Raw genomic sequence first — 72,089 nt, forward strand, 5'->3', positions numbered from 1 at the left:
TGCAAATGCGGGGCCCTTGTTAAATGTATATTGTTGGAGCATTTAGTTTCCAGGATGGGTTGCTTAGCAAATCTCACAACCCTCCCTAAATAACAACACGTTAGTCTCTTTAGGATACGCTTTAATAAACCTTACCTTCTTAAACTCGGGTGCACATTTATGTGACCCAAATCCAAATCTCGACGGATTCGAAATGTATTTCTAATCACGGGTACATTGACTGTGACGTGGTTCGAGATGCGTGTCCATGACGTTGCAAATTCATTTAAAAAAAAATATATAAGAATGAAATGAGCCTCGCCAAATAAAAATACAAATTGCGGGGCCCTCAGTAAATATTTGCTTTAAAAATTATTTGGACTTCGGGATGGACCGTTTAGTAAAATTCCACGGTCTTACCCAAAATAAATACGCTAGTCGCTTTAGGCGCGCCTTTAATAATTTAATTTCCTTAAACTCGGGTGCACATTGATGTGACCCAAATCCAAATCTCAACGGAGTCAAAGTGTGTCGACGACCACGGGTACATTGATTGTAACGTGGTTCGAGATATATTTTATAACGTTGCAATTCTTGACAAAAATAACAGTAAATGATAAAAGCGTTTGAAAGATAAAATTTGCACATAAGTTCATATTGTATTTAAAATCAGATAAATAAGCCAAATATAACAGTTGAGCGACCGTGCTAGAACCACGGAACTCGGGAATGCCTAACACCTTCTCCCGGGTTAACAGAATTCCTTATCCGGATTTCTGGTACGCAGACTGTAATATAGAGTCATTCTTTTCCTCGATTCGGGATTAAAATTGGTGACTTGGGACACCCTAAATCTCCCAAGTGGCGACTCTGAAATAAATAAACCAATCCCGTTTCGATTGTCCTTTAATTGGAAAAAACTCCCCTGCGCCCCGCGGGCGCGGAAAAAGGAGGTGTGACAGCTCTGGCGACTCTGCTGGGGATCCTTTAAACCAGAACCACTGGTTCCGGGTTAAGAATTCGAGCTTAGTGTAATTGTTATTATCTGGCTTTATTTATTATCTGATTTTATTACATGTTTTGAGCCTAATGTGCTAAATGCTGCTTTTACTGCTTCGATATTGTTGGAACTGTACATATAAACTGTTCCGAAACCCTTCTCTTCTCTCTTGAGGAGCGCACGCTGGTCGTGGCTTCTTTCTGTTAGTGTCATATGCCCAAAATAGAACGAGGATTCGGAGGAGTTGCAAAATCGGATGGCCTTTTGGTTACCGGTACACAGCTCCCATCCTTGGCTCGAGTTGTCCGCTCGGGTAAGCCAGGTCTAGAACAAGCACCTAGGTTTTACAGCTTAGCATAACATAACTTCATGCCGGATCCCTAGTAGGAACGCTTATTTGCATCATGTGCATTTGACTTAGGGGACTCAGCACAGGGGCTGGGTCCGTCTAGGACAGGCAACCTGAGAATAAAGACCATCCTGCTACATCCTGTTTGCTTTATGCATTTACTTGTTTCAAGGCTTGCATGCTGACCGGTTTCTGAATATCGGGAATGTTTGGAAAAGGAAGAGGAATAACGGTTAAGGGGCTACTTATTTATTCTTGAAAAGTCACAAAAATGGTCAAAGCTCCGCCAGAATTTTGAAAAAATGTGTGTCTTATTAATTTGTTTTAAAAGACAAAGAAAAAAAAAGGAGTCCTTGATTCATTTTTAAGAAAAATAGGGTGTCCCCAAAATTCGATTTATGCCCGAACTACGTCAGTTTGATTCTCGCATGGTGCGGGATACGTAGGCAACCCCCATCGGGCTCAACTTGTTCTTTCAAAATAGAGGTATAAACCAAATAACGAAAGTTTTAAGGTAACATCGTACTTTCAAAAAACAACCAAAATTTCGTTTTTCTAGAAAAAAAGGTGTCGATTTGTGTATTTGAGTCTAATGAGTCTGGATCTTTGCTTAATCACCCCAATAAACATGCAGAATGAGCATGAGTCCAAGTTTGCCGATGACAGTTAGAAGCAAAATTCCCCTGGAGGTGCGATTATGGTGGGAGGATTTGGAAAGGCCAGAGCAAGACAAGGTCAAACTGCATCTGGGGGTTTGGTTGATTTGTTGAAAGTCAGGCCTCGGTGCGACATCATAAAGGCTTTGGTTACATTCTGGGATCCGGCCCACAACGTGTTCCGTTTCTCAGATTTTGAACTCACCCCAACCTTAGAGGAAGTGGCGGGTTACATGGACGTCACTGAAGGTTTGAGACACAAATACCTGATCGCTCCAAGGGCTGTGAATTCACACAAATTCATGGATCTGTTGAAGATAAGCAAAGGAGTCCCATACGCTGAACTGGATAAAGGTTTTTCTACCCTACAATTCATATACCAGAGGTACGGGAGCATAGGAGGATTCAATGAGCCAGAAAGTGGTGTTTGCAGCAGGGGAAATCTGGTAAAATGGAATGAGCATAGGCGGTTCGCTTTTATGGTGGCATTTTTGGGCCTTGTGGTGTTTCCCCGAAAAGATAGAAATATCGACCTAAAGGTGGCTGGAATCGTCAGAATCCTGATTACCAACGATAAAAGCATCCTTGCTCCCATGATAATGTCAGAAATATACCGAGCCCTCACGGCTTGTAAGGCTGGAGCAGACTTCTTCGAAGGGTGCAACTTGTTGTTACAGATGTGGATGATCGAACACTTGTGTCACCACCCTCAGTATATGCGCTACATGTCTACAAATGTGGGCTGCATCGAGGGTTATAGCCTAAGGGTTTCAGGTTTCCGATCACCGGGAGGGTTTGAAGAATGGATATCCTATCTCCGGATCATCACCGCAGACCAAATAAACTGGACTTTGGGTTGGCTTTCTGTGGAAGAAATCATATACATGCCCGCCACTGGTCCTCACTTCCTCTTGATGGGACTCAGGGGTATTCAACCTTATGCCCCTTACAGGGTAATGAGGCAGTTGGGAAGATGTCAAGTACTACACCCGGACGAAGATCTCAGCACTTATGCAGTCGAGGTCAGCAGTGACGGCCAATTTCCTGAAAAGACAGTTCGTTGCATATGGAGTGAATGCCAGTACTTAACGGCGAATACCCGAGTAAATGATTTGTCTAGGGGTGAAGTCTCGCCGGCCTATATCACTTGGCAGAACAAGAAGAACATCGTAAAACGGCCAACCAAACGGCCTCACCTCCGAAATTTTGTTGAGTCATCGCAAGAACAATGGGACTGGCTCGCAAAAGAGGAAGGTTACCTGGTTGAAATTAGGAAGCTGAAGCGACAAATGGAAAGGATGGTATTCGAAAACAACGTACAAGTCGCCCAAGAGCAGGCTGAAAAAGACAAGTTAGCCCAAGAAAACCAAACCCTGAAGGCCCGGCTTCGCCAAGCCAGTAAGAATAACATCGACCGACAGAGGCGTTGCTCCGATGAAAGATTGATAGCCAGTTTGAGAAATCAGGTCATCCAGAGCCAGGTAGAATTAGACCTATCAGAGGCCTGCATAGCAAGGATGAGAGCCAAATGGGCAGAAGGTACAATGGCCCGGAGAAAGCGCCTACAGCAAGTCATGAGGAATTGTGAACTGAGCGTCAAAGCAGCGAAGGAAACAAATTCCGCTTTGCAGGAGCGGATCTTCAAGCAAACGCAAGATGCCCAGGCCGACCGGAGACGCTATTACAATGCAATGACAAGGATGGAAAGGCAAATGGATATATTCCAGGATCAGCTCGCCGCCAATGCACAAACGCTAATGTTGAAGAGCCGACAGATAAGGCAATTGTTCGCAGAAAGGGACAACATTCGGGCAAGAATTGACAAAGTCGGGCATTACATCTACCTAAAATGTTTGGCATGCGAGCAGACACCTCGGGAAAACCTCATTGCTTCCATCATGGGCTGCGTCCATCGGATTATGAACGAGTTGAAGGGCTTGCAAAGAGACCTTACACCTAGGGCCGCGAAAGGGCCGAAAGATGCCTCGTGGGTCCCTAAGTTGGAAAATTAGTTGTTGATCGAGTCCTGGTTATTTTGTTTGTTGTTTCCCCAATGTTGTTTTCTTTTCCTCAAACCAAGTTTAAAACCCTGGAGTCTGTACTGTTGCTATTTTGTTTGAAGTAATGTGTAATAGCAAATTTTGATAATGAAATTAAGTGACTCCGGAAGAATTTCTATGTGTCTTTACTTTATGGCAGAACTACGCCTGGTCTGATTCACGCGGGGACGTGATACGTAGGCAATCCCCATAAGATTCGACCGCTTTTAATAAATAAAAATAAAAATACAAAATAAAACACAGGGTTTCCCAAAGTACTTTAAAAATGGATGAATGAGCAAACCGGGATGACGTATGTTGTTTGAGGCAAAGCATGTAGAAACGATTAATTGCCTAGGTGCATTGCATCCTCTATGTGTTATGATCAAATCTGTTAAGCTCTAACACTAACAAAGTTTGTTGTTGTCTGATACCAGACAGTTAGTTGTTAAAGAATTCTGGCAACACATTCATACCAAACCAGATCCAAAGGACCGGTAGCAACAAGCATGACCACTTCTGAGAATAGTAATGAGGAAGAAAGGCCGATGAGCCAGTTGCTAAAAGAGGCAATGGAAAAGATTGAAAGGATGGGACTAGAGATGCATGCAATGCAGCTAGCCCTGGCCAAAACGCAAAAGAGCCCTGAGACACTGGGACACGTGCCGGAGTACCCTCACTCTGGCCCTTCCACAAGCCGCCCAAACCCCCTCTATCATCAAGAAAGAAGCCCTCATGATTCCCAAGCTCCACCACCCCATCAACCTCTCCCAACATCCAATATTCCCATTTTTGTGGGACCTGCATCAGCCCCTTTGCAGCGAACGACCAGTGAGCCATTGTTTCAGGCTCACGATACACAATACTATCCCCCTGAGCCTACATTCCACGCACCGGAACCACAGGTTTACAATCCCCATTTGGAAGTACCGGCAGAGGTTGAGAAGCCGGTTAAGGCCCCTGAACAGGATGAAGTGTTAAGAAAGTTCAAAAGCCTGGAGCAATCCTTCAGAAACTTGCACGGGCTGGGCAATCAAGTCAGCGTGGCATACAAAGATCTGTGCCCTTTCCCAGATGTCCAACTCCCGGCTGGGTTCAAGATGCCCAAGTTTGATTTATATGAAGGGCACGGTGATCCCATGGCACATTTGCGGGGATTCTGTAGCAAAATGAGAGGGGCAGGAGGCAAGGATGAGCTTTTGATAGCTTATTTCGGCCAAAGTCTGAGCGGATCTGCACTGGAATGGTATACCAGGCAGGATTTCAGCAGGTGGTACACGTGGGATGACCTGGCGCAGGCTTTTGCAGGTCATTTCCAGTACAATCTGGAGATAGTTCCTGACCGTCTCACGTTACTGAGAACTGGGAAGAAACCCGGGGAAAGTTTTCGCGAGTTCGGGTTCCGCTGGAGAGAACAAGCAGCTAGGGTCGATCCTCCCATGAGAGAGGGAGAGATGGTAGACTACTTTTTGCAGACATTGGATCCAACCTACTTTGGTCACTTGGTGACAACGGTTGGAAAATCTTTCAACGAGGTGGTCAAAATAGGGGTCATGATAGAAGAAGGTTTGAGGTCGGACAAGATCTTAAACTATTCGGCACTTAAGGCCACAACCCAGGCTATTCAAAGCGGCACGGGAGGTGCGCTAAGAAGAAAGAAAGAAGAGGTTGCCACGATCGAGGCAGGCAGTTGGTCCAGGGCTGGCAGGCCGCACTACAACCAACCCAGGCCTCACAGGTCAAACTACCCATACAACCCACCACAAAATTTCTATCCACCTCGAGAACCACATTGTTCCGTACACCAAGCCCAGGTATACACTCAGCCTCCGGTTCGCCCACAATGGCGCGCACCGGCTCCCCAGAACATATATGCACCACCACAAAACACTTACCCTCCACCAAGGGCATATAGAAATCCTTCGGGGGCAGGTTTCCGGGGAAATCCAGATGCCAGAAATGACAGATTGCGGAAACAAAGAACCTTCACCGAACTGGGAGAAACCTACACCGCTGTGTTCCACAAGCTGCGGCAATTAGGTTTGGTTAGTCCTGTCCATACTCGGGAACCAAATCCCCCGCCTCAGAATTTGGACCGTTCAATCAGTTGTGAATACTGTTCAGGGATGCTCGGGCACGATACCGAGAAGTGTTGGAAGTTAAGGCATGCCATACAGGATCTTATTGACACCAATAAGATCGAGGTCCAGACACCGGAGGCTCCTAACATCAACCAAAACCCGCTGCCAGCGCACCACGAAGCTCACATGATTGAGTTGGTGTGTGAGGGAGGTGAATTAAGAAAACCCTCACAAACAGTGATGATGATCCAAGCTGCCCCAAAAGAAGTCTTAACCAGTGGAGGAACAAATGTACAGTCGCAGGGAGAAGGTGTCAAGCCGGTAGTATTATGGGGGAAGAACCCGTCCGTCATAGCAAGCAAACCCGAGCCAAGCAAGTTGGTAATACCAGGGATCCTGCCCACACCGGCGGTCGTGTTGAAAGGGGTATGTAGAGAACGGGTAACCATAAAGCCGGTGGTCCAACTGCCAATGCTTGACAGCAGGGCTGTCCCCTGGAAATATGAAAAAGCAGTGGTGACGTACCAAGGAAAACAGGTGGAAGAAGTCAGTTGTGAAGCGCAAGGGCTGACTCGATCAGGTCGATGTTTTGCTCCGGTGGAGTTAAGAAAAACCAACCCAGTGGCAACCAAGAAGCCAGTGTCAGAAGAAGAGGCTGAAGACTTCCTGAGGAAGATGAAAGTGCAAGACTATTCTGTGGTTGAGCAGCTGAGAAAAACACCTGCCCAGATCTCACTATTGTCATTACTCCTCCATTCCGAGGAACATCGCCGAGCCCTGTTAAAGATATTGAACGAGGCCCATGTACCCAGTGAGATTTCTGTAAACCACCTGGAAACCATTGCTAGCAAGATTTTCGAGGTGAACAGAGTGACATTCTCAGATGATGACCTGCCGGTGGAAGGTACAGAGCATAACAAAGCTCTATACCTAGCTGTCAAATGTGAAGACTCGGTGGTAACCCGAGTATTGGTGGATAACGGCTCAAGCGCCAATATTTGTCCATTATCCACCCTGGACCAGTTAAAGGTTGACCGTGGAAGAATACGGGAGAATAGCATCTGTGTCCGAGGGTTTGACGGAAACGGAACAGCCACTGTGGGGGATGTTGTACTTGAACTAACCATTGGCCCGGTCCTGTTTACCATGGAATTCCAGGTATTGGACGCCACAGTATCTTACAACTTGCTGTTAGGACGACCCTGGATTCACGCAGCTAAAGCGGTGCCTTCTACCCTACATCAGACAGTGAAGTTCGAGTGGGAAAGACAAGAGGTCGTGTTGCACGGCGAGGATACGACATGCACCATGGGCGGAACCATTGTGCCTTTCATAGAGACCACTGATGACAAGGGTCCCTGGGTCTACCAGATTCTCGATACAGGGTCGGCCAACAAAATTTCTGAAGGAGAAATCATCCCGCACCCTAGGGTGACTGCCGCAACAGTAATGATGGTATCAGAGATGCTGGGTAATGGGTTTGTGCTGGGAAAAGGCCTGGGAGTTGAACTTCAAGGGATAGTCCAACCTGTCTCCCTTCCTAAGAATCTGGAAACTTTCGGGTTGGGGTTCAAACCAACCGCAGCAGACAGGAAGCAAGCGCGAAAAATGAAGAAGAGGGTCTGGTTTCTGCCTAAACCAGTGCCACGCCTCTCGAGGTCTTTTGTTAAAGCTAGTGCCAAGGGGTCAGCGATCCCAAAGATTCAAGGACCTTTGATCGGCATAAATGAAGACCTGAATCAGAGTTTTGAGAGACTATTCGCGGATGTCAGTATGGTGGAAGCTGGAGAGGGTTCCAGCAGGGCAGAGATACAATTTGTGGGGCCTGAGGCCAAGACCAACAATTGGACGGTTACTCCTCTTCCTGTCCGAGGGGAGTCTTGGTAGTAGGCTTTGATTAATGTTTTGTTTGTTTGTTTGTTTGATCGGATTATCCAAGGGTGTAATCCCAATTTTACTTTCGTTTTGTAAAAGTGTGAACCCTTTTTATCCTGCAAATTTAATAAAGTTCTTTTCTTTTGTCCCATTTTAATTTCTGGTTTTGTTCTTTTTCTTTCTGAACAGTTCTCTTTTTACTGGTCCTAATGACATGGCATGCACAGCGGATCTTCGACCTAGTCTAATAAATCAATCTGAATCTGACTCAATGATGCAAGAGGTCGTTTGTGATAATGAATCCGAATGTGACGAAGGGGAAGCCTTCGAAGAAATAAATCGAGAACTATGCCAATTTGAAGAGAAACCCAAGCCTAACCTAAATGACACTGAGGCTGTGAACCTAGGAGACGCTGATAACATCCAAGAGACCAAAATTAGCATCCACATTGAGCCGAATGTCAAAGCAGAATTGATCAAAACTCTCAGGGAATTCAAAGATGTTTTTGCATGGTCATATGATGATATGCCTGGATTGAGCACCAATTTAGTGGTTCACAAATTGCCCACTGACCCGGCACACCCTCCGGTCAAGCAAAAACTAAGGAAATTTAAAACAGAAATGAGTGTAAAGATCAAAGAAGAAGTGATCAAGCAATTACAATCGAAGGTCATTCGGGTCACTCGGTATCCCGAATGGTTGGCCAATGTGGTACCAGTCCCAAAGAAGGATGGAAAAATCAGGGTGTGCGTCGACTACCGCAACCTCAACAAAGCAAGTCCCAAGGACAATTTCCCGTTACCCAACATTCATATCCTGATCGATAATTGCGCTGGGCGCGAGATCGGATCCTTTGTAGATTGCTATGCAGGTTATCATCAGATCCTAATGGATGAGGAGGATGCTGAGAAGACAGCATTTATTACGCCATGGGGAACCTACTGCTATCGGGTAATGCCGTTCGGTTTAAAGAACGCTGGGGCAACGTACATGCGAGCAATGACTGCTGTGTTTCATGACATGATACACAAAGAAATAGAGGTGTACGTCGATGATGTGATCATCAAATCTTGGCGTCAGGAGGACCATGTGACAGACCTAAGGAGATTTTTCCAAAGACTCCGGAGGTATGATATCAAGCTTAACCCGGCCAAATGCGCATTCGGGGTTCCATCAGGAAAGTTGCTAGGATTCATCGTCAGTCGACGGGGGATTGAGTTAGACCCATCCAAAATTGAATCCATCCGAGACTTGCCACCGCCAAGGAACAAAACAGAGGTAATGAGTTTGCTGGGTAGACTCAATTACATCAGCAGGTTCATCGCTCAACTCACAGCAACTTGTGAGCCCATATTTCGGCTACTGAGAAAGGATGCTGCAGAAGGTTGGACGACAGAGTGTCAGGAGGCTTTCGACCAAATCAAAGGGTATCTGTCTAATCCACCCGTATTGGTCCCGCCTAAGCCCGGGAAACCTCTAATCCTTTACCTGACGGTTTTAGAAAATTCATTTGGTTGTGTACTGGGGCAACATGATGACACAGGAAGGAAGGAGCAGGCCATCTACTATCTTAGCAAGAAATTCACAGTGCATGAGGTCAAGTACACTCAACTCGAGAAAACATGCTGCGCCCTAACTTGGGTAGCTCAGAAGTTGAAGCACTACTTGTCTTCATACACTACTTATCTCATATCCCGTTTGGACCCGCTGAAGTATATCTTTCAGAAACCTATGCCCACGGGAAGGTTAGCAAAATGGCAAATTCTGCTCACAGAATTTGATATCATCTACGTGACGAGGACGGCCATGAAAGCCCAGGCACTGGCAGACCATTTGGCAGAGAATCCCGTTGATGAAAAATACGAGCCCTTAAGAACGTATTTTCCTGACGAAGAGGTGATGCATACGAATGAGTTGGAATTACCTGAGGAACCAGGTTGGAAGCTTTTCTTCGATGGAGCTGCAAACGCAAAAGGGGTTGGAATAGGAGCAGTACTCATTTCTGAAACAGGACGGCATTATCCTGTTACGGCTCAACTACGCTTCTATTGCACCAACAATATGGCCGAATATGAGGCTTGCATTCTGGGTCTGCGCCTGGCTGCCGACATGGGTGTCCAAGACGTCTTGGTCTTGGGAGACTCGGACCTCTTGGTACATCAAATTCAGGGCGAATGGGAAACACGAGATCTAAAGCTCATACCATACCGACAATGCTTGCATGATCTGAGCAAGCAATTTCGATTGGTAAAATTCAAACACATCCCGAGAGTTCACAATGAGGTTGCAGATGCCTTGGCCACCTTGGCATCAATGCTGCACCACCCTGACAAAATGTATGTTGATCCTCTACACATCCAGGTCCGTGATCAGCACGCCTACTGCAATGCCATAGAAGAAGAAGCGGATGGCGAACCCTGGTTTCATGATATCAAAGAATACCTCAGGATGGGGATATATCCAGAACATGCCTCTGGAGACCAAAAAAGAGCCCTTCGGCGGTTGTCGAATGGTTTCTTCCTCAGTGGAGGGGTATTGTACAAAAGAACCCCGGATTTGGGATTGTTGAGATGCATAGATGCCGGGCGGGCAACGACGGTTATGGCAGAAGTACATGCTGGAGTTTGCGGGCCCCACATGAGTGGATATGTATTGGCAAGAAAAATCCTTCGAACGGGGTGTTATTGGCTCACCATGGAACACGACTGTATCACTTTCGTGAGGAAATGCCATCAGTGCCAAATACATGGAGACTTGATTCACTCTCCGCCAACAGAATTGCATACGATGTCAGCACCCTGGCCGTTTGTAGCATGGGGCATGGATGTCATTGGGCCCATCGAGCCAGCAGCATCCAACGGTCATAGGTTCATTCTAGTGACCATCGATTACTTCACCAAATGGGTTGAGGCTAAAACCTTCAAATCGGTAACTAAGAAGGCAGTGGTGGACTTTGTTCACTCCCATATCATCTGCAGATTTGGGATCCCAAAAGTGATCATCACGGATAACGGTGCGAATCTTAATAGCAGCTTGATGAGAGAGGTATGCCAACAATTCAAGATTACACACCGCAATTCCACCCCATATCGTCCTAAGGCAAATGGAGCAGTCGAAGCAGCCAATAAGAATATCAAGAAGATACTGCGAAAAATGGTGGAAGGGTCCAGACAGTGGCACGAGAAATTACCCTTTGCTTTATTGGGGTACCGCACTACCGTCCGGACCTCCATAGGCACAACTCCTTACTTGTTGGTATACGGAACTGAGGCCGTGATACCAGCGGAGGTCGAAATTCCGTCCCTCCGAATTGTCACTGAAGCCGGGATTGATGATGATGAATGGGTAAAAGCTCGATTGGAACAGTTGAGCCTGATAGATGAGAAAAGATTGGCAGCAGTGTGCCATGGTCAACTGTATCAGAAGAGAATGGCAAGAGCATATAACAAGAAGGTGCGCCCCAGGAAGTTTGAGGTAGGGCAGCAGGTGTTAAAGAAGATCCTCCCACATCAGGTCGAAGCAAAAGGCAAATTCGCCCCAAATTGGCAAGGGCCTTATATCGTGACCAGAGTATTGTCCAACGGCGCTCTGTGTTTGACAGATATCGAGGGTAGATGTGTCGACATGGCTATCAATTCAGATGCAGTCAAGAGATATTATGCGTAATTTCTTTAATTATGGCAATTTTTGGTTTATTTGTTTGTATTTGGCATTTGATGGATAATGAGATGACGGAGGCAATTCTTTCTTCTATCCAAACACTGTTTAACCCTTGCTTCCCCCTTTGAGCCTTAAGTAATTCTTTCATACCCCTCTTTTGGAATCACTAAGGGAAAGGACATAAAAAAAAAAAAAAAAAAGAAAAGAAAATCATAAGAAATACAAAACCGTGGGAACTACGTTTGACCTGATTCCTCAAGGAGGATACGTAGGCGCCTCACGGCTCGGTCATAGTGTGCATCATAGCAAATATAGGATGCATAATGTACATAGTGTGCACAATGTAGCACAATGTGCGTAACGCACGTAACTCAACATAAGCGTAAAAAAATAAATTCCCCAAGCAAGAAAACTGGGGCAGAGGTTATGTTTTAAGTTCCAACAAAGGTTTGATTCCAAAAGTTGTAGCACATCACCCTTCAAGTTGTTTTCATTTTTTAGCCTTCCTTCAATCCCACACCAAAACCAACATCGACATCCAAAAGACCTCCCGATCAATGTTCGAGAGATGCCAAATCCGGCAAATAAGGCCGAGAATAATACACCGATCCCCAGCAAAGAAAAGGATCGTAAGACTGGGAATGAGTTGATAGTCAAAAGAATCCCCGGAAGAGAGGGTCGTATCTACAACACCCCGATTCCTCGAAAGAAATAAAATGAGAGAGTCTCATCGGTGAAAACCTTCGCAGGCACCGAGAGGCGATGTAAGATGAGGGATATGAAATGAGAGAGTCTTATTGGTGAAAACCTTCACAGGCACCATAAGGCGCCGGGAGATGAGAGAAAAGAGAGAGTCTCATTAGTGAAAACCCCTCGAAGGGCACTATGAGGCGACAAGACAGATCAGCAAAGCTACCACATTCGAAACGAAGTGAACACTCCTTTATCATCCCCAGCAAGTCAGACCATCGGGCGAATCGATTGATACAAATAGACTGGGTCGGGAATCTATGGTGCATGTCATGATCACGGGGACCAGTTGTGTCATCCAGATAAGTTCTTTTGATTGTCTCCTCCCACAAAATATTGGTTCAGAAAGATTTTCTCTTTTCCATATCTTTATTTCTTTTCCTAAAATGTGTCTTTAAAGGATTTGTCGAAGCTTACTACCAGAAACCGAAGGGGAATTCACCCAATGCAGGGTAATACAAACAGTCTTAAAGGCCGGCCCCAGGCAATGCAGGGATTGTGCTCGGAAATGTTGGAAGAAGTAAGCTCCAAAAGGGAGTGGTTTCGGGAGTTAGAAGCAGACTCCCACATCATGTGTTTTAAAAGAAAGCAGAAAAGGGGATAAATTGAAAACCAATCCCCAGCAGGCTAGAGACCCCCAACAGGCAACTTTGCCCGCCAACCAATTATGGGGACAAAGAGCAAGAAAAGGGGAAGAGAGAAAAATTGCTCGCCAGAAAGGCACCCTCTACCACCACGATTAAAACTGATTAAATCCTTTTGTCTGTTGCAGGAGAGCAAAGAATTGATGACGGCAACAAGATGCAATGCCATGGAAGTTACCAAAAACCGGGGCAGAAAATTTTCTGCCGATTGTCGAAAATTTTCTCGGAAGAACGGGGAAACAATTTCAATACATTTAAGTTCTAGGTCGCCCACCAGTATAATGCGGGAATACATTTAAGTTCTAGGTCGCCCACCAGTATAATGCGGGAATACATTTAAGTTCTAGGTCGCCCACCAGTATAATGCGGGAATACATTTAAGTTCTAGGTCGCCCACCAGTATAATGCGGGAACACATTTAAGTTCTAGGTCGCCCACCAGTATAATGCGGGAATACATTTAAGTTCTAGGTCGCCCACCAGTATAATGCGGGAATACATTTAAGTTCTAGGTCGCCCACCAGTAAAATGCGGGAATACTTTTAAGTTCTAGGTCGCCCACCAGTATAATGCGGGAATACATTTAAGTTCTAGGTCGCCCACCAGTATAATGCGGGAATACATTTAAGTTCTAGGTCGCCCACCAGTATAATGCGGGAATACATTTAAGTTCTAGGTCGCCCACCAGTATAATGCGGGAACACATTTAAGTTCTAGGTCGCCCACCAGTATAATGCGGGAATACATTTAAGTTCTAGGTCGCCCACCAGTAAAATGCGGGAATACTTTTAAGTTCTAGGTCGCCCACCAGTATAATGCGGGAATACATTTAAGTTCTAGGTCGCCCACCAGTATAATGCGGGAATACATTTAAGTTCTAGGTCGCCCACCAGTATAATGCGGGAATACATTTAAGTTCTAGGTCGCCCACCAGTATAATGCGGGAACACATTTAAGTTCTAGGTCGCCCACCAGTATAATGCGGGAATACATTTAAGTTCTAGGTCGCCCACCAGTAAAATGCGGGAATACATTTAAGTTCTAGGTCGCCCACCAGTAAAATGCGGGAATACATTTAAGTTCTAGGTCGCCCACCAGTAAAATGCGGGAATACTTTTAAGTTCTAGGTCGCCCACCAGTAAAATGCGGGAATACATTTAAGTTCTAGGTCGCCCACCAGTATAATGCGGGAATACATTTAAGTTCTAGGTCGCCCACCAGTATAATGCGGGAATACATTTAAGTTCTAGGTCGCCCACCAGTACAATGCGGGAATACTTTTAGCTCTAGAGTTTGGAATCAGTAGCCCCACCTGAAGACGGAAGGTTACAACAGAAAGCCCCAGGCAGGAAAAACAATAAAATCCGCAGCGCCAAGAAGCAGACAACGGCAGAGGCAAGTGTGCAATTCAAAAGGAAAAAGGAACGCGTCTCAAAAGAAGCAGTGTGGAAACATTGTAGCATGCCCAGCATGACGATGCTGATGAAGAAACATACCACTGAAGGAGCCATTGGAAGATTTAAAGAAGAAAGTCGTGTCCCCAGCGGATCAAGCAAAGTAATGTAAACTGGCATTCAAACGTCAGCAAAGGACCAGCATCATCTCCCAAAGTCACAAGATAAAGGCATCGGAGGAAAGTGGTAGCCGACAAGAAAGCAAGGCAACAAGAACAAGTTGAAGATGGATGAGATTTCAGGATCCTCAGTTTAGCTTAGCTTCTTGTTTTTCCTTTGAGCAATGTAATAGGGGGATCGGTTGAGCAGTAGCATCCTACAGCAGCATACAACAGCGCACAACGACAGCAAACACTACAGTCGCACGGTAGTCCCAGCTACCAAAATTTCCCGAACTACATTGACCTGATTCCTGTTCAGCCCAGGATATGTAGGAAACCTCTGAAGCAAAGGTTCGGTCAAATCTTTTTCAAAAAATGCTTCACACGGAGTATTCGGACGGGCAAAAATCGCTCGCTTTATCTTTGCGCGAAAACCCTTCGTGTCTTCGTGCAAAGAGGGGCAGCTGTAAGCACGTGATTTTTGCTTTACGAGCAATCGCTCCAAAAGAAAATAAAAATAGTGACAAATGATTTCACTGTACAATTTTCAATTTTTCGTAACGCGTGCTGCTAGTCATGTGCGGTTCTGTCCATTTTGCTATTTTTTAACATTATTAAACAAAATACAAAATGTGTATGTCATGGTAATTAGACCATAATTCGTTCAGTAAAAGAAACTTCAAAAAATATATATAGGGTGCGATTTAATCTATTTAAATATTTTGATAATTATGTTAGGTGTTAAATTAATGTTGGTTTGAACTTCATTTTATTTTTTTAAAAAAAAATTTAGAAAAAAAAGAAAGAAAAAAAAAGAGAAGAAAAGAATGAAGAAATCGGTTTGGGCCAAGAAAATAAACCAAAAAAGGCCCAAACCAATTCGAGCCGACCCAGTCCAAACCAGGCCTCAGGCAAACCCCCCCAAACGACGCCGTATAAAGGCGTTTGATCTGAGCCGTCCACCCAGGCCGATCTAACGACTCAGGACCTCTTTCAGCAACCCGTTTTCAAACCCGACCCAATAACCGGTCTGACCCAACCCCTCACTTAAACCAAACGACCCCGTTTAACTACAAAACGACCCCGTCTCATTTCTCAGCATCAGATCCAAGCCGTTGAGATCATATGATCCAACGGCTCAGATCTAAACCCCTAGACCATATATAAGCCTTCCCTTACACCCCACGCCCCCTATACCAACACCCCATCCCATCGTCCCCAAGCTCAAACCCGGACCTCCCATTAGAAACCCTAGCCGCCCCCATCTCCCTCGCCATTAAAGCCGGCGGCATGGACGCCGGTGACCACCTCCTGAACACCCTAAGACCCCATCACTCTCCTGAACATGGATCTACTATCCATTTGCCTCGAATCACCTTCCCTCGTCTCGAATCTTCGTTTGAAGATTTGAGTCGAACCCGGATCCATGCCAAATCATCCCATCTTCATACCAGACACTCCCTTGACCTTCCTCGTGACCAAACCAAACTTGGTTTGGTCCGAATCTACCCACAACTCCCAAAAATCCAGATCTGGAAATCCAGACTTTTGAAACACATGCACCTGGGGAACCCGGCCAGTTTTGACATGGGTTTGAGGTCTAATAGACCTTAATCAAGGTGTTCTCGTGTGAGAACACCCTGATTAAAGTTTGTTCGGCCTCAGAAGGTCGACGTTGAATCAAGTTTGGGTCTGTTTGATTTAAACATTTTCGGTAAGTTTTCCTTTCTTTTGTGTTAGTTTTGATTAAGTGGTCAGCATGTTTCGTTGTGTTTGTTTGTTATTTTTGTTATCCGGATTTCTTTCTTCTCTGTAAAGGCCTTTTTATTTGGTCGATTGTGTTCTGTGTATGACTCTGAATGTACTCTGTGATAAACATGATCGTCGATTAGTTTAATCGTCATTTAAGTTGACTCATATAGGCCCCAGTAATTGAACAAAAATTGTCGGATGCCCTTTTGGTCCCTAAATGTATTGTTTATGTGAGCGATCGATTATTACCTGCTATAATTAGTATAGTCGACTCGATAAATGTCGTCGATTAATTTTCTATAACTAATGAACCGAATGAGCTAATAATGTCGCATGACTAATTGAGCTTTGCCACTGACTGTATGACCCAGGATTGTTTGAAATGGATCGTTTGCACTGTAAAACTGACTGAAAAGGTACAGCCCAGGCAGTCTTAAGTTCGAACTTTCATCAGATAAAAAATGCCCTGATGCTGCAATAGTCAGGGGCAGTAATAATCAAGGTTGACAGGGGTATTCTGGGGTGTTAAAAAGAACAGAAGTAATTAGTTTAAGTGAGCTGACAAATGGGGTACTAAATTAGGATTAAACTAATGCCAATGGGGGGACAAGACATAAGAGTATGGGGTTTAAAATAAATAAATAAAACGAGCCCATAACTCTTGATTAAACAAAGATCAGGCGTGGGGAACAAAGGGGCTGGCACCAAGGATGCTTAGGCATGGGCTTAAAGGGTATGGGCATTCTGCCAATTGGCAGGCAGGGCAGCTCAGCTGTACTGGTGCATTTGGCCTATAAATAGGCCATTTGATAACTTAAACGAGGCTGGACTTTTAGTCTTCAGAAGAAAAAAAGAGAGAAAAGGCTGGAATTTTTAGTTTGAAAGCTGAAACTTTTAGTCTAAAAAGTTTTACTGAGTTTAAAGAAAGCTGAATAACATAAGTTAGTTTCCAAATAGATTGTAACCAAACACTGCCTGAAAGTTGTATAAGAGTGCATATTGGTCAAGCTGTCTTGGCCAAGTTCTGTTGCTTGCATTGACTGAGTTGTTTGTGGTTGTTGAATTGGTGGTTTTGCTGCATCTGAACCCTCAGTTATTGCTGCTATTTCTTTACTTTTTTCCGGGACTACTGGCTTGGCACTCGGCTATTTGTTAGTCTTTGTATTCTGGGAGATCACTGTTGGTTGTCTGTGGCTGTGGAAGACACTTGGTTCAGTTGGTTGTTGCTGTGTTTGTTGTGTATCTGTTTGTTGCTGTGTTTACTGCATACTGCCTAGCTGACCATTCCTTCCTTCTTTGTCCTCCATACCAGGTACACAATTAATACCACAAATGTAACTGAAAGTTTGAGCATGAATGCAAAAGAGAGGACCTGCAGATTGTTTTTTTATATATGTACATGAACTGTTACTCTAAATGTCATGAAATAAGTTACATTTTTGTTTGGACAATAGAAGCAGCCTACATACTAAGTATATCAATGTAGGTTAACGAATGCTAGCCTTGTATGTATACTGCTAGGTGAGAATATGCCCAGTGTAATAAGTTGTATTTCAGACTTAGTCTGATGGTATAGTATATTCTCTAATGTAGGCCAAATAGGAAAGCTATCCGTTTTAGTTAAAGTTCTTTCTCCTTCTGCCATATTGTCCCATAAATTGATAAACTCATTTCACAAAATAAAGAATCAGTTCAGGGCCTCAACCTCATGAAGGTCGAGCCCAAATCGAAGCAAACCAAGTAGGCTCGCGTAGAACAGGCAGAGGCCCAGGTCTGGCCTATCACGCATGGGCTGGATTTGGGCCTAGAATTGTTTGTTCGGCTGACTGCACATACAGCCCCATTTCTGAATTTTTTTTTTAGCTTTTCTGAATGTCATTACAAATAGCTTGCAAGCATTTAATTAATTAGGACTATATACTGTTTTCAATCGATAAGGACAAACGCGATAAGAAACGTAGTTGCTATAGGATAACCTTTTAAAATAAGAACGAGATGAGCCTCGATGAAAATAAACACAACGTGCAAATGCGGGGCCCTTGTTAAATGTATATTGTTGGAGCATTTAGTTTCCAGGATGGGTTGCTTAGCAAATCTCACAACCCTCCCTAAATAACAACACGTTAGTCTCTTTAGGATACGCTTTAATAAACCTTACCTTCTTAAACTCGGGTGCACATTTATGTGACCCAAATCCAAATCTCGACGGATTCGAAATGTATTTCTAATCACGGGTACATTGACTGTGACGTGGTTCGAGATGCGTGTCCATGACGTTGCAAATTCATTTAAAAAAAAATATATAAGAATGAAATGAGCCTCGCCAAATAAAAATACAAATTGCGGGGCCCTCAGTAAATATTTGCTTTAAAAATTATTTGGACTTCGGGATGGACCGTTTAGTAAAATTCCACGGTCTTACCCAAAATAAATACGCTAGTCGCTTTAGGCGCGCCTTTAATAATTTAATTTCCTTAAACTCGGGTGCACATTGATGTGACCCAAATCCAAATCTCAACGGAGTCAAAGTGTGTCGACGACCACGGGTACATTGATTGTAACGTGGTTCGAGATATATTTTATAACGTTGCAATTCTTGACAAAAATAACAGTAAATGATAAAAGCGTTTGAAAGATAAAATTTGCACATAAGTTCATATTGTATTTAAAATCAGATAAATAAGCCAAATATAACAGTTGAGCGACCGTGCTAGAACCACGGAACTCGGGAATGCCTAACACCTTCTCCCGGGTTAACAGAATTCCTTATCCGGATTTCTGGTACGCAGACTGTAATATAGAGTCATTCTTTTCCTCGATTCGGGATTAAAATTGGTGACTTGGGACACCCTAAATCTCCCAAGTGGCGACTCTGAAATAAATAAACCAATCCCGTTTCGATTGTCCTTTAATTGGAAAAAACTCCCCTGCGCCCCCGCGGGCGCGGAAAAAGGAGGTGTGACAACAACTAGAAACAATGGAGGGAAAACTGCTATAGAATAACTAGAATGTTGTCAACCTTAAATACTTCCACTTCTAAAAAAGGACGCTGCACGAGTCGTACTCTTTTTCCCTCACCCGAATTTTGTCCCAATTAGGTTTTCCCGGAGAGGTTTTTAATGAGGCGACGAGGGGGATGTCTCGGAGTTTAAAGTATAATTCATTGCCCCGCCTGTCGATGATGTCTCCAGGCCGAATGATGAAGGGACTAGATACAAGGAAACTTCTCCAATGTGTATGAAACTGACATGTACAATACTCCAATAAATGAAATAAAGCAACATTTTACTCAACATTTCACTCTTCTCGATCTCCGTTTAAAAAAAAGAGTTCGACTTCGTTTGAACCACAACGGGTTAGCATTTCGACCAGCTCGAAATAACACCCTTATGGCCAAGGGCCATCGCTAAAAATAAGAGTTCGACCTCGTTCGAACCACAACAGGTTAACATTTCGACCAGCTCAAAATAACACCCCTATGGCCAAGGTCATCGTCAAAAAGAAAAGTTCGACCTCGTTCGAACCACAACGGGTTAACATGTTGACCAGCTCGAAATAACACCCCTATGGCCAAGGGCTATCGCAAAAAGAAGATTTCGACCTCGTTCGAACCACAAAGGGTTAACATTTCGACCAGCTCGAAATAACACACCTATGACCGAGGGCCATCGCCAAAAAGAAGAGCTCGACCTCGTTCGAACCACAACGGGTTAACATTTCAACCAGCTCAAAATAACACCCCTACAGCCAAGGGCCATCGCCAAAAAAAAGAGTTCAACCTCGTTCGAACCACAACGGGTTAACATTTTGACCATCTCGAAATAATACCCCTATGGATAAGGCTATCGCAAAAGAAAAGAGTTCAACCTCGCTCGAACTGCGACGGGTTAACATTTCGATATTAGCTCGAAATAACACCCCTACGGCTAAGGCCATCACCAAAGAAGAGAGTTTGACCTCGCTCGAACCGCGACGGGTTAACATTTTGCATTAGCTCAAAATAACACCCCTAAGGATAAGGTCATCGCCAAAGAAAAGAATTCGACCTTGCTAGAAATGCAACGGGTTAACATTTTAACATTTACTCGAAATCACACCCTTACGGCAAAGGCCATCGCCAAAGGCAAGAGTTTGACCTTGCTCGAAACGCAATTGGTTAATGTTTTGACATTAACTCGAAATAACACCTTTGCGGTAAAGGCTGTAGCCAAATAAAGAGCTGGACCTTGCTCAAATCATTTAATAGTCGATGTCACATAGATTACTTGACATCCGACGTCGCCCGGATTACGATAAAATATCTCACAAGGCTGGGCAGTCCAGGGCCCCCTTGCAACAAAAAAACACACAACGAGAAAACAGTTCAGAGGTATGCCACAAAAAGTAATTGCTCCATTACAACTGATATATTACAAAAGTTTTTTACAAAGGGCTCAAGGACACCCCCACAAAATAGCAAACCAAAAATAAATACAACCAAGTCCTACTCCATATCATCCCACGTGGCATACTCCTCAATGTACCAAGAATTGGAGGCGAGCTTGTCCGCATCGTCATAGTCAACATTGTCTTTGCCAGGCGTGTCGGGGTTGTAACCACACGCCTCACGAGCGGCACGTGCTTTAATATGCACCTCTCAAGGTTCTACCTCAGACACTTTCTCATCGGCACAAAGAGACTTATACACGTCAAGTTGAGCTTCGGCATAAACCCACAACTCATATTAATCCCGTGGCACGACATGGTCGGCTGAAGCATGAGACGTAAAGGGTTGCAACTGCCGTCACATAACCTCCGCTTTTAAAGCGACAACTTTTTTATTTAACACAGACAACTCCGCTTCCAGATCTCGGATACATCCCTCAAAGCTCGTTGTCTCAAACGCCTCCACCTCTGCCTCCTTGTCCCGCTCTGATATACAAACACGAAGGGCATCTTGCAAAGCCACTACCTATGAGATGGCAGCCGCCCTATCCCTTTCAGTATGGGTCAATCCATAAGCCTTAAAGCTCAGCTCACCCCTAAGGTCGATAACCTCCGCCTCCCTCTTGTCAAGCTCAGCCATTAAGACGACATTCTACATTTGAAGGTCGGCGTTCTCAGCCATCACCCCCTTACTCATATCGAGTTTATCTTCTTTGGCCTTAAAAGCCGCCTTAAGTTCACTGCATCGGGCAATGGCCTTCACTAAGTCTTCGTCCCACTCCTTCAACTCTTCGATTTTCTGTGCCAACTATTTCTCCTTCTGCTTGAGTCCATCACGGAACAACTGAAAATAGATGTCCTGACTGAAAAGGTCGACCAATGCATGATGTTTGGTATGGTATTCCTTATATTTGGAGGCCACTCTCCCAAAAATTGCCGTACTCTACCTATCCTTCCGATCGTGCTCAGCCTCCTTGATAAGGGTCTAGTATGCAAAGCAAATACAAAACAAAGAAGGGGTTAAGTATAGAAAAACAAACCCATAAACAAAGAGAAGAGATAAGCGCTTACCCGCAGAGTCATACCAAAAATGCTCCGCGACAGATCTACATCGATCATTGCCTTAAGCACCGCGCTCTGGGAAGCAGCACATAAAGGGGCAAACGCCGATGCTTCCTGTTCGCAATTTGCCAATAAATCATAGTCCACTTAAGGACCTTCCATCCTCACCTCTACGTGAGTATGCCGCTCCAAATAAGCTCGCACATATTCTGGTTCGATATCTGAACCTAAACTGTCGTCCTCGACATGCTCAATCCCGCCTCCTCCGACGACAGACGATATGCCACCCTCGACAGATCATACAGATCCCCCTTGATATATTCCTTCGGTCATGGGGGAACTCCTTGCCAAAATAGCGTCCGCCATAAGAACTACACAAGTGCCTGACCTAGGCAAAGATGCCGCCCCCGCAACATCAGTTCTGTTCTTTCCAGTATCGGAGGCGACGACCTTCCCAAACTCTAACCTCCTCGTCTTCCTCGACTGTGATTCATCCCCGTTAGATGGATCATCCATGAGGTGATAGATGGGTTTAGAGGAGATCTCTTCCCGTACAACGATGTCATGGAAAGAGTCTCTAGCTGGTACAGATTGAGCACGGCCTCCTCGAACAGACTCGGCCAGGGAAAACTGCATCCTTGCTGACGCGATGGCCTGGAGAAATGCTGGGAGTAGAGCCTTCTTCTTGGAAGCCTTACAACATATCATCACGAAGAGGTCGTATCAATAAACGACAACAAACAGCCAAAGGTTAAAGCAAAAGGAACACATACCAGATGGAATTTTCGGCCCAAAGCGTTTAAGGAAAGTAGGCCAATCTCGAGTCCCCGCCACATAATCAAGTACGCGAGCTACCCAGTCTTCGATACCGGCAATGGGACGGGGTGTACGCCTCATAGCTACATGGGAAAGTTACAAATAAGTACAAAATTGGAAAGAACAAAAGTAAACAACGAGTACTAACACCTACGGTTACAATTCCACCGCTCTGGGAATCCAGCTGGGTCTGACACCAAGTGCTCGGTTATAATGAAGAAGTATTTGTGCCAAAATTTGCGGCTTGCCCAGTCGTCCATTCCGACCACCAGCCCCCTGGTCCCACGATGCCTCAAGTGTATCATATTGCCCCTGTGAAAACTCGGGGAAAACAAAGGTAAAAGGTGATGAAGGCCAACTTCACACCCCGCCAACTCTGCATACTTCGTCAATATTGGAAAAATCTTATACATATACGGAGATAGCTGCGCTGTGCAGACCTCGTAAAACCAACATAATTCCTTCGCCAACGGAACAAGAGGGGGTTTTGGCCGATTACAAAGGGATATACGTAAAAAGCATAATATTCCGGTCTATGGACCTCCATAAGGTCCCTCCTAGACGGAACCATCTCAACATGGGGAGAAATGTTGTACGTAGACCGAAGGTCATCTATATGAGCCTGCTTAGCCTTAGAAACCACCGGGACGGGGGAAGAGGCAGGTTCTTTGTGAAAATCATTCTGGGACATAGGTTTTCCCGGGAGTATCTCCTCCACGGTGGGAAAGTTATCCCCTCCTCCACCGCCATATCCTCACCACCAGAAGGAGATACCATGGATAATAGGGTGGAATCAGAAATTTCTTCTTGTGACCGACGCGTTCTAGGCATCTTGATGGCAGAAGGTATGACGGTAAAACGCAAAACAAAGAATGATGAACGGAAAAGATGAGAAGAAGAATTACAAAAACAGAATTGAAGACCCAAGAAGAGATGACCAAAGAAGACAATACATATACAAGAAAGGAAATTGCTAAAAGTTCTTGAAAAAACAAAACCTTTACCTATTTATAGGGTTGGGTGGTGCTAGAATCGAAGCGGAGGGCTGCCAATGGCACCAAAACCAAAGCGACAAGCAATCAGTCTCTACCTTGGGAAGATGCATAATGATGGCGCACGTAGGAGTGATGTCATTTCCCAATATGCTACACCATCCAGGATACTGTGGAACGCACCACTCATTCTTTCTTGGTCAAACCGGTGTAATTCAATAGCCAAATTTCTCCGCGAGTATAGGCGATGTCCGCTTATCGAGGACGTATATGGCCACGACCTCAACAAGTGGAGGGACTAACTATATGGGTCCAAATTTGGCAACTATGATAGTTACCGAATAGGATGAGGAACGAGGTTATCATGATGCAATGTCTGATGGTTGCAGTTATTAAAGACGACAACCAAAAGCGATCAGTCGAGACAAGATGTCAACGGTAGTGTAAACTTAGTAGAAAACAGTAAGAATATACTTTTCGAATATTCTTTATGTAGTACTTTTTAGCGTTTCTTGGAAGATTGACTTTTATAAATAGGAAGAGTTAGTAAAGAAAAGGGGGATCCGGGAAAAGAGACAAAAGAACACTTTGTGAAAGAACTTATAAGAGTGGCCTGATTCATTGATTGCATAACTCAAAGTGTACATTATTGTTCTATACTGACAAGATCCGAGAAATCCTCAACCATCTGATATCTCCTTCTTTTCTACCCTATTGTCAGGGGAAGAGGCTTCCCAAAAGATCACAATAATTGAGTAATAACTTCCTTATATTACATTAGCCATATTTATCTATATCCATTGCACATTGATATTGTAGCATTCATGAGCACCTAATCGGCTCAACATATTAGCTAATGTCTTTCATCTTGCCTACATCATTTATTAAATGATCTAGATTTTATTATCTTTAACTAAGATTTACCACGCCTTCGAAGTAACCTTAGGTGAATTCCTCGGTTTTTTTATATCACAGAGAGGCATCGAGGTCAATACAGACCAAATCAAAGCCATCGAAGGAATACACGAAATAATGACCAGCAAAAAACAGGTGCAAAAATTGACGGGCTGGATAGCCGCCCTGTCAAGGTTTATCTCACTGTCATTCGACAAATGCCATAAATTTTTTAACGTGCTGAGGAAAGACAATGAGCTCCAGTAAAATTCAGATTGCATCGAGGCCCTGTGAAAACTAAAAGCGTACTTATCCTCACCGCCATTACTCGCTAAAGCGGACCCCGGTGAATGCCTTCTGATCTACTTGGCCATCTTATAGGTTGCAGTGAGTGCAGTTTTGGTCCGCAAAAACAAAGGTACACAATCCACGATTTATTATATTAGCAAAACCTTGATTGACGCTGAAATGAGGCATCCTCACCTCGAGAAACTGGCTCTAGCATTGGTCATAGCTTCACGAAAGCTTAGACCATATTTTCAATGTCACCCCATATCGGTGGTGATGACTTTTCCCCTTAGAAACATCTTACATAAGCCCGAGCTATCGGGAAGATTGGCCAAATGGGCCATAGAATTAAGCGAACATGATATCACTAATAAGTTGCGAACAACAATAAAATCGCAGGTACTTGCTGACTTCGTCACCGAATTTAGTGCCGGAATATTGTCCGAGGTCGAGTAGGAAGCGCTTTACACCTCCCCTAGGCAACCCGACCTCTGGGTCCTCTACACCGACGACTCATCTAATGCGTCAGGATCTGGACTGGGACTCATACTTGAAGTCCCTAAAGGCGAAGTAATTCGTCAGTCCATACGGTGCCCCGATATGACTAACAATGAGGACGAGTATGAGGTCGTAATCACAGGATTGAAACTGGCCCTCAAATATGGTGCACGACGAGTCGTCCTCAGGTGCGACTCACAACTCGTTATCAATCAAGTTACTGGGACTTTCCAAATCAAGGAACAAATGCTACAGAAATACCGTGCAGAAATCGATAAGCTACTGCCAGAATTCGATGAGTGTCGACTGATCAGATACCGCAGTTGCAAAACATCGCAGTAGATGGCCTCGCCATACTAGCAACAGCAACCAAAAATATCACCAAGGAGAACATGGTCACCCTCCTCCACTCGTCAATAGACCAAGTAGAGGTACATTCTATAAATTTAACTTGGGTTTGGCACAACAATATCATGACATATTTGTAGGAAGTAACACTCCCGCAAGACAAAAAGGAAGCTAAAAAGCTTCGAATACAGGCAGCCAGGTACAGACTCATAAACAACTATCTTTACAAAGGATACTCGGCGACCCTTTGGCTAAATGCCTAGGACCAAATCAAACAAGGTGTGTGCTCGAAGAAATACACGAAGGTCACTGCGGTGCTCATACAAGCAACCGGGCCCTCGTCAGATGCCTCATTTGGGCAGGATACTACTGGCCCACTATGAAAAAAGAAGCAGCGGATTACGTCAAAAAATGTGAGCAATGCCAAAAGTACGCACCGATGATACACCAAGTGGGCGAACTCCTGCACTCCGTTACTTCGCCATGGTCGTTCATCAAATGGGGAATGGACATCGTCAGACCCCTCCATACGGGTCGAGGTAAGATACACTTCCTTTTAGTTTTAACTGACTACTTTTCCAAATGGGTGGAAGCAGGTGCATTCGCCTAAATACGCGAACAGGAAGTCATCACCTTCATATAGAAAAATATCATATGCCGTTTCGGCATCCCCAAAGAAATCAGTTGCGACACTATACCTCAGTTTGTTGAAAAAAAAACGACCAAGTTCTTTGACAAATGGCACATCAAGCAAATACTCTCCATGCCATATCATCCAGCTAGCAACGAGCAGGCAGAATCCTCCAACAAAACAATACTGAATATACTAAAGAAGAAGCTCGAGGATGCCAAAGGGTTGTGGCCGGAATCGCTACCGGAGGTATTATGGGCCTACCACACCACGCCAAAGACTAGCACAGGCGAAACGCCATATTCATTAGTCTATAGAACTAACGCCGTTATACCCGTTGAAGTCGGAGAACCTAGCCTAAGATACTCCAATGAAAGTGGACCAAATAACGACGAAAACAGAATACAGGACCTCGACGATGTAGAGGAACGGAGAGATATGGATTATGTAAGGATGGTAGCCCAAAAACAACAAGCGGAAAGGTACTAAAACAAGAAAGCCAAAATACGTCCGCTCAAAGTGGGAGACTACGTCCTCAAGGCCAAAATACAAGCGACTAAAGACCCAAAAGAAGGAAAATTGGGAACCAACTGGGACGGGCCATATAAAATTACAGCGGCGGCAAGCAAAGGGGCATTCCCACTAGAAACAATGGAGGGAAAACTGCTATAGAATAACTGGAATGTCGTCAACCTCAAATACTTCCACTTTTGAAAAAGGACGTTGCACGAGTCGTACTCTTTTTCCCTCACCCGAATTTTGTCCCAATTAGGTTTTCCCGGAGAGGTTTTTAATGAGGCGACGAGGGGGATGTCTCGGAGTTTAAAGTATAATTCATTGCCCCGCCTGCCGATGATGTCTCCAGGCCGAATGATGAAGGGACTAGATACAAGGAAACTTCTCCAATGTTTATGAAACTGACATGTACAATACTCCAATAAATGAAATAAAGCAACATTTTACTCAACATTTCACTTTCCTTGATCTTTGTTTAAAAAAAAGAGTTCGACCTCGTTCGAACCACAACGGGTTAGCATTTCGACCAGCTCGAAATAACACCCTTATGGCCAAAGGCCATCGCCAAAAAGAAGAGTTCGACCTCGTTCGAACCACAATGGGTTAACATTTCGGCCAGCTCAAAATAACACCTTTATGGCCAAGGGCCATCGCTAAAAAGAAGAGTTCGACCTCGTTCGAACCACAATGGGTTAACATTTCGACCAGCTCAAAATAACACCCTTATGGCCAAGGGCCATCCCCAAAAAGAAGAGTTCGACCTCGTTCAAACCACAACGGGTTAACATTTCGACCAGCTCAAAATAACACCCCTATGGCAAAGGGTCATCGCCAAAAAGAAAAGTTCGACCTCGTTCGAACCACAACGGGTTAACATTTTGACCAGCTCGAAATAACACCCCTACGGCCAAGGGACATCGCCAAAAAGAAGAGCTCGACCTCGTTCGAACCACAATGGGTTAGCATTTTAACCAGCTCGAAATAATACCCCTACAGCCAAGGGCCATCGCCAAAAAGAAGAGTTCGACCTCGTTCGAACCACAAGGGGTTAACATTTTGACCAGCTCGAAATAACACCCTTATGGATAAGGCTATCGCCAAAGAAAAGAGTTCGACGTCGCTTGAACCGCGACGAGTTAACATTTCGACATTAGCTCGAAATAACACCCCTACGGCTAAAGCCGTCGCCAAAGAAGAGAGTTTTACATCGCTCGAACCGCAACGGGTTAACATTTCGCATTAGCTCGAAATAACACCCCTACGGCTAAGGCCATCGCCAAAGAAAAGAATTCGGCCTTGCTCGAAATGCAACGGGTTAACATTTCGACATTTACTCAAAATCACACCCTTACGGCAAAGGCCATCGCCAAAGGCAAGAGTTCGACCTTGCTCGAAACGCAACAGGTTAATATTTCGACATTAACTCGAAATAACACATTTACGGCAAAGCCCGTAGCCAAATAAAGAGCTCGACCTTGCTCAAATCATTTAATAGTCAACGTCATATAGATTACTTGACATCCGGCGTCGCCCGAATTACGATAAAATATCTCACAAGGCTGGGCAGCCCAGGACCCCTCGCAACAAAAAAACACACAACGAGAAAACAGTTCAGTGGTACACCAAAAAAAGTAACTACTCCATTACAAGTGATATATTACAAAAGTTCTTTATAAAGGGCTTAAGGACGCCCCCACAAAAGAGCAAAACAAAAATAAATACAACCAAGTCCTACGCCATATCATCCCCCGTGGCATACTCTTCAGTGTACCAAGAATTGGAGGCGAGCTTGTCCGCATTGTAGACATGTGATTTTTGACCCTCCCCAAGATTTTTCATATTTTAGCACGTAAATATTTAATTTAGGTCTAATATAGCTATTTTAATTAATTTTGACTCTTTTATTTTATTTTATTACAAGAAAATAAAAATTACAAAAAATAATTGCATTTTATGCATGTTTAAGTTTTATTTAAATCATGAAAAAAATACCAAAATATCATGCATTGCATTTAGAATTTGTTCTTAAAATTTTAAAATTAATCAGTAATTATTTGTTTTATAGAAATTCGAAAATCACAAAAATAGCTCAAGTTTACATTTTTTGTCTTTTAATTTTTAGCTTATTCACTTTTCTCTTTTAATTTAGAATTAAGTATTGTTTATTATTTTTATAATTAGCTAACTAGTTTAATTTCACATTTTTAGATAATCTAGGATTTTAACTTTGGAATTTTTAAATTAAAGAAAAAAAAAAGAAAAAATTGAATAAAAAGAGGGGTCTTTCAATTGGGTTGATGTTATACCCAATTAAGCCCAAAATCCCAACCTAAAAACTACCCAAACCACTCAGCCCAAAGCCGAACCGGCCCAATCCCTTCCCCATTAAAAGACAGAGAGAACATCGAATCAAAGGATCCCTTACCTTCAGAAAATATAGAGAAACGGCGGATCTCAAAGGAGGACCCTTCTTCTTATTCTCCTTCAATCTCACTGCTCTCTCTGACCCCTCTCTATCTTCAACAAGAAACGACCCTCCTCCTCATCCCGTCATCACCTAAAGCGCATACACAAGAACCTAAATGGAACCACTTCCATCTTAAACCAGAACCCCTTAGAATTCCGGCAGCCTTCATGAACTCCGTTTGGTTCCGCCAGATCTGATCACCGGTAAGAGATTCTGTCCGAGGTTCTGTTCTTCAAAAAAAAAATCTAGAAACTGGATTGCTGTTCATTTGTTGATTGTTGTTGATTTCGCTGTTGATTCTGCGTTTAGTAGTTGAGCTCCAGCTTTAAAGTGTAGACCTTATTTGGTCATTTCTTTTTGTCGATTTTTCGTTTAAGGTTCGCTATACTCATCTATGACCCCTTTGTTGAATTCATAGATAAAAATCTGGATTTATTCGTGTTACAGATTTGTTTTGAATTCACGGAGCCATCATGTTTAGCTGTTAAATTTGTTTACTGATTTTCGCTTTGGTATTTACTGTCACATGGGTGTTTGAAAAGCCAATTGTTTCAACTATTGAACTTATGATGTCTGGGTTTGGATTTGCTGAAATAGTGTGTCATACAACAAGAAATTAATTCCTTACATCTTCGGTTGTTTCTGTTTCTAGCTAATGTAAATTGTGTGATCCGACTAGTGGTTATTCAAGTGCATTTGTATCTCCCACTAGGCAAATCAGTAGCATTTATAGAGCTAATATAAGTTGTACGACATCTCCAGATTCATTTCCATTTGCAATCGTTAAAGTGATGCTAAAGAATAATAGGAAGAAATTAAAATGAAGATGCTGCACATGTAGCCATTTTGTTTTTGTAAGGGCTTTTAAAACAGAGGGATGAGTTATAATATCGATTCTTCTATTCAATGCCTCAATGATAGCATAGATTATTTTATTCATATCCATTCAGACTTATTCCTTGATGTTGGTTTTTTTTTTTTTTTTGCTTAAAAGGTGCATTTGACAATTGGATTTGAATCAGCTGATGTGTAAATGACAAAACTAAGCAAGTTGCATGTAGTAAGGTTCTTTGTGAAAGGGACGTTAATTTCCGCTTTTGCTTTCTGAATGTTTTGAGCATTGATAGGAATTGTTTTCCTTGATCATCATGTTCCCAGGAAGTTAAGCTATTTAGAAAAGCATCAATTGTTTGACATGTACTGTTAATCAAAAGAGTGTTAAAGCCAAAAATGATCCTAAAAATGGTTACAAGTAGTCATGAGACTAACCTCAGGAATGAGTTCTCCATTTTCCCTTGAGAACGTGAGACTTTGGGATTTAGTTATGTATTGGAATTTGGTCTATATGACACAGAAGTTGAAGCATAATTTGCTACCAAGTTCGCTGCCATTAGCGATTTGCTATTTGATCGTTTGATTGAAATGAAGCTGTTATTTATTATAAATTGCCATGGTAAGTTATCCAAATATTTCTAGCTTAGTAGGGTAATTGAGCTTCTTTAATTAGTGGGGGTGAGCCATACTAGATAACATAAATAGTTCATGGCCCTCCAAATATAACTTGAATTCTTTTTCTTTAAATTAGAATTGAGGTGCGCTGTGCCAAACAAAAATGACAAATGCATGGCCCTCGTTTAATTAGTCTTGTTTATCCTCAGAAATTGAGGCGTGCCATTTAGCGAATTTTCATGGCCCTCGTAAAGTTAAAAACGTGTAGTTGCTTTAGGCGCGTTATTTTAATAATATTACCTTCCTAAACTCGGGTGTGCATTTCATGTGACCCAAATCCAAATCTCAACAACGTTAAATAAAATGTGTCGCGGACCGCGGGTGCATTTCATGTGGTGTGGTTCAAAGACATGTTTTAGATAGCGTTGAATCTTCCTAAAATTAATTAAAAGCGGTTAATAAGTTAAAATGCACATAGGTTTAAACATGTATTAAAATTAGATAATGGGTCATTTATAACAGTTGGGCGACCATGCTAGAACCACGGAATTCGGGAATGCCTAACACCTTCTCCCGGGTTAACATGATTCCTTACCTAGATTTCTGATTCGCGGACTGTAATACAAAGTCAATCTTTTCCTCGATTCGGGATTCTAAACCGGTGACTTGGGACACCATAAATTATCCCAAGTGGCGACTCTGATTTTTTTAAAATAAAATAATTTCATTTCGATTGTCACTTTAAATTGAAAAAAAACTCCCTTATATACCCTTCTGGGGGGTATAGTAAAAAAAGAGGTGTGACACGCATCATCATAGTCAAAATCGTTTCTGTCAGGCGTGCCGGGGTCGTAACCACATGCCTCACGAGTGGCACGTGCTTTAATACGCACCTCTCAAAGTTCTACCTCAGACACTTTCTCATCGGCACAAAGAGACTTATACACATCAAGTTGAGCTTCGGCATAAACCCACATCTCATATTAATCTCGTGGCACGACATGGTCGGCTGAAGCATGAGAGGTAAAGGGTTGTAACTGCCATCACACATCCTCTGCTTTCAAAGCGACAAATTAATTATTTAACACAGACAACTCCGCCTCCAGATATCGGATACATCCCTCAAACCTCGTTGTCTCAAACGCAGATGCCTCCGCCTCCTTGTCCCGCACTGATATACAAACACGAAGGGCGTCTTGTAAAGCCACTACCTCTGAGATGGCAGCCACCCTATCCCTTTCAGCATGGGTCAATCCATAAGCCTTAACGCTCAGCTCACCCCTAAGGTCGACAACCTCCGCCTCCCTCTTGTCAAGCTTAGCCGTTAAGACGGCATTCTGCACCTCAAGGTCGGCATTCTCAAGCATCACCCCCTTACTCATCTCGAGTTTATCTTCTTTGGCCTTAAGAGTCGCCTTAAGTTTACTACATCGGGCAATGGCCTTCATCAGGTCTTCATCCCGCTCCTTTAACTCTTCAATTTTCTGCGCCAACTATTTCTCCTTCTGCTTGAGTCCATCACGGAACAACTGAAAATCGATGTCCCGAGTGGAGAGGTCGGCCAATGCATGAGGTTTGGTACGGTATTCCTTATATTTGGAGGCCACTCTCCCAAAAACGGCCGTACTCCGTCTATCCCTCCAATCGTGCTCAGCCTCTATGATAAGGGTCTAGTATGCAAAGCAAATACAAAACAAGGAAAGGGTAAAGTATAGAAAACAAACCCATAAACAAAGAGAAGAGATAAGCGTTTACCCGTAGAGCCATACCAGAAATGCTCTGCGACAGGTCTACATCGGTTATTGCCTTAAGCACCGCGCTCTGGGAAGCATCACATAAAGGGGCAAACGCGTGCTGCCTGTTTGCAATTTGCCAATAAATCATAGTCCACTTAAGGACCTTCCGTCCTCACCTATACGTGAGTATGCCGCTCCAAATAAGCTTGCACATCTTCTGGTTCGATATTCGAACCTGAACCGTCGTCCTCGACATGCTCAATCCCGCCTTCTCCGACAGCAACCAACGTGCCACCCTTGATATATTCCTTCGGTCATGGGGGAACTCCTTGCCAAAATAGCGTCCGCCATAAGAACTACACATGTGCCTGACCTAGCAAAGATGCCGCCCCCGAAGCATCAGTTCTGTTCTTTCTAGTATCGGAGGCGACGTCTTCCCAAGCTCTAACCTCATCCTCTTCCTCGACTGTGATTCATCCCCGTTAGATGGCTCATCCATAAGGTGATAGATGGGTTGGGAGGAGATCTATTCCCATACAACGACGTCACGAGAAGAGTCTCTAGTCGGTACATATTGAGCACGACCTCCTCGGACAGACTCGGCCAGGGAAAACTACATCACTGCTGACGCGATGGCCTGGCGAAATGCCTGGACTGGAGCCTTCTTCTTGGAAGCCTTACGACATATTATCACAAAGAGGTCATATCAATAAACGACAACAAACAACCAAAGGTTAAAGCAAAAGGAACACATACCGGATGGAATTTTCGGCCCAAAGTGTTTAAGGAAAGTAGGCCAATCTCGAGTCCCCGCCACATAATCAAGTACGCGAGCTACCTAGTCTTCGATACCGACAATGGGACGGGGTGTACGCCTCATAGCTACATGGGAAAGTTACAAATAAGTACAAAATTGGAAAGAACAAAAGTAAACGAGTACCAACACTTACGGTTACAATCCCACCGCTCTGGGAATCCAGCTGGGTCCGACACTAGGTGCTCAGTTCTAATGAAGAAGTAATTGTGCCAAAATTTACGGCTTGCCCAGTCGTCCGTTTCGACCACCATCCCCCTGGTCCCACGATGCCTCAAGTGTATCATAGTGCCCCTGTGAAAACTCGGGGAAAACAAATGTAAAAGGTGATGAAGGCCAACTTCACACCCTACCAACTCTGCATACTTCGTCAATTCTGGAAAAATCTTATACATATACGAAGATAGCTACGCTGTGCAGACCTCGTAAAACCGACAAAATTCCTTCACCAATGGAACAAGAGGGAGGGTTTGGCTGATTACAAAGGGATATACGTAAAAAGCACAATATTCCGGTCTATGGACCTCCATGAGGTCCTTCCTAGCCGGAACCATCTCAATATGGGGAGGAATGTTGTACGCAGATCGAAGGTCATCTATATAAGCCTGCTTAGTCTCAGAAACCACCAGAACGGGGGAAGAGACAGGTTCTTTGTGAAAATCATTCTGGGACATTGGGTTTCCCGGGCGTATCTCCTCCACGGTAGGAAAGTTATCCCCTCCTCCACCGCCATATCCTCACCACCAGAAGGAGGTACCATGGATAATGGGGTAGCATTAGAAATTTCTTCGTGTGACCGATGCGTTCTGGGCATCTTGATGGCAGAAGGTATGACGGTAAAACGCAAAACAAAGAATGATGAACGGAAAAGATGAGAAGAAGAATTACAAAAACAGAGCTGAAGACCCAAGAAGAGATGACCAAAGAAGACAATACATACACAAGAAAGGAAATTGCTAAAGTTCTTGAAAAAATAAAACCTTCACCTATTTATAGGGTTGGGTGGCACTAGAATCGAAGCGGAGGGCTGCCAATGGCACTAAAACCAAAGCGACAAGCAATCAGTTTCTACCTTGGGAAGACGCATAATGATGGCGCACGTGGGAGTGACGTCGTTTCCCGATAAGCTACACCATCCAGGATACCGTGGAACCCACCACTCATTCTTTCCTGATCAAACCAGTGTAATTCAATAGCCAAATTTCTCCGCGGGTATAGGCGATGTCCGGTTATCGAGGACGTATATGGCCACGACCTCAACAAGCTGAGGGACTAACTGTATGGGTCCAAATGTGGCAACTATGATAGTTACCGAATAGGATGAGGAACGAGGTTATCATGACGAAAGGACGACAACCAAGAGCTGTCAGTCGAGACAAGATGTCAACGGTAGTGTAAACTTAGTAGAAGACAGTAAGAATATACTTTTCGAATATTCTTTATGTTGTACTTTTTAGGGTTTCTTGGAAGATTGTCCCTATAAATAGGAAGAGTTAGTAAAGAAAAGGGGGATCCAGGAAAAGAGACAAAAGAACACTTTGTGAAAGAATGTACAAGAGTGGCCTGATTCATTGATTGTACAACTCAAAGCGTACATTATTGTTCTATACTAACAAGATCCGAAAAATCCTCAACCATCTGATATCTCCTTCTTTTCTACCATATTGTCAGGGGAAGAGGCTTCCCAAAAGATCACAATAATTGAGTAATAACTTCCTTATATTACCTTAGCCATAATTATCTATATCCATTGCACATTGATATTGTAGCATTCATGAGCACCTATTCGGCTCAACATATTAGCTAACGTCTTTCATCTTGCCTACATCATTTATTATATGATCTAGATTTTATTATCTAGATTTTACCCCTCTTCTCATCATTAATTGATTTAATCATAAGGTTCAGTACTTTTTGGTCAAACAATTATAGAGGTGATAGACATGCTATTAGTTGCCACATAATTATATGCTGAACTTGTTTATATTCTTAATTGAGCGTGCCAAAACCTAAAACGACAAATTAGTTAAAGAACAAAAGAGGGTACGATAATCATAAATTTAGTTTATATTTTAATACTCTTTCTTAGAATGTATTGATTTAAGTATTGTAACATTTTCCAACTTTTTGAGCACCCAATTAATTTTGAGGTTCAGTTATTATGATTGAAAACTCTTTAATTAATTTTGAGTTTAGATTAACTCTTGTGATGGGAAACTCAAAATATCCATAATGTTACCATACTTAAATCATACTATTCATTTGGAACGTGTTAATCAAATGTTACAATACTTAAATCATACTATTCATTGTGAGTAATACATGTCATTGGAGGAGGAAACTGGTCATGTTGCTCGTCTGCTGGTGGTATAACACAAGTCTTGAATTTTCTGTAGTCGTGTCCCGAGCGGGCTTATGGAGGATGCTAGTTAGCGTGTCAGTTAGCCAAGTCTCAAGGAGCTTTTTTACTGCTAGTGGCGTCTTATCCACCACGGATGCGGAGGCTCCTTTACCTAGAGATTTTGTGATACTACAGTGAGGAGGGGGTGACCCAGCTTGCCTGGGGGAGGCATTGGGCGTTGTGTCCTCGTGCACTGCTTCAGATCTCTCATTGATTGTATTCATGAGGTTGGTTGGGATGTCACTCATTATTCTCGTTATTTCTTCTCTGTTACCTGTCATGTTAGATCTATGCATACAAAGAAATGAGATCTTATTTTTGCTTTTTTTTTTTTTTTATGTTAGTGGTCTGTGTTAGTTATAAGTCTAGAGAAAACTAAAAATTTAACTAGAAAATTCTCATAGACGGCGCCAAATTGTTTGACCAAAAGGTGTTAACTTTCGGTTAAAATGATTATACTTATATAATGATGGATTAAACCTAGTTAATGATAAAATCTCTAGATGAGGGTTTCGAAAAAATGACTAATGTTAGATAGATCTAGTGTGAAGTTGGCAAAAATATTTATTAAATATTTCACAAGGTGTGAGCAATAATGGAGAGATAACTAGCAATAAATAATAATAAATGATATTTAAATAAATATGAGAAAGTAGTTCACCCAATAAATGATGAACTAGATGATTGTTGCTCCTGAGCATGATGAGTGATAGATAAATCTAAGAGCATTCGATATATTCTCGGATCTGATGGAAATGTGTGGAATAATATGAATAAGAATCTTGATAAAAATATAGTGTTTGTATCTTTATTAGAGAGAATCTTTATCAGAGATCTGTTCTTATCAAATGAATGTCACATGCCCTTATTCATTATCTTTTTTCCTATTTATATGATACATAATCCCCAACAAATTCTAATAGTACAATTGCAAAGAATATTCAATGGTATATTCTCTTTAATATCATATTCTAAAAGCTACCTGTTACAGTTTTCTCTGTGGTACTTGTCCTCGGTCGTTGTTGACGTCTTGACCACGAATCTCTCTAGTTCTTGATCGACCTTGGTTGACTCTTTCCTCCCGCTTGCCCTAAATATTCCGAGACAGATTTCGATTACAAGTTTAGATGAACTCTTGTGATAGGAACCTCAAAATATCGAAAATGTTACAATACTTAAATTATTTATTCATTTGGAACGTGCTGTTAATCAAATTTGTCGGTTAACTAGATTCTCTTTCACCCCATTTTTATTTTACTATAGTGATGTGTCATGTACCTGCTCATATGAATGGACAAATAGTGGGATTTGGAAATATTGGGTCGCGTCGTATGAGTCTGTGCTACAAATCCATTCATAAATTCCATGCATCCCAAATCTATCACGTTCACCAGCGACAAAATTCACGAGATCGAAATTCAACTTTGATCCCTAATTTGGTTCTACTCTAGACCCTACGCTCTAGACACCAGATAGTATAATAGGACTAGTGCTTCGATTCGGTATATTTACATATTTATTTATGGTAAATCATACCTCGAACCAAAAATAAATAGATTAATCACACCTGTACGTTATGTAATATGTTAAACATTATTTAACATGCTCACTCGTCCCTATTAAACAACATTAAGCATAATAGTATTTCTTTAGTTTTCATTCAACGTCCTGAATTCACTAATATGAATTTGCATCCAGGAAATTTACTATGGGGGTTTTAGTAAACGACAACTGTTGTTGCTGTCTTCCTACAGTCCTACTGCAATAATAGGATAAAAGTGTATCTTCTGTAATCTGCATGGAGGAGTCTATCAATACTCGACGGTCAATCCCAGCAAACAAAATTTCTATCAAGACAAATTAAAGGACCTCTGGTTTCATGTCTACATAAATTTCCAACATCCAACTCAACGTCCTTCTAATTACCTTTGCTTTTCTTTTTTCGCAATATATCCTAGTTTCAATTTTTCCTGAATTAATGTTTTCATACTATAATCATTTTGTATATAAAATTCATTGACCCGATTAATTTAGATTCTCCTTGTCAAATAAGAGGGTAAAGCTCTCCCTAATGCTTCTTTTTTCACCAGGCTCAAAATGGAAAGAATTAAGGAATGTTAGTCATCCCATGATTTTTCCCTAAATCATATTCTACACTCCTACAAACACATATATCGCATCTAAATTTCTAAGACCTAGTAAGAAATTTGTTAAGAAAATAGGGTACCAATAAAAACCCGTCCCGTCATGATCACATGAACACTTAGAAAGAGTTTTAATTTGACTACGGAGGAAATTTCGATTCATAAGCTGAAAGATCTTCCTCCCTTGATTTAAATGATTAGAAGAGGAAATTAAGCTCTTTTTTATTTTTTGATTATATACAGTGTAGAGTTAGAAATTGGTAGTAGGGTGATAGTGAGTTAAACAGTGGATAAGCTTGTATTTGTTGAAGAAAAGGAAAACTGACATAACTTTTATTGATATTTATTTGATAGTACTAATTTGCAGGGGTTGCTTTAAAGCTGTTATTGTTCTGTTTATTGCTTTAAAGCTGTTATTGTTCTGTTTATTTACAACTGTGCAGTTTGTAATTTGTAACGGAAAGTACTCTTATGTCTCTTACTATGCATCTACACTGTTATATGTTTTCCTTTTTGGTCTTCGGAGGAGTGAGGCCTCTTTTTATCTCACGTATTTGTGAGATAAAAAGTGACACATTAGGGTCCACAAAATTCTACAACCTACACAGTTGTGAGATAAAAAAGAGGTCTCACATCATTAATATCAGTTGTGTCACAAAATAAAAAATTTTGTCTTTTGAGGTTCACGAGTTATTAACCAATGAGTAATTTTCTTTACACATGCCTCCCTTTGGCCTTTACGCACATTTAATTTAATTTTCTTCTCTTCAGCAAAAGTAGATTTTTTAGTAGCTACTATACGTTAACAGATAATTTTTTTTTTGCTACCTGTCACACCTCCTTTTCACATACCTGAGGGGGTACGTAGGGAGTTTTTTCCAATTAAAGGACAATCGAAACGGGATTTATTTATTTATTTCAGAGTCGCCACTTGGGAGATTTAGGGTGTCCCAAGTCACCAATTTTAATCCCGAATCGAGGAAAAGAATGACTCTGTTTAACAGTCTGCGCACCAGAAATCCGGATAAGGAATTCTGTTAACCCGGGAGAAGGTGTTAGGCATTCCCGAGTTCCGTGGTTCTAGCACGGTCGCTCAACTGTTATATTATTATTTATGGGTAAGACTGTGGAATTCACTAAACAGTCCATCCCGAATTCTAAATACTCAATTAAATATTTATTGAGGGCCCCACAATTTTGTATTTTTTATTCGGCGAGGCTCGTCTCATTTATTTTTAAAAGACAATCCTAAAATGCCTACATTATTCTCTATTAAATTTGTCTCTACAAAATAAAATAAAATAAAAACGTCTTAATTTATTTACAGGCTGAAATTGACCAATAATATTTAATTAAACAACATTCTTCCAAGTTCCAAAATGGTCTATTTTGATAAACTAACGTGTTTTTTGAGACATGATAATCATCCAACAATAGCGAATTAACTAGACGAAGTTACTACACCATTTATTTATTTTTAGGCAATATATAGGTAGTTCGTCCGTTAAGCTATCATCCGATGTTTCACTATATGTATTAAATATCTACATGATTCTGATTTTTTGCAAGCTAAATAATTTATACATACAAATAAAATTCAGAATATAATTAAATATAATTCAGAATTTCAACTCTTCATTTTTCGTATTCATACTTCATATTTCGGATTACAATAACCAGCGCGTCAGTTGTGTACCTGATTTGGAAGCAAAAGAAAATGAAAGATGAGAATCAGCAGCAGTAATAACAATACAGCACAGCAGCAACAATCCAGCAACAGTAGCAACCCAGGAACAGCGTTTGCAAACCGGTGGAGTATTAATCCCAAAACAAAAACTTCAAGCTTTGATGACACAACAACAATTAATGTTAATTTCAAACAATGAAAGAAAGCAGAATATTTTTTAGTTTTTTTTTATTTGAAAGTTTAAATAATTTTTCGGAATTTTCTCTCTCTTATTCTCTTTCTGTCAGATTTTTTCCTCTCTTTTTTCTCTATCTGTTTGTCCCGTTTAAAATCTGATTTCAAGACTTCTACTTATATCTCATCCCATAAATCTTTTAATCAATTAAAATCAACTCATTTTCTCTACCAAACTCATTATCTTCCCACTCATCCACATTACATTAAATAAATATATCATCACTACCCCATTATATTTTGTCCCACATGCTTCATTAAACAAATACAAGATTCCTCCCCACTAAATTTTGTCTTGTCCCCCCTTTATATTAAATAACTATATCATAACTCACCCCATTACATTTTGTCCCCCATGCTTCATATAAAAAATTACAAAATGTACAATTCCTAAACTACCCTTCCGACCTTATTGCAAATTACTATTTTACCCCCGAACGTATTACAAATTACCAAACTACCCCATCAGCTATAACAATCAATTAATCAAACTTAACCAAAATATAGACAATATGATCAATTTCTAGCAATGTTTAAACAACAAATCACATGAACATGATTTCTTCAATATTTCAACAACAAATCACATGAACACAAATTGAACAACAAAGAACAACTAAAAATTGATTGAACAATATTTTAGTAACAAACAATCCTATTTTCGGATTCAACAACAACAATAAACAAGTATATTTAGATTTCTAAATTCAATCATATTGAACTTAAAATTAACTCTAACAATATTACAACCAACAATTCCTATATTAAACTTAGACAAGATTATGAGACAAATTCAAGAAATAATCATAAATGATAAACAAGAAATCAAACTATACAAATTTCGGATTCAAGATCAACCAAACAAAGTATGAACATGAATGAATCTATATTTTTTTTAAAACAACAAACATGACGGATTAAATGACTAAACCAACATATTTCCCTAACACAACTAAATTCTTTTAGGCAAATAACAAAACAAAACCTAAGAAGAAACAATTATGAATTTAAACTTGAACTTAACAATATTAACAATTTCTGGAAAATACAAAAAATACACGAAACAAATTGAAGAAACAATTAATTAAACTTCAATTTGTATCTAACTAACATTAAACTAACAACATTTACCTAAACAATAAAACAAACATGAAATAAACATGAAATAAACACTAATTAAATTTCCATTTAAAATCTGAAAATTAATTCAACAAAACACATGAACAAACTAAAAAAATTATTTCAAACGATAGACATGATCAAAACAAACATTTGTCGATTTTAGATTCGAGAAATATCAAAACCAAAATACGGACAAAATAAAACTCAAAAACTACTAACCGGATTGAAACGAAATATGTACGGACTGTTTCGACAGACCTCGACCAAAGCTCGACTAAACGACGACGAACATGAACAAATGAAGCCGCGCCGAAGCAGCAACAGTAGTTGACGCGGCAGAAACGCTGCTCGAGCAGCAACACGACGACGGGGAAGTACAGACCCACATGATGGACTGTTCGTCATCGACGACTGGATGTAGCGAAGAAGAAACAGCTGGTCGACGCAGCATCAATGGAGTAAAAGAAACAGTGGTCGTCTACTTGCTGCTGCGTTCAGCAGCTATGAGAAACAACGGAGCAACAACGCGAGCTTGACGCAGCAGCAGTTGGGTCCGTTCGAAGAAGGTCGATTTATGGGCAGCAGCTGTGACGAGGAAACATCAGCAGCATGGAGGAGCTGGAGCAGTTGTTGGCTGCGTCAATGGTGGATGTTCACGATGGTGAGGTCGAGGAAGAAGGAGAAGCAGCAGCCATGGACGGGCTGCTGCGTGTGTGCTTGTGTGTTTTGTTGTGTATGTGTGTGTGAGTGTGACGACGTGAGGGGGTGTTCGTGGGGGAGGGTGGTCGACGTTGCAGGCTGGGGTTTGTGGGGGGGGGCAGCCATGGATGGGGTGTTTTGGAGTTTTGAGGAAGAAGAAGGAAAATGAGGGGGGGTGGCGGATGACTTAGTAGTTTTAGGGTTTTTTCTTCTTCTTTTTTTGTTTTATTTTGTTTGTAAAATAATAGTGATAGGATGTTGGGTTATGGACCGGGTCGACCCAGTTCGAAATGGACTGGGTCGACCCAGTTCGAAATGGACTGGGTCGTTTGGGAAGATTGGGCCATTTTTTGGGCCTGAGGCTTGAAATCGAAGAAGAGGCCCAATTCCGACTTTCTTTATATTTTTGCTCTCTTTTCTTCTTTTATTTCTCTAAAACTAAATTATAAAAATACTTAACTTATTATTAAGAACTAAATTAAGTTATAAAAACGCAAATTAACTCCAAATAACAATAAACGCATAATTAAGCAATAATTAAGCATAAAATTGTATATTTGGACATTAAATGCTAAAAATGCAAACGATGCCTATTTTTGTAATTTTTAATTTTTGTAAAACAAATTTAATTACTAACAATTGTATAATTAAATCCTACATGCAAAAATGCGACATATTTTTGTATTTTTTATTAATTTAGCAAATAAACATGCACAGACAAATACAAATAATTATTCAAAATATCACAAAATTGCACTCCAAGAAAAATTATTTTATTTTTGAATTTTTTTGGGAGTAATTCTCATAGAGGTCAAAAATCACGTGCTTACACTACCTACTATGTCACAAGAGTCCAGAACCAAAATGTGGTTCTTTTAGACTCAAAGAACAAAAATATATAAAAAAAAATAAAGTGACCAAAATATATATAGCGTCTTTTTAAAAGATGTTATACCTTAACAACCGATTGGCCAGTTAAGTATATCGTCTTTTAAAAATACGCTATATATAGCGTTCTTTACTAAGACGCTATACATATTATGTGGGCCCACAAATAATTCTTTTGTGCTTAACTGACATAACAATAATTTAACATGGTATAACATTTTTTAAAAATACACTATACCTTAAATAATTGAACCCCCGGACTGTTTTTTGCCTTATTTAAAGAGGTGAAGGATTTTGTAAAAATCCATTCATAAACATTTTCAAGTCTTCTGAAATTTTTCTTTGTTAAGTTGTTTTGCATTTTGTCATAATGTCTGAAGAGCGAAGAATTAGGGTTTCATTATATTGGGGGTGAGGTCGTGGTGGCGAATAACTCAGTAAGCTATAGTTAATCTCCACAGTCTCATGTTAAGTTATCACTTACAATGGAGTACGATACATTAGTATCGTTGTTATGTAAAAAAATGAGTGTGAGCAAATGTTCGGTGAATCGTAAAATAACCGAAAGATATCTGTATTTTGTGACTCCGCAAGGGGTTGCTTGTTATGTTGAGTTTAACATCAAAGACGATGATACTCTGAGAGATTTTTTGAGGACTCCGGATGAATACCAGGAATTTATTGTGATAAAACGGTTGAAAATATACGTCAAGGCTAAAGACGTTCGCAATAATGAGGTTGCGCAAAGTAGGGAAATCCCCAATCATCGGGTGGTTATTTTGGAGCGGTTTTAGCCGAACATGTTCTAGCTGAAAGTGTTTGGCCGGATCTAAACTTATCTCCACGGGCGAATGAGGAGCGAGGAAATAATTTCTCCCATAGTATACAAAATCCACAAGTCGAGTGGTAAACTTCAATTTTCCTTTGTGTTACGATGTATACTTTTATGTATTGTATTTGTATTAACACTCATATATTCCACAAGGGGTACCGACCAAATATGAATTTCACAAGTTATGAACTAAAGGCAAGTTGGAATATGCCTAGTTTTGGTGTGTTGGATCATGGTGGTCCATTCAGGAGTCGGCATCAATAAGATAATGTGCATCATGGGATACCAACACATTATGATTTGTAAGTGAATATATAAAGTTATATGTATTGTTTGGACCAATTTCAGTAACTCATTATTTTTTTGGTTGTGCAGTAAAAACAAGCAACTTGATGGTCCTGCCCTTACTCAATTGCCTAAAGACGACGTATTTACTCGGGATTTGATAACAACGCCGATGAGTATTGAGATGACACACACTTCCCTAACGAGGGTGATGAGAAGGAGGAAGAGAATGTCGAACCTGATTTGACGAGGGAGCATGCTTCATACCCAGTTAGACCAAAAGTGTACGAGTCCCACGTGCCGTTTCATTCAAGGCATATTCCCTACCTTGATAATTTGCCAAGTACGCCGGATATGGATGCCCTCACAAGGGATATTGATGAAATTCGGGCAGCAATGTGGGATGAACCTAAACCAACAGTGCTGTCAAAGGACATGTTTTTTCCTGATAAGGCGTGCCTAATCAAGGCGGTGAAAATATATAGCGTAAAAGAGTGTCGTGAGATGATGGTATGAGAGTCATCTCCGGATGTATACAAGGCTGTTTGTCGTAGATGGTTTACGGGTTGTAATTAGATGCTGCGTGCGAGGAAAAAGAAAACAAATATATGGGTTGTGGGTAATACATTGGTGGTATTTGTCAAATATCTAACCGCAATGGTGGTATTTTAAGTTCTGTATAGCATTTGCCTGAATGGCAGGAACCGTATGCATACCATCGTTACTGTGTGAGGCACCTGAAGGCCAATTTACAAAAGGCACATCCCAATAAGGACTTACATGATTTAATGTGGATGGCTGCAACTGATCACCAAGAGGGCCAATTCAGGAGGCGCATGGAATCGATCAGGCAGGAAGACGAAAGAGCCTATCATTGGTCGATGTGACATGAGCTTGACAAGTGGACATTGCATGCGGATGGTGGCAGACGATGGGGAACCCTGACTACAAATGTGTCAGAGTGGATTATTGAAGTCTGCACGTGAATTGCATGTCACTGCCATGGTGCGGATATCATTCAAATAGATGGCGAAGAGGTTTGATGAAAGGCATAGAGGTGCATCGAAATTGATGGAGAGGGTGTTGAATTTATGCAAATACCAATAAAAAGATTTGAGAAATATAGGAGGCAAGCACATTGACATTCATTTTTAAAGTATTGTAACGAGCGAAATATTTTTGAAATTCGCACCGCTATCCATCAAAATCGGGGGAATAATACACACACTGTAAATGAAGCCAGCAGGTTATTTTCTTATGGGAAATGGTTCATCTACCACATGCCATGCTCGCATGCCATGAAGTGCATTCAATATCAGGTTTCGAGGCAACTCGGTACGTTGCTAAGGAATATAGTGTTGTTGCATACTTAAACACATATAGTGGGCAGTTGTAGCCAGTGGGTGCTGAGCATTATTGGCCGTCGGAATGCATATACAGAACCAAAAAGATGTTGGTGATACCGTTTATGTGTCTGTAAATGTGGCATATGCTCGCAAACAGGACTCGACCGTCGTAAATGTCCTTCAACTGGTTTGGGTGGCGGTGGTAATCCAACTCCTGATGAAAGTTCATCTAATGTGCCCAACTATCAAGGATACACATAGTGTTTTATTTCCGTAATGTGGTTGTAATAAGTATATGTACTTGTTTATCTTGCAGAATGTATGAAATAAAATTATGTTTCCATTGCTTAAATTTTTTGATATTTAACATTAATACTTCAGTACAACAATCTAACATAAACCTATTTAATACACATAATGGCATTTTTTTAATGGATGTTGAATGTTTATTCAAAAGGTCATTGAAATACATATGGCTTGGTTCAGTTTAAGAAGCTTTCTTATACCTCAAATAATTATTATCACACGAAGCATGGCGCAGTTACATACCACGTTACGTATATTGTCTTGTCGACCTGAAAAAGTTGTCATCCTGGAAAAGCTGTCTTTTGGAAAAACATTATTGTACCATAAAGAATCATTAGCACGCGAAGCATAGCGTGGTTACATACCACAATAAGTGTATTGTCTTGTCGACCTGATAAAGCTGTCGTTATGAAAAAGCGGTCTTCTAGAAAAGCTGTATTGTACCGTAAAAAATCATTAGCACGCGAAGCATAGTACGGTTGCATACCATGTTATGTGTTTTTTTCTTGCCTATAAATGACTATTTTCTGCGCTTAACCAAAACAAATAGCAAAACTTTCCATAAATTTTTCATTTTTCTTGCATTAACAAATGTATGGACACAATGATGCACCAAGGCACTATTGAGGCAAACGTGCGATTATGAAGGTATGTTGGTCCGATGGTAATGTTGGGTGCATATACTGGATGTGTCTATAAAGGTTTGGAGGCAATGATGGAAATCATTGTATGTTTAAGGAATGTTATGATGAACTCATTAACCAGGAATACTACAAATCAATTTTGCAGTATGTTTGGAATATGAATGCTAAATACCAACGCCAGATCTCTGAAATGCAATAACAAATTGCAGTACTGCATGAGAAACTAAAAGAGTCAGAATAAGCAAAAAAATAAAATAGAAGAGAAATTTAAGTGGTTAGAGCGGAGAATAATGGGCGGTAGTTGTAAGCACGTGATTTTTGCCCTATATGAGAATTACTCCCAAAAAATTCAAAAATAAAATAATTTTTCTTGGTGTGCAATTTTTGTGATATTTTGTGTAACTATTTGTATGTTTGTCTATGCATGTTTATTTGTTAAATTAATAAAAAATACAAAAATAGGCATCTTTTGCATTTTTAGCATTTAATGTCCAAATGAACAATTTTATGCTTAATTATTACTTAATTGTGCGTTAATTGTTATTGGAAGTTAATTTGCGCTTTTATAACTTAATTTAGTTCTTAATAATAATTTAAGTACTTTTATAATTTAGTTTTAGAAAAATAAAAGAAGAAAAGAGAACAAAAATACAAAGAAAAATCGGATTGGGCCACTTCTTCAATTTCAAACCACAGGCCCAAATAATTGCCCAACTTTCCCCATGACCCGGTTCACTTCAAACCGGGTCGACCCGGTCCGCTCCATTAACCCAACACCCCTTCTTCATTTTTGTCCAACACAAAACAAAATCAAAAAATAAAAAATAAAAGGTGAATTATCACTATTAATAGTTTTTTTTTGTTTTTTTTATATATATAAAACATCCGAAAATATTTTATTTTATTTTATTTTTATTTTTATTTTTTTAAAAAAATATATATAATAATTTCGGGAATGATTTAAAAAAAATAAGAAAAAAGGGAAATATTGAATAAAAGAAATATAAAAGTAAAAATAGGTGAAATTCTCTTCTTTTTTAAAAAAAAAAGTAAAAGAATGTAGAAAATTTAAAAAATAAAAAGTTTTGTGGAAATTTTTAAAAATTTTAAAAGTAAAAGAAGGTTGGAATTAAAAAATAAATATAAAGGTATCTGAAAATTTAAAAAATTTAAAGTAATTGAAAGTAGCATTTTTAAAAGAAAAAGAAAAGATAGTGGTTTGTTTTTTTAAAGAAAAGTTAAATAAAGTGAGATTCTCTTTTAAAAAAATAAAAAGTGGGATTTTAAATAAGATAAAGTAATTAAAGTTGGAATTTTAAAAATAAAAGTAAATAAAGGTGAGATTTCTTTTTCTAAAAAAATAAAAGCAATTTGTAAGTGGGATTTCTTTTAATTAAAAAATAATAAAATAATAAAAAACAAATTTGAAAAATTCGAAAATTTTGCTATAAATAGAAGAGAAAATTTAGGAAGAAGGTGGAAAAAAGAGGAAAAACTAGATAGAGAGAAGAAGAAAAGAGGGGGCGGAGAGAGCAGTATACACTCGATATACACTCTGGATACACAGAATATACGAGGACAGAATTCATTTTGGAGAGAGTAAAAAAGATAGAAACAAATTTTCTGAAATATTTAGAGCGGAAGAACACCATAGAGAGTTCAAATCTAGAAAGAAAAAATAAAGAGAAATTTCCACACTATTTGTCTTCTCCATTTTTACTAGTTTTCTCCGTGTTGCTGGGATTTCTGGACTGAGGTGTTGAAGCTACTGTGTTGGGCTTTCTGCTGCTGTATGTTGCTGTGTTACATACTACTTTGCTGATCTTCTTCTTCTTGTACTGTCATTTCCAGGTACACATTTGTACACTCTCGGCTTGAAGCGAAATGAAATATTAATCAGGCTTTGTTCCTGTTGAATCCCTCCTGTTTAGATTTGTGTTTGAATATAATTTTCCTTTCTTTGTATAAAAATGTAGTCGATTAATTAATGAGTAATGGGCTTGCATATGTATAACTTCTTCATCTAATAATTTTAGTTTAAATTAATCAAATACTAGTTAATTTGTTTTTGATATTATGGTGTGTCAATCTCATGTTCCAGTATTATTGAATAATAGAATATAGAATGAAAGCAATTTTTCTTTGTACAAACTCGATCGCAATTTTCCATTCACATTAGCCGTAAACTAATAACTAATAAGTTATTTTTTTTCAGCATGTAATTAATTGAGAAATTTTCTTTTATTTTTAGAGACAAACTTAATAGAAGAAATGTAGGCACTATAGGTTTATCTTTAAAAATAAGAATGAGAGGAGCCTCGCCAAATAAAAATACAAAATTGCGGGGCCCTCAGTAAATATTTGCTTTATATTGCTTAGACTTCGGGATGGACCGTTTAGCAAAATTCCACGGCCCTACCCAAAGTAGATGATACGCTAGTCGCTTTAGGTGCGCCTTTAATAATTTAATTTTCTTAAACTCGGGTGCACATTGATGTGACCCAAATCCAAATCTCAACGGAGTCAAAGTGTGTCGACGACCACGGGTACATTGATTGTAACGCGGTTCGAGATACATTTTCACAACGTTGCAATTCCTTGTAAAAAATAATAATAATAATTATGAAAGCGGTAAAAAGTTAAAATTTGCACATAAGTTCATATTTGTATAAAATCAGATAATCAAGCCGAATATAACAGTTGAGCGACCGTGCTAGAACCACGGAACTCGGGAATGCCTAACACCTTCTCCCGGGTTAACAGAATTCCTTATCCGGATTTCTGGTACGCAGACTGTAATATGGAGTCATTCTTTTCCTCGATTCGGGATTAAAATTGGTGACTTGGGACACCCTAAATCTCCCAAGTGGCGACTCTGAAATAAATAAACCAATCCCGTCTCGATTGTCCTTTAATTGGAAAAACTCCCTTGCACCCTCGCGGGTGCGGAAAAAGGAGGTGTGACAGCTCTGGCGACTCTGATGGGGACACAGACCCAGAACCACTGGTTCAGGGTTAGAAATTCGAGCTTAGATAAATTGTTATATTTGGCTTTATCTGATTTTTACATGTTTGAGCCTAATGTGCTAAATGTTGCTTTTACCGCTTTGATATTATGTGAACTGTATATAAATTGTGCCGAAACCCATCTTCTCTCTGAGTCTTCTGAATCATGAAGAAGGGTGTACTTCGTACGACTTCTTTTCTGTATAGTGTCAAGTCCCAATTTAGAACGAGGTTTGGATAAGTCGCAAAGCCGGTGAAGCTTCTGTATTCCCGGACTGCCGCCTCCTCCTCGGCTCGAGCTGTCCGCTCGGGTAAGCCAGGTCTAGAACAAACACCAAGGTTCTGAACCTAGCATAACAAAGCCACATGCCGGATCCCTAGTAGGAACGTTTGTTTGCATCACGTGCATTTGACTTTGGAGGCCCAACACAGGGGTTGGGTCTGTCTAGGACAGGTGTACCAAAAATGAAAATGACCATCCTGATGCATCTTACTTGCTACTACTTGCGCATTTATTTGATTCGGACTTGTGTGCTGACTGACTTGTGAATATCAGGAATAATATTTTGAAATTGAAAAAAAAACGAAATAGCGGTTAGGGAATTGATTGTTTATTTTTGAAAAGAAAACAAAAGCCCAAATACTGTCAAAACTCTGCCGAAATTTTAAGAAAATGAAAAAAAATGTCTTATTAGTTTGTTTTATTAAAAGCTAAGAAAAGAAAAAAAAGTCGTTGTTCTGTTTTTTATTTTCAAAAATAAAAATAGAAAAATATATAGTTTGTCTTGCCATGAAAATGAAAATGAAAAAGAGTCTTGTTTTTAAAAATGGTTTTTTTTATTTCCAAAAGATATATATATCTTTATCTGTTGCAAGAACATTTGTCTTGCCAAAAGTCTAGAAAAGTTTTTAGAACCCCAATTTTCAAAACAAAAAAAAAATCCAAAAATATTTTCCATTATTGACTTCTTTAGAAAGTCTTTCTAATTGTTTTTAAAAAATAATAATAATAATAATAATAATAATAAAAAATCCAAAAATATTTTGATTCTTCTTTCAAAATTGAAAAGAAAATTCAAAATTCAAAAAACATTTTTTTAAATCATTTCTTTTATTAAAGGTAAAATTACGAAAAATATTTTTTTCTTTTTCTTTAGAATAAAAAAGCAAATGAAAATTCAAAAAATATATCTTAGAAGTATTTCTTTTAAAAAGAAAATCAATCAAAAATCCAAAAAAATAGTTCCTTTCTTCGTGTAAAGTAGTTCTTTCACAAATTCACACAAAAAAGGGTTAGTTCATCTACTTATTCTTTATTTCCCGAACTACGCGGTTTTGATTCTCACCGGATGTGAGATACGTAGGCAACCCTCATCGGCTCCAACCCCCATTTTTGCTAAAATAACCAAAAACAAATAAATAATAATAAAAATAATATGTCATAAAGAAGTCAGGTGATGTTGTTTTGTCATAAATAGCCGAATGTTCCCGAAAGGGACGCCGGAAGGCTGACTTTGCATAAACAGCCACCTTTGGGTCATTTTAGGATTTTGATCCAGTTGACCCACTCAGCCTTAAAAATCTTCGTCCCCGAGATGTTGAAAGGCCGTGTTTGCAATATTGAGTTTGCTAATTTGAAAACGATAAAAAGAGTCATGAATAAGTCAGGTGATGTTGTTTTGTCATAAATAGCCGAATGTTCCCGAAAGGGACGCCGGAAGGCTGACTTTGCATAAACAACCACCTTTGGGTCATTTTAGGATTTTGATCCAGTTGACCCACTCAGCCTTAAAAATCTTCGTCCCCGAGACGTTGAAAGGTCGTGCTTGCAATATTGAGTTTTCTAATTTGAAAATCGATAAAAAGAGTCATAAATAAGTCAGGTGATGCTGTTTTGTCATAAATAGCCGAATGTTCCCTAAAGGGACGCCGAAAGGCTGACTTTGCATAAACAGCCACCTTTTGGGTCATGTTTAGGATTTTTTGTCCAGTGGACCCACACAGCCTTAGAAATCTTCGTCCCCGAGGCGCTAAAGGGCCGTGTTTGCAACACCAGTTTTTTTCGTAATTTTGAAAAGAAAAAAAAACAAAGAGTCAGCGGTCAGGTGAGTACCGTTTGAATTTTGTCATAATAAGCCGAGCCAGCTTCGGCCGCGTCTTAAACCGTTCTCGCCGAAATAGCCTTAGAGTATCTTTCAGTTGTCGAAAGGTTATTTTCGTAAAAGAATGGACAAGTTTGTAAAGTGTCAAAATAATCCTCCCCAACCTCAAAATTCATGTGAGATTTGGAAGGGGCAACATTTGCAAAAATAGCTGTTTGGTTGCATTTGACAAACGGGGAAAGGAAGCTGGCCGTTTGTTTTTGAGTTTGTAAATCTTTTGATTAGAATATGTGGGTTGTTTGATTTTTGAGTTTGTAGGTCATCTTCAAACCTTTGAAACTCAGTTTGTTTTAATATGAAAATTGAAAAAAAATGTTCATTATTGTTTATCTATTATTGGTCCGAACTACGCAAGGTCTGATTCATGCGGGGGCATGATACGTAGGCAATCTCCATAAGATTCGACCACAACAAAAAAAAGAAAAAAGAAAAAGAAAGTCAATAAATAAAAAAGGCACAAAGAATAAATAAAAAAGGGTGGAATGAAGGGTTTCACGCGGGAGGATGCACGCGGTAGAAAAAAACATGTTAGAAATGGTTAACTGCCTAAGAAAATTGCGTTCCCCAACATGCAATTGCAATATCTGTTAAAACTTTAACGCTAACAAGTTTGTTGTTTGTCCAAATCCAAACAGTTAGTTGTTAAAGCGTACTGGCACCATACCATTATCAAACAAGATCAAAAGGGATTATACCAGAAAGCATGACTGGCTCAGAAAATAGTGTTGAGTCGGAAGGGGCGGCACATCAGATGCTGAAGGAGGCGATGGCCAATATAGAAAAAATGAGATTGGAAATGCATGAAATGCAGCTAGCCATGGCTAAGGCGCAAAAGGGGCCCGAACCACTCGTCACTCCTACTTCCCCACCGGGACACACACCGAAATACCCTTTACCCGGCCCTTCAACGAGCTTCCCCGTTGCCCAATACTACCAAGGGGATACTTCCTATAATCCCCAAGCTCCACCACCCAAACAAAACCCTCCTCCGCCAATCATCCCCGTCGTCGGGGCACCTCTGCCAGCCACGTTGCAAAGATCCTCCAACGAGCCATTGTTTCAGGCTCACGATACGCAATACTATCCCCCTGAGCCCACATTCCATGCCCCCGAACCACATGCCTACAATCCACACTTGGAGGTACCGGCAGAGATTGAAAAGCCGGTTAAAGTCCCAGAACAAGAGGAGGTATTGAGGAAGTTCAAAAGCCTGGAGCAGTCCTTCAGGAACCTGCACGGATTGGGCAACCAGGTCAGTGTGGCCTACAAAGATCTATGCCCTTTCCCGGACGTCCAACTCCCGGCTGGGTTCAAGATGCCTAAGTTTGATTTATATGAAGGGCACGGTGACCCCATGGCACATTTGTGGGGTTTCTGTAGCAAAATGAGAGGGGCAGGCGGTAAAGATGAACTGCTGATAGCCTATTTTGGCCAAATTCTGAGCGGATCGGCACTCGAATGGTATACTAGGCAGGATTCCAGCAGATGGTACACTTGGGATGATCTGGCGCAGGCTTTCGCAGGTCATTTCCAATACAATCTCGAGATAGTCCCTGACCATCTCACATTGTTGAGGACCGGGAAGAAGCCCGGGGAAAGTTTTCGCGAGTTCGGGTTCCGCTGGAGAGAGCAAGCAGCCAGAGTTGATCCTCCCATGAGAGAGGGAGAAATGGTGGACTACTTCTTGCAGACACTGGATCCAACTTACTTTGGTCACTTGGTGACGACGGTTGGGAAATCCTTCAATGAAGTAGTAAAGATAGGGGTCATGATAGAGGAGGGTCTGAGGTCTGACAAAATCCTGAATTACTCAGCACTCAAGGCAACAACCCAGGCTATTCAGAGCGGCACGAGAGGTGCGCTGGGAAGAAAGAAGAAAGAAGAAATTGCCACGATTGAGGCAAGCAGTTGGTCCAGGTCTGGTAAACCATACTACAACCAACCCAGACCCCACAGGCCAAACTACCCATACAGCCCACCACAATACTACTATCCACCTCAAGAACCACACTTCTCCGTGTACCAAGCCCAAACATACACTCAGCCTCCGGTTCACCCGCAATGGCGTGCGCCGGCTCCCCATAACACACATACACCATCGCAAAACACCTATCCACCGCCAAGAGCTTACAGGAACCCTCAAGGGGCAGGTTTCCGGGGAAATCAGGCTTTCAGAAATGAAAGAATACAAAGAACATTCACTGAGTTGGGAGAAACCTATACTGCCGTGTTCCACAAATTAAGGCAGTTAGGCTTGTTGAGTCCTGTTGAGCCCAGATTGCCAAATCCCCTTCCCAAAAATATGGACCACTCGGTAAGCTGTGAGTATTGTTCGGGGGCTCCCGGACATGATACCGAGAAGTGTTGGAAGTTGAAACATGCAGTACAAAATCTTATTGACACCAACAAGATTGAGGTTCAGACACCAGAGGCGCCCAACATCAATCAGAACCCGTTGCCGGCACACCTTGAAACCCACATGATTGAGCTAGTGCACGAAGGAGGGGAGCTAAAGAAACCCTCACAAACAGTGATGATGATCCGTGTCGGTTCAAAAGAAATGTTAACCAGTGGAAAAGCGGTGGTATAGTTGGAAAAGGTGGATGACAAGCCAGTTATGGTGTTGGAAAAGGGTCCAACGAGGCAGATGTGCAGTTTGTGGGGTTGAAAGCAAAAATCAACAATTGAACGGCTACTCCTCTTCCTATACGAAGGGAGTCTTGGTAGTGGGCTCTGATTTTCTTTTTTGTTGTCTGGATTATTCCAGGGTTGTAATCCAGATTTTTCTTGTGCTCGCCAAAGTGTGAAACCTTGCTATCCCGTATTTTAATAAAGTGAAAGTTTTTTTTCTCATTCCTTATTTTGTTTTAATTTTTCTTCTTATTTTTCTCTTCTGAACAGTTCTCTTTATACTGGTTCTAATGACATGGCATGCACGACGGATCTTCAACCTAGTCTAAAAAATCAATTTGATTTCGAACTTATAGTACAAGATTGTGATGATAAGTCGGAATACGATAAGGATGAAGCCTTCGAAGAAATTAACAGAGAGTTGAGCCAATTTGAAAAAAGAGCCCAACTGACACGGAAGCTGTCAATCTAGGGGATGCGGATGACATCAGGGAAGCTAAGATAAGCGTCCATATGGAACCAAACATCAGGGAAGAACTAATCAAAGCACTTACTGAATTCAAAACATTTTGCATGGTCATACGACGACATGCCGGGTTGAAGCACCAATTTAGTGGTTCAAAAATTGCCCACTGACCCAGCATTTCACCCCGTCAAGCAAAATTGAGGAAGTCCAAAACCGACGTAAGTGTGAAGATTAAGGAAGAAGTAACCAAACAGCTGAACGCTAAGGTTATTCGGGTCGCTCGATATCCTGATTGGTTGGCTAATGTGGTGCCAGTGTAAAAAAAAAAAAATAGGAGATGGAAAATCCGGGTGTGTGTTGATTATTGCAATCTAAACAGAGCAAGCCCAATGACGCTTTGTGATCAACAAATATCTAAGGGAAATGCGTCGACATGGCTATCAATTCTGACGCAGTTAAGAGATATTATGTATGATTGTAATTGTTGTTTGTTTGTATTTAGCATTTATCAGAGAATGAAATGATGGAGACAATTCTTTCTTCTATCCAAACACTTTAACCTTTGCTTCCCCTTTTGAGCCTTATTTATTCTTTCATACCCCTCTTTTGGAATCAGTAATGAAAATGAAAGAAAGAAAAAAAAGTAATGATAATAAGAACAAAAGAAAAGTCACACACAAAAAAAAAGGAATTGGGAACTACGTTTGACCTGATTCCTCGAAGAGGATACGTAGGCGCCTCACGGCTCGGTCATAGTGTAACATAGTGTGCATAAGATAACATAGTGTGACAAAATAAAAATCCCCAAGCAAGAAAAACTAGGGCAGAAGTTGGCGCTTGTAATTTTGGCAAGAAAGTTTGATTCCAAGAGTTGTACTATCTTACCCCTAAAAATTATTTTTGAACTTTGGATACCCTTTCTCCTTTCAGCCATACACAAAAACCCCTATTGATGTCCAAAAAGACCTCCCGATCAGTAACTGAGAAGTGCTAAGTCAATGCAAATGGAAGTCGGGAATAACACTCTGATCCCCAGCAAAGAAGAAGATCATAAGCTGGAAATGAATTGATAGCCGAAAGAATCCCCCAACAAAGAGAGTCATATCGGCAGCACTCCAATCCCCAGCTGAAATCCCCAGCTGAAAAATAAAATAAAATGAGAGAGTCTTATCGGTGAAAACCTTCACAGGCACCATAAGGCGACGGGAGTTGAGAGAAATAAGAGAGTCTTATTAGTGAAAACCCCTCGAAGGGCACTGTGAGGCGACAAGACAAGATTGGCGGGAAGGATCCACATTTGGCAAAGAGTTGAGTGCCTATTTATCCCCAGCAACATGAGGCTGTCTGAAGGGTTGATTGATATAAATAGACTGGGTTGATTAATCCGGAATGCGTGACATGATCGTTGGGATCAGTTATATCATTCAGATAAGTTCTTTTCTTTCCTTTTCCCCAACATTTTGTTCAGAAAGACTTCTTCTTTTTCTATTTTTGAAATTCTTCACTTTTTCATTTCTTGGTTTAAAGATTTTACCTCCCCAACAGTTTGTTTTTGAAAAGGATTTTCAGAGTTTACTACCAGTTGCCAAAATGATGCAAAGCAAAAGGCGAATACAATAGGCCAAAGATAAGGCGATAAAGTGAAAAGAAGTTGGTCGCAAACACAGAGTGGGGAAGGAAGAAAAGGAAAATTCATCCCCAGCAAGTTTTGATAGCGTAATGAAGCACAGAGCGGGGAAGAGGGAAAGGGAAAAACCATCCCCAGCAGGAGTGGCACGACCACTCACCATGTGTTAAAACTAACAAATTTTCTTTGATTTGAAGCAGGAAAAGAAAATCTTGTTAATGGCGAAAAAACATGCCACAAGGAAAAGCACCAACACTGGGGCAGAAAATTTTCTACCATTTGTCGAAAATTTTCTCGAAGGAACGAGGAAATCAATTCAAGTTTTAAGAGATAGCAAGACAACACGATTCTAAGAAAGACAGTCGGAGGTAAGACAATTCCAAGTTTTTGAAGATGGGTTCATCCGCCCTCGAATAGGATATTCTGGGTTCATCCGCCCTCGAATAGGATATTCTGGGTTCATCCGCCCTCGAATAGGATATTCTGGGTTCATCCGCCCTCGAATAGGATATTCTGGGTTCATCCGCCCTCGAATAGGATATTCTGGGTTCATCCGCCCTCGAATAGGATATTCTGGGTTCATCCGCCCTCGAATAGGATATTCTGGGTTCATCCGCCCTCGAATAGGATATTCTGGGTTCATCCGCCCTCGAATAGGATATTCTGGGTTCATCCGCCCTCGAATAGGATATTCTGGGTTCATCCGCCCTCGAATAGGATATTCTGGGTTCATCCGCCCTCGAATAGGATATTCTGGGTTCATCCGCCCTCGAATAGGATATTCTGGGTTCATCCGCCCTCGAATAGGATATTCTGGGTTCATCCGCCCTCGAATAGGATATTCTGGGTTCATCCGCCCTCGAATAGGATATTCTGGGTTCATCCGCCCTCGAATAGGATATTCTGGGTTCATCCGCCCTCGAATAGGATATTCTGGGTTCATCCGCCCTCGAATAGGATATTCTGGGTTCATCCGCCCTCGAATAGGATAGTCTGGGTTCATCCGCCCTCGAATAGGATATTCTGGGTTCATCCGCCCTCGAATAGGATATTCTGGGTTCATCCGCCCTCGAATAGGATATTCTGGGTTCATCCGCCCTCGAATAGGATATTCTGGGTTCATCCGCCCTCGAATAGGATATTCTGGGTTCATCCGCCCTCGAATAGGATATTCTGGGTTCATCCGCCCTCGAATAGGATATTCTGGGTTCATCCGCCCTCGAATAGGATATTCTGGGTTCATCCGCCCTCGAATAGGATATTCTGGGTTCATCCGCCCTCGAATAGGATTTTATTTTCTAAATTGTTGTTGAAGACAGGCGCCCACCTGAATAACGTGAGGAATACTTTTTGTCTGTTCATTTCATATATTAGGCGCCCACCTGTATAACAAGGGAATACATTCCACGCCTTTACCAATAGGAGACGCACTTCCTAGGTCTAGTTTTGCCAATAGGAGACGCATTTCCTAAGTTTTACCCATAGGAGAGGCATTTCCTCCTAACTTTATTTTATCCTTAGGAGACGCACTTCCTAAGTTACTTTTACCTCAGAGGAGACGCACTTCCTAAATTAAAGATTTCATTAATAGGAGACGCAACTTCCTAAGTTTAGTTTTACCGATAGGAGAAGCACTTCCTAAGTTCATTTTACCCATAGGAGATGCATTTCCTCCTAAGTTTAGTTTTACCCATAGGAGATGCATTTCCTCCTAAGTTAGTATTGAAGTTGGGAGTCCGCCCATATAACAAAGGCATACATTTCTGTCCTTTCATTCTGTTCTAGGTCGCCCACCAGTAAAATGCGGGAATACTTTCTGTTCTAGGTCGCCCACCAGTAAAATGCGGGAATACATTCTGTTCTAGGTCGCCCACCAGTAAAATGCGGGAATACATTCATGTTCTAGGTCGCCCACCAGTATAATGCGGGAATACATTCAGTCTTTTTCATTACAAGCGTTGAAGTTGGGAGCCCGCCCATATAATAGAGGCATACATTTCAAGATCAAGTCAGAAAACAATAAAATAGAGGGTTACAACAAGAATCCCCAGCAGGAAACAATAAAAATCCCCAGCACCGGGAAACAGAAGGTTGCAACAAGATGTCCCAGCACAAATTCAGGCGCATGAGTCAAAAGGAAGAAAGGACGCGTCTTGAAAGAAGCAGCTGGTGAACATTAAATCATGCCCAGCATAACAAGTCTTGATGAAGAAAGCCGTACCCACCAGAGGAACCGCCGAAAAGCTTGATGAAGAAAGCCATGTCCCCAGCGGACCGAGCAAAATGATGAAAACTGGTATTCAGAAAAGCAAAGGGCCAGTATCATTCCAAAATTCAAGGAAGAAAAGCACCGAAGGAAACACAAGCCGACAAGAAAGCAAGGCAACAAGAACAAATTTTAGTCTAGCCTAGCTTCTTGTTTTCTTTTAAGCACGGTGTAACAAGGAGATCGGTAAGCAGTGATAACAGCATGCAACAGCAGTAACATCGCAGTCCCACGGTAGTCCCAGCTACCAAAAACTTCCCGAACTACATTGACCTGATTCCTGTTTAGCCCAGGATATGTAGGAAACCTTTGAAGCAAAGGTTCGGTCAAATCTTTTTCAAAAAATGCTTCACACGGAGTACTCGGATGGGCAAAAATCGCTCGCTTTATCTTTGCACGAAAACCCTTCGTGTCTTCGGGCAAAGAGGGGCAGCTGTAAGCACGTGATTTTTGCCCTATATGAGAATTACTCCCAAAAAATTCAAAAATAAAATAATTTTTCTTGGTGTGCAATTTTTGTGATATTTTGTGATATTTTGTGTAACTATTTGTATGTTTGTCTATGCATGTTTATTTGTTAAATTAATAAAAAATACAAAAATAGGCATCTTTTGCATTTTTAGCATTTAATGTCCAAATGAACAATTTTATGCTTAATTATTACTTAATTGTGCGTTAATTGTTATTGGAAGTTAATTTGCACTTTTATAACTTAATTTAGTTCTTAATAATAATTTAAGTACTTTTATAATTTAGTTTTAGAAAAATAAAAGAAGAAAAGAGAACAAAAATACAAAGAAAAATCGGATTGGGCCACTTCTTCAATTTCAAACCACAGGCCCAAATAATTGCCCAACTTTCCCCATGACCCGGTCCACTTCAAACCGGGTCGACCCGGTCCGCTCCATTAACCCAACACCCCTTCTTCATTTTTGTCCAACACAAAACAAAACCAAAAAAATAAAAAATAAAAGGTGAATTATCACTATTAATAGTTTTATTTTTTGTTTTTTTTATATATAAAAAAAATCCGAAAATATTTTATTTTATTTTATTTTTATTTTTTATTTTTTAAAAAATATATATATAATAATTTCGGGAATGATTTAAAAAAAATAAGAAAAAAGGGAAGTATTGAATAAAAAAAAATATAAAAGTAAAAATAGGTGAAATTCAAATAAAAAAATAAAAAAAAGTAAAAGAATGTAGAAAATTTAAAAAAAGTAAAAAGTTTTAAAAAATTTAAAAGTAAAATAAGGTTGGAATTAAAAAATAAATATAAAGGTATCTGAAAATTTAAAAAATTTAAAGTAATTGAAAGTAGCATTTTTAAAAGAAAAAGAAAAGATAGTGGTTTGTTTTTTAAAGAAAAGTTAAATAAAGTGAGATTCTCTTTTAAAAAAATAAAAAGTGGGATTTTAAATAAGATAAAGTAATTAAAGTTGGAATTTTAAAAATAAAAGTAAATAAAGGTGAGATTTCTTTTTCTAAAAAAATAAAAGCAATTTGTAAGTGGGATTTCTTTTAATTAAAAAAATAATAAAATAATAAAAAACAAATCTGAAAATTTCGAAAATTTTGCTATAAATAGAAGAGAAAATTTAAGAAGAAGGGGGTGGAAAAAAGAGGAAAAACTAGATAGAGAGAAGAAGAAAAGAGGGGGCGGAACTCTGGATACACAGAATATACGAGGACAGAATTCATTTTGGAGAGAGTAAAAAAGATAGAAACAAATTTTCTGAAATATTGAGAGCGGAAGAACACCATAGAGAGTTCAAATCTAGAAAGAAAAAATAAAGAGAGATTTCCGCACTATTTGTCTTCTCCATTTTTACTAGTTTTCTCCGTGTTGCTGGGATTTCTGGACTGAGGTGTTGAAGCTACTGTGTTGGGCTTTCTGCTGCTGTATGTTGCTGTGTTACATACTACTTTGCTGATCTTCTTCTTCTTGTACTGTCATTTCCAGGTACACATTTGTACACTCTCGGCTTGAAGCGAAATGAAATATTAATCAGGCTTTGTTCCTGTTGAATCCCTCCTGTTTAGATTTGTGTTTGAATATAATTTTCCTTTCTTTGTATAAAAATGTAGTCGATTAATTAATGAGTAATGGGCTTGCATATGTATAACTTCTTCATCTAATAATTTTAGTTTAAATTAATCAAATACTAGTTAATTTGTTTTTGATATTATGGTGTGTCAATCTCATGTTCCAGTATTATTGAATAATAGAATATAGAATGAAAGCAATTTTTCTTTGTACAAACTCGATCGCAATTTTCCATTCACATTAGCTGTAAACTAATAACTAATAAGTTATTTTTTTCAGCATGTAATTAATTGAGAAATTTTCTTTTATTTTTAGAGACAAACTTAATAGAAGAAATGTAGGCACTATAGGTTTATCTTTAAAAATAAGAATGAGAGGAGCCTCGCCAAATAAAAATACAAAATTGCGGGGCCCTCAGTAAATATTTGTTTTATATTGCTTAGACTTCGGGATGGACCGTTTAGCAAAATTCCACGGCCCTACCCAAAGTAGATGATACGCTAGTCGCTTTAGGCGCGTCTTTAATAATTTAATTTTCTTAAACTCGGGTGCACATTAATGTGACCCAAATCCAAATCTCAACGGAGTCAAAGTGTGTCGAAGACCATGGGTACATTGATTGTAACGCGGTTCGAGATACATTTTCGGAATGTTGCAATTCCTTGTAAAAAATAATAATAATAATTATGAAAGCGGTAAAAAGTTAAAATTTGCACATAAGTTCATATTTGTATAAAATCAGATAATCAAGCCGAATATAACAGTTGAGCGACCGTGCTAGAACCACGGAACTCGGGAATGCCTAACACCTTCTCCCGGGTTAACAGAATTCCTTATCCGGATTTCTGGTACGCAGACTGTAATATGGAGTCATCCTTTTCCTCGATTCGGGATTAAAATTGGTGACTTGGGACACCCTAAATCTCCCAAGTGGCGACTCTGAAATAAATAAACCAATCCCATTTCGATTGTCCTTTAATTAGAAAAAACTCCCTTGTACCCTCGCGGGTACGGAAAAATGAGGTGTGACAGTAGTGTGACGACCCGGCCAGTCATCTCATAAGTTACTGCTCCGTTTCCCCCATTTCTGCTTCTTATTGCTTTGTCTACCGATTCTATATGTGATCGGGTTGGTTGGCTCGGGTTCGGAAAGGATTTGGTAAGGTTTGAGACACTTAGTCTCTTCTGAGAAAGTTCAAGTTGGAAAAGTCAACCGGATATTGACTTATGTGTTACAGGGATCAGATATGAGTTCCGATGGTTCAGATAGTTTTGGGAGGTGATTTGGGACTTAGGAGCGTGATCGGAATGTATTTTGGAGGTTCGGAGTAGATTTAGGCATGAATTGGCGAAGTTAAGATTTTGGCGATTATCGTTGGTAGGAAGATTTTGATATAGGGGTCAAAATGGAATTTTGAGAGTTGTAGTAGTTTCGTTGTGTCATTTGGGATGTGTGTGCAAAATTTTAGGTCATTCGGACGTGGTTTGGTTGGGTTTTTGATCAAAAGCGGAATTCAGAAGATTTTTAAAAACTTAGGCTTGAATCCGATATGTTTTGGTTGATTCGATGTTGTTTGAGGGTTTTGAATATTGGTACAAGTTTGAATAAGGTTTTAGAATATGTTTGTACTTTTGGTTGAGGTCCCGGGGGCCTCAGGGTGATTTCGGATGGTTGACGGAGAAGTTTGGAATTGTGGTGAGCTGCAGATTTTTCTGCTTCTGGTATTTTCGCACCTGCGGATTGGGGACCACAGGTGCGATGCCACAGAAGAGATGAAAGGTACTGCAGAAGCGGAAAATGGCTAGAAAGGGCAGGAACCGCAGATGCGATTGTGGGACCGCACCTGCGAAGGCGCAGGTGCGGAATGTTCATCGTAGATGCGATTTTAGCTCGTTAAGTGAAGAACCGTAGAAGTGGTTCGTTGATCGCAAATGCGGTACCGCAGAAGCAGGAATTGGGTCGCAGGTGCAAAATCCCTAGGCCAGAAAGTATAAATTGTTTCCTTCGCGATTTTTGAGCTATTCCACCATTTTTAAGTCGGTTTTGGAGTTTTTTGGACGATTTTGAAGAAATATTTCAAGGGAACTTCACTGAGGTAAGGATTTTGGACCTAAAACTCGTTTCGATGGTATTATTTCACGGATTAGGCTTGTAATTAATGGAATTTAAGGATCAAAGTTTGGGGAAACTAGGGCTTGGAAAATTAGACCTTTGATAGAGTATTTGAAGGACTATTTGAGGTCGGATTTCAGAACTTTTGATATGTATGAACTCTTGGGGAGATATGCAATCTATTGATGTAAAAATTATCAAATTTCGAGACGTGGGCCCAGGGGTCGAGTTTTGGTAATTTCGGTATTTATGTTGTAAATTGATTATTTTTGCTTGGGCTTCGTTCCCTCAGCATATTTTGATGCCGTGATTCTGATTTTGGTTAGATTCGATGCGAGCGGAGGCCGATTCGAGGGGCAAAGGCATAATGGGCTAGATTTGGACCGGATTGAGGTGAGTAATGATTGTAAATGATGTTCTGAGGGTATGAAACCCCAGATTTGCATATCGTTATGCTATATTGAGGTGACGCACACGCTAGATAATGAGCGTGGGGTCGTGCACCGTTGGGGATTGTGACTTAGTCCGTCCCGAATGACTATTTTACCATGTATTTGACTGAAACTTATTTGTGAACATCATGTTTTGGGCTGAATGTCATATTTGGGCCTAGTACTAACTATTTGAACCCTTAGGGAATTTTTATTGATATTTCCTCACTTTTTGACTTTATACTTAAACTCAGTCCTGTTATATTCCACTATTTTCGTAACTCAACCATGTTTTCTCTATTTTTAACACTTAAATGATCTTTAAATGATATTTTGGGCTGAGGATCATGTTTTACTGTTGCCCGAGTGGCTTGTGAGGATTTTGACTGAGTAAGGTCGAGGGCCTATGTTGTGAGGAAACATTGACTATAATTATGAGGCCGAGGGCCTGAGATATGTACGCCACGAGGTGGCTTGTTGATATGAGGCCGAGAGCCTAGTGATGATGTCACGAGATGGCTTGATATTGCGCTTGGGTCGTAAGGGTCCCCTCCAGGAGTCTGCACACCCCCAGTGAGCGTGGGTACCCATTGTGATGTGAGATATACCCCGAGGGGCTGGTATTGTTGACATTGTGCTCGAGGGGCAATCCTTTATGTGCTTATTTGTCTTATTTGTCTGTCATTTACCTGTTTAATTGTTGAATATGCATTTCTTGAAGTTTAAACTGAACTTATATGATTTTACATATCTTTACTGAATCATTGTTCTTACCTGTTTTACTGCTTCATTATAGCCTATAATGTGCCTTACGTGATTTCATGTTTTCAGTCTTTATTTATGATTATTACTCACTGAGTTGGAGTACTTACTTCACTTTCTGCACCGCGTGTGCAGATTTAGGCATTGCTGATCCTGCCAGTGCGAGTTAAGAGCTCCCGGCAGATTTCGGAGACCATGAGGTCGCTGCTTGGCGTCCGCAGTCCCGTATTTCTTCCCCTTTATCATTTCTATCTCTTTATCAAACACTTTGTAATAGCTTACAGACTTTTCATACTTGTATTAGGATTGATAGAGCTCATGACTAGTGACACCCCGATATCGGGTTGTGTGGGGTTATATTCCGCAAATTATGCTATTATCTGCTACTTTGAGATTCTATCTATTATGCTTTAGACTTATTTCTTGTGGTTTAATTGCTAAAAATTGAAATGGAAAGTGTCGGCTGGCCTTGTCTTCACGAGAAGCGTCATCACAACCAGGTCCAGATTTAGGGTCGTGACAAGTTGGTATCATAGCCTAGGTTATATAGGTCTCACAAGTCATGAGTAGGTTTAGTAGAATCTCGTGGATCGGTATGAAGACGTCTGTATTTATCCTCGAGAAGCTGCAGAACCTTTAGGAAAAACTTCTTATTCTTGAGATTCTTGTCGTGCGAATTTTTTGATCTGAGTACTAAAATTCTGTCATTCTATTCTCTCACAGATGGTGAGGACACGCGCTATCGGTCAGGATGGACGACCACTAGTACCACCAGCCATGGCCATTAGAGGTCGTGGTCGCGGTAGGGGCAGAGGTGTGGCTCGCACAACTTCTAGGGCAGCACCTGCAGATCTACCAGCCACCCTAGTTCAGGATCAGGTCCCAGTTATGGATGCTCCAACAGCACCAGCTCAAGCACCAGTTGTGCCCATTGTAATTCCAGGTCTTCAGGAGGCCTTGGCTCAAATTCTATTAGTTTGCACTAGCCTAGCTCAGGCATTTTCAGTCACTACAGCCGCAACTACTTCTCAGGCCAGGGGAGGCAATCAGACTCCCGTTGCTCGCACACCTGAGCAGGTCGTGCAGGGATTTCAGACACTGGGGGCACATCCAGCCCAGCCAGTTGCAGCTGCTCAGGACTATGTAGTTCCTGCCATGCCAGAGGACGAGCAACATAGGTTGGAGAGGTTTGGTAGACTTCAGCCTCCGACCTTAAGTGGTGCAGAGGGCGAGGATGCCCAGGGTTTCTTAGATAAGTGTCAGAGGATGCTTTGTACAACAGGTATTCTATAGACCAACGGGGTTGCTTTCACTACTTATCAGTTTTTTGGAGCTGCTTTTACTTGGTAGGAGACTTTTGATAGGCGTAGGCCTGTTGGTGCAGCACCCCTTACCTGGCAGCAGTTCTCCATTCTCTTTTTGGAGAAGTATGTGCCGCAGTCTCGTAGAGAGGATCTACGCAGGCAGTTCAGGTGGTTGCGTCCGGGAGAGATGACTGTGACGTAGTATAAGATGAGGTTATCCGAGTTAGCTCATCATGCTATTTGGTTGGTTCCGACAGAGAGAGAGAGAGGATTAGGAGGTTTGTTGATGGCCTCACTTATCAACTTCGTATTTTCATGACTAGGGAGAGGGTGAATGGTGCTACTTTCGAGGAGGTTGTGGACATTGCTCGTGAGATTGAGTCTGTTCGTCACTAGGAGCGAGAGGAGAGGGAGGCCAAGAGGTGTCTAGGATCTAGTAGCTATAGTGGTGCTCCTTCGAGAGGTCAGTTTCAGCATGCAGAGGCCGTCCATTCAGGCATACTCAGACAGCTCTCCCAGGTTATCGTGGGGCATCATCGGGTCATGGATCTCACAGTTCTCATCAGGACCAGTCCTCACTTAGTGCCCTTCCAGCTCAGAGTTCATCTCGTGCTCCATCAGTTTAGGGCTCTTCTATGTCAAGTGCATCTGCTAGTTATTCCAGTGCTAGGGGTTCCCTTCAGTCCTCTCCTCTAGTACCTGAGGGTTGCTATAAGTGTGGAGAGATGGGTCATATGTGGAGGTAGTGCCTTCGTTGTCTTGTGAGTTCATCTCAGCAAAGGGGTGAGTCATCGGCTTCAGCGCCAGTTACTTCATCATCACCCACCCAGCCAGCTAGGGGTAGAGGTCACTCAGCTAGGGGTCGCCCTAGAGGGGGAGCTCGCTCAGGTGGCGGTCAGGTCCATTTCTATGCACTTTCAAATAAACCTGATGATATTGCTTCATATGTTGTTATCACAGGTACTGTATCAGTCTGCCACAAAGATGCCTCTATATTATTTGATCCTGGTTCCACCTTTTCTTATGTGTCATCATACTTTGCTCGCTATTTGGGTACATCCCGTGAGCTTCTTGCTTCACCTGTTCATGTATCTACCCCGGCCAATACTATTATTGTAGACCGTGTGTACCGGTCGTGTGTGGTGACTATTGGGGGTCTGGAGAATTGAGTGGATCTTTTATTATTGTGTATGGTGGATTTCGATGTCATTTTGGGCATGGACTGGCTATCTCTGTGTCATATTATTTTGGACCGTCATGCCAAGACAATCATATTGGCTATACCAGGTGTGCCACGGATTGAGTGGCATGGTGTGAGGGATTTATGCCACCAGATAGGGATGTTGATTTTGGTATTGACCTGGTGACGGACACTCAACCCATTTCTATTCCGCCGTATCGTATGGAACCAACGGAGTTGAAGGAGTTCAATTAGTAGCTTCAGGAACTCTTGGATAAGGGGTTCATTCGGCCTAGTGTGTCACCTTGGGGTGCGTCAGTTCTATTTGTGAAGAAGAAGGATGACACTATAAGGATGTGCGTTGATTATAGGCAATTGAACAAGGTAACAATTAAGAACAAGTATCTTTTACCTCGTATTGATGATTTATTCGACCAGCTTCAGAGAGCGAGAGTGTTCTCCAAGATTGATCTCCATTCAGGTTATCACCAGTTGAAGATCAGGGACTCGGATATTCTTAAGACAACTTTCAGGACCTGATATGGTCATTATGAGTTCTTGGTGAGGTCTTTTGGGCTGACCAATGCCCCAACAGCGTTCATGCATTTGATGAACAACGTGTTCCGGACTTATCTTAACTCGTTTGTCATAGTCTTCGTTGATGATATTTTGGTATATTCGCGTAGTCAGGAGGAGCACGCGGAGCATTTGAGAGTTGCGTTGCAGAGATTGAGGGAGGAGAAACTTTATGCAAAATTCTCGAAGTGTGAGTTTTGGCTTAGTTCAGTGGCTTTCTTGGGGCATGTGGTGTCCAGTGAGGGTATTCAGGTTGATCCGAAGAAGATAGAGGTGGTTCAGAGTTGGCCCAGACCATCCTCAGCCATATAGATTCGCAGCTTTCTTGGCTTGGTAGGTTATTATTGCCGATTTGTTAAGGGATTTTCATCCATCGCATCGCCCTTGACCAAGTTGACTCAGAAGGGTACTTCATTTGTATGGTCAGACAAGTGTGAGGAGAGCTTTCAGAAGCTCTAGACAGCTTTGACCACAACTCCAATGTTAGTTTTGCCATCAGCTTTAGGTTCATATACCGTGTATTGTGATGCTTCGAGAGTTAGTATTGGTTGTGTATTGATGTAGGAGGGTAGAGTTATTGTTTATTCTTCTCGTCAGTTGAAGCCCCATGAGAATAACTACCCCGTTCATGATTTGGAATTGGCTGCCATAGTTTACGCATTGAAGATTTGGAGGCATTACTTGTATGGTGTGTCTTGTGAGGTGTTTACTGATCATCGTAGCCTCCAGCACTTGTTCAAACAGAATGATATCAATTTGAGGTAGCAGAGATGGTTGAAATTGCTAAAGGATTATGATATCACTATATTGTACCATCCGGGAAAGGCTAATGTGGTGGCCGTCTTTGAGCTGAAAGGCGGTGAGTATGGGGAGTTTGGCATATATTCCAGTTGGGGAGAGATCTTTTGCAGTTGATGTTCAGGCCTTGGCCAATCAGTTCGTGAGGTTAGATATTTCGAAGCCCAGTCGGGTATTGGCTTGTGTGGTTTCTCGATCTTCCTTATATGATTGCGTCAGAAAGTGCCAGTATGATGATCCACACTTGCTTGTCCTTAAGGACAGAGTTCAGCATGATGATGCCAAAGATGTGACCATTGGTGATGATGGGGTGTTGAGGATGCAGGGCCGGATATGTGTGCCTAATGTAGATGGGCTTCGGTAGTTGATTCTGGATGAGGCCCATAGCTCGGGATATTCCATTCATCTGGGTGTCGCAAAGATGTATTAGGATTTGAGGCAACATTATTGGTGGAGAAGAATGAAGAAACACATTGTGGGATTTGTAGCTCAGTGTCTTAATTGTTAACAGGTGAAATATAAGCATCAGAGATCGGGTGGCTTGCTTCAGCGGATGGATATTCCAGAGTGGAAGTGGGAGAGGATCACTATGGACATTGTAGTTAGACTTCCATGGACTTTAAAGAAGTTCGATGCTATTTGGGTGATTGTGGATCGACTGACCAAGTCCGCACACTTCATTCCTGTGTGTACCAGTTATTCTTCAAAGCGACTGGCAGAGATCTATATCCGGGAGATTGTTCAGTTGCATGGTGTCCTAGTTTCCATCATCTCAGATAGGGCCACTCAGTTTACATCGCAGTTTTGGAGGTCTGTGCAGTGAGAGTTGGGTACTCAGGTTGAGTTGATCACAACTTTTCACCCTCAGACGGACGGGCAGTCCGAACGCACTATTCAAATATTGGAGGACATGTTGCGTGCTTGTGTCATTGATTTCGGAGGGTCATGTGATCAGTTTCTACCGCTTGCAGAGTTTACTTATAACATAAGCTACCAGTCGAGTATTCAGATAGCCTTATATGAGGCTTTGTATGGGAGACAGTGTAGATCTCCAGTTGGTTGGTTTGAGCCGGGTGAGGTTAGGCTATTGGGGACAAACTTGGTACAGGATGCTTTAGAAAAGGTGAAGGTGATTCAAGAGAGGCTTCGTACAGCGCAGTTGAGGCAAAAGAGTTATGCTGATAGGAAGGTTTGAGATGTGTCCTACATGGTTGGCGAGAAGGTTCTGTTGAAGGTGATGCCTATGAAGGGTGTTATGAGGTTTGGGAATAAGGGTAAATTGAGTCCTCGATTCATTGGGCCTTTCGAGGTGCTTCGGAGGATTGGGGAGGTGGCTTATGAGCTTTCTTTGCCACCCAGCTTGTCGAGTGTGCATCTGGTATTTCACGTTTCTTCTCCGAAAATATATTGGGGATCCGTCTCATGTCCTGAATTTTAGCACGGTTCAGTTGGATGGTGATTTGACCTATGATGTGGAGCCAGCAGCTATTTTGGAGTGTCAGGTTCGAAAGTTGAGATCAAAGGATATAGCTTCAGTGAAAGTGCAATGGAGAGGTCGGCCCGTGGAGAAGGCTACCTGGGAGACTGGGCGAGAGATGCGGAGCAGATATCCTCACCTGTTTGAGGCTTCAGGTATGTTTCTTAACTCGTTCGAGGATGAACGTTTGTTTAAGTTGGGGAGGATGTGACGACCCAGCCAGTCGTCTCATAAGTTACCGCTCCTTTTCCCCCATTTCTGCTTCTTACTACTTTGTCTATCGGTTCTATATGTGATTGGGTTGGTTGGCTCGGGTTCGAAATGGATTTGATAAGGTTTGAGACACTTAGTCTCTTTTAAGGAAGCTTAAGTTGGAAAACGTCAACCGGATGTTGACTTATGTGTTAGAGGGCTTGGATGTGAGTTCTGATGGTTCGGATAGTTTCGGAAGGTGATTTAGGACTTAGGAGCATGATCGGAATATATTTTGGAGGTTCGGAGTAGATTTAGGCTTGCATTGGCGAAGTTGAGATATTGGCGATTTCCGGTTGGTAGGCGAGATTTTGATATAGGGGTCGGAATGGAATTCCGAGAGTTGCAGTAGTTCTATTGTGTCATCTGGGATGTGTGTGCAAAATTTTAGGTCATTCGGACGTGGTTTGGTTGGGTTTTTGATCAAAAGCGGAATTCAGAAGATTTTTGGAAACTTAGGCTTGAATCCAATGTGTTTTGGTTGATTAGATATTGTTTGAGGGTTTTCAAGATTGGTACAAGTTTGAATAAGGTTTTAGAATATGTTTATGCTTTTGGTTGTTATCTTGGGGGCCTCGGGGTGATTTCGGATGGCTGACGGAGAAGTTTAGAATTGTGGTGAGCTGCAAATTTTTCTGCTTCTGGTATTTTCGCGCCTACGGATTGAGGACCGCAGGTGCGATACCGCAGACACGATGAAAGGGACCGCAGAAGCGGGAAATGGCTGGAAAGGGAAGGAACCGCAGACGCGGTTGTGGGACAGCACTTGCGAAGGCGCAGGTGCGGAATTTCATCGCAGATGCGATTTTGGCCAGTTAAGTGAAGAACGGCAGAAGCGGTTCATTTACCGCAAATGCGGTACTGCAGAAGCGGGAATTGGGCCGCATGTACGAAATCCCTGGGCCAGAAAGTATAAATTATTTCCTTCGCGATTTTTGAGCTATTCCACCATTTTTAAGTCGGCTTTGGAGCTTTTTGGACGATTTTGAAGAAATATTTCAAGGGAACTTCATTGAGATAAGGATTTTGGACCTAAACTCGTTTCTATGGAATTATTTCACGGATTAGGCTTGTAATTAATAGATTTTAAGGATCAAAGTTTGGGGAACCTAGGGCTTGGAAACTTAGACCTTTGATTGAGGATTTGAAGGACCATTTGAGGTCGGATTTCAGAACTTTTGATATGTATGAACTCGTAAGGAGATAAGGAATCTATTGATGTAAAAATTATCGAATTCCAAGATGTGGTCCCAGTGGTCGGGTTTTGGTAATTTCGGGATTTATGTTGTAAACTGATTATTTTCGCTTGGGCTTCATTCCCTTAGCATATTTTGACGTCGTGATCCTTATTTTGGTTAGATTCGATGTGAGTGGAGGCCGATTCGAGGGGCAAAGGCATCGCGGGAGATTTGGACCGGATTGAAGTGAGTAATGATTCTAAATGATGTTCTGAGGGTATGAAACCCTGGATTTGCACATCGTTGTGCTATATTTAGGTGACACACACGCTAGATGACGAGCGTGGGGTCGTGCACCGTTGGGGATTGTGACTTAGTCCGTCCCGAATGACTATTTTACCGCGTATTTGACTGAAACTTATTTGTGAACATTATATTTTGGGTTGAATGCCATATTTGGGCCTAGTGCCAACTATTTGAACCCTTAGGGGATTTTTATGATTTTTCCTCATTGTTTTAACTTTATATTAAACTTAGTCCTGTTATATTCCATTATTTTCATAACTCAGCCATGTTTTCTCTGTTTTCAACACTTAAATGATCTTTAAATGATATTTTGGCCTGATGATCATTTTTTACTGTTGCCCGAGTGGCTTGTGATGATTTGGACTAAGTAAGGCTGAGGGCCTATGTTGTGAGGAAACATTGACTAGGATTATGAGGTCGAGGGCCTGAGATATGTACGCCACGAGGTGGCTTATTGATATGAGGCCGAGAGCCTAGTGATGATGCCATGAGATGGCTTGATATTTTGCTTGGGCCGTAAGGGGCCCCTCCAGGAGTCTGCACACCTCCAGTGAGCGCGGGTACCCATTGTGATGTGAGATATAGCCCGAGGGGTTGGTATTGTTGACATTGTGCCCGATGGGCAATCCTTTATGTGCTTATCTGTCGTATTTGTCTGTCATTTACCTGTTTAATTGTTGAATAGAAATTTCTTGAAGTTTAAACTAAACTTATATGATTTTACATATCTTTACTAAATCATTGTTCTTACCTGTCTTACTGCTTCATTATAGCCTATAATGTGTCTTACGTGATTTCATGCTTTTAGTCTTTATTTATGATTATTACTCACTGAGTTAGAGTACTCACTTTACTCCCTGCACCCCGTGTGCAGATTCAGGCATTACCGATCTTGCTAGTGCGAGTTGAGAGCTCCCGGTAGATTTCGGAGACCACGAGGTAGTTGCTTGGCGTCCGCAGTCCCGTGTTTCTTCCCCTTTATCATTTCTATCTCTTTATCAGACATTTTGTAATAGCTTATAAACTTTTTAGACTTGTATTAGGATTGATAGATGCTCATGACTAGTGACACCCCGATATCGGGCTGTGTGAGGGTTGTATTCCACAAATTATGCTATTATTTGTTACTTTGAGATTCTATTTATTATACTTTAGATTTATTTCTTGTGGTTTAATTGCTAAAAATTGAAATGGGAAGTGTCGGCTGACCTTGTCTTCACGAGAGGCACCATCACGATCGGGTTCGGGTTTAGGGCCGTGACAGGCAGTGACTAAATAAATACATGTATGTGTTGAGTGTTGTATTTTATCTTAATGCTTTCCGTGTTATGTATTTTCATTAGTTGTATCGAATTTAAATTATGTTAAGTTGTTATGTTTGTTTTGCCCAATTTTACTATTAAAATAACAAAGAAACTGAGAAATAAAAATATAATGCACATATAATGCTAAACCATAGATAAAATTGCTATTCTTTACTGATTGTCATATGTACATAAAATCAAAAAAATCAATGTGTCTCGCAGCTTTTATGCTTGAAAGCCACTATCAGGATCATTCTCATCACGACGCCTCTTTATCGAAGGATGAGCTGCAGCATGATCGTTACTAAGGCCGACAAGCTCGGTAGAAGGGACTGT

General features: G+C 41.1%; 1 long non-coding RNA gene across 4 annotated transcripts; it reads left to right on the forward strand.

Moving 5' to 3' along the window:
* The first annotated feature begins 29,228 nt into the window (after positions 1-29,228).
* LOC104227288 (uncharacterized) lies at positions 29,229-47,783 on the forward strand. Of its 4 annotated transcripts, none has more exons than XR_711078.2 (3): positions 29,229-29,480; positions 35,673-35,904; positions 37,376-38,309. It is a non-coding gene; the product is annotated as an uncharacterized lncRNA (long non-coding RNA). The 4 variants fall into 4 exon arrangements; XR_011403639.1 differs by lacking the exon at positions 37,376-38,309 and adding an exon at positions 47,716-47,783 and having other exon boundaries at positions 29,237-29,480; XR_711079.2 differs by lacking the exon at positions 37,376-38,309 and adding an exon at positions 36,669-36,992 and having other exon boundaries at positions 29,237-29,480.
* The last annotated feature ends 24,306 nt before the right edge of the window (positions 47,784-72,089 follow it).

Source organism: Nicotiana sylvestris, chromosome 11 (genome assembly GCF_000393655.2).
Source record: "Nicotiana sylvestris chromosome 11, ASM39365v2, whole genome shotgun sequence".
Lineage (NCBI taxonomy): Eukaryota > Viridiplantae > Streptophyta > Magnoliopsida > Solanales > Solanaceae > Nicotiana > Nicotiana sylvestris.